At 38.4% G+C, this 70,966-nt stretch overlaps 4 protein-coding genes and 1 long non-coding RNA gene across 11 annotated transcripts; all 5 read left to right on the forward strand.

The window, feature by feature from the left end:
- Positions 1 to 27,955: 27,955 nt before the first annotated feature.
- LOC121967361 (RNA-directed DNA methylation 4-like) lies at positions 27,956 to 32,085 on the forward strand. 3 transcript variants are annotated; one of them, XM_042517522.1, is made up of 9 exons: positions 28,352 to 28,488; positions 28,579 to 28,662; positions 30,100 to 30,174; positions 30,716 to 30,757; positions 30,861 to 31,012; positions 31,092 to 31,201; positions 31,382 to 31,457; positions 31,543 to 31,616; positions 31,695 to 32,085. In XM_042517522.1, exons 2-9 carry the CDS (start codon positions 28,591 to 28,593, stop codon positions 31,811 to 31,813), a joined length of 720 nt encoding a protein of 239 aa, XP_042373456.1. In that variant the 5' UTR covers positions 28,352 to 28,488; positions 28,579 to 28,590; the 3' UTR covers positions 31,814 to 32,085. The 3 variants fall into 3 exon arrangements, with proteins under 3 accessions (XP_042373458.1, XP_042373456.1, XP_042373457.1); XM_042517523.1 differs by having other exon boundaries at positions 30,103 to 30,174; XM_042517524.1 differs by lacking the exons at positions 30,100 to 30,174; positions 30,716 to 30,757; positions 30,861 to 31,012; ... (2 more) ...; positions 31,543 to 31,616; positions 31,695 to 32,085 and adding an exon at positions 29,477 to 30,072 and having other exon boundaries at positions 27,956 to 28,488.
- A 1,651-nt stretch (positions 32,086 to 33,736) lies between these two features.
- On the forward strand, positions 33,737 to 39,389 carry LOC121967362 (RNA-directed DNA methylation 4-like). Of its 4 annotated transcripts, XM_042517525.1 has the most exons (12): positions 33,737 to 34,285; positions 34,374 to 34,457; positions 36,014 to 36,108; positions 36,632 to 36,703; positions 37,241 to 37,282; positions 37,824 to 37,975; positions 38,055 to 38,105; positions 38,185 to 38,235; positions 38,315 to 38,424; positions 38,603 to 38,678; positions 38,764 to 38,837; positions 38,915 to 39,389. In XM_042517525.1, the coding sequence occupies exons 1-12, from the start codon at positions 33,868 to 33,870 to the stop codon at positions 39,031 to 39,033; spliced, it is 1,344 nt and encodes a 447-aa protein (XP_042373459.1). In that variant the 5' UTR covers positions 33,737 to 33,867; the 3' UTR covers positions 39,034 to 39,389. The 4 variants fall into 4 exon arrangements, with proteins under 4 accessions (XP_042373459.1, XP_042373460.1, XP_042373461.1 ...); XM_042517526.1 differs by lacking the exon at positions 38,055 to 38,105; XM_042517527.1 differs by lacking the exon at positions 36,632 to 36,703.
- A 2,084-nt stretch (positions 39,390 to 41,473) lies between these two features.
- On the forward strand, positions 41,474 to 49,179 carry LOC121967363 (28 kDa heat- and acid-stable phosphoprotein-like). The gene is made up of 8 exons (XM_042517529.1): positions 41,474 to 41,715; positions 42,908 to 42,945; positions 44,470 to 44,544; positions 44,655 to 44,738; positions 45,060 to 45,094; positions 46,235 to 46,320; positions 47,019 to 47,084; positions 48,951 to 49,179. Exons 1-8 carry the CDS (start codon positions 41,649 to 41,651, stop codon positions 48,983 to 48,985), a joined length of 486 nt encoding a protein of 161 aa, XP_042373463.1. The 5' UTR covers positions 41,474 to 41,648; the 3' UTR covers positions 48,986 to 49,179.
- On the forward strand, positions 47,098 to 48,715 carry LOC121967364. Its single transcript, XR_006107731.1, has 2 exons — positions 47,098 to 48,258; positions 48,341 to 48,715. It is a non-coding gene; the product is annotated as an uncharacterized LOC121967364 (long non-coding RNA).
- A 7,189-nt stretch (positions 49,180 to 56,368) lies between the features above and the next one.
- On the forward strand, positions 56,369 to 58,662 carry LOC121968541 (WUSCHEL-related homeobox 9-like). 2 transcript variants are annotated; one of them, XM_042518867.1, is made up of 4 exons: positions 56,369 to 56,788; positions 56,970 to 57,689; positions 58,244 to 58,437; positions 58,531 to 58,662. In XM_042518867.1, the coding sequence occupies exons 1-4, from the start codon at positions 56,656 to 56,658 to the stop codon at positions 58,534 to 58,536; spliced, it is 1,053 nt and encodes a 350-aa protein (XP_042374801.1). In that variant the 5' UTR covers positions 56,369 to 56,655; the 3' UTR covers positions 58,537 to 58,662. The 2 variants fall into 2 exon arrangements, with proteins under 2 accessions (XP_042374801.1, XP_042374800.1); XM_042518866.1 differs by having other exon boundaries at positions 58,244 to 58,627.
- The last annotated feature ends 12,304 nt before the right edge of the window (positions 58,663 to 70,966 follow it).

Consider the following 70,966-nt stretch of genomic DNA (forward strand, 5'->3'; position numbering starts at 1 on the left):
GTCAGCTCGACCGATGATTTGATGTCTTCCTACCTGTCGGGTCGATGTCGTGCTCCTGGTTAGCCGAGCGGGATGTCCGCTCGGCCTTTATCTCTTCCTGCTTTGCCTTATGAGCGTCGGAAACTCGGCACCAGGCCGAGCTGTCAAGATGTCGAGTCGGCTATTCTTCCTGCCGCTTGGGAAGGTATCTCACCCGATCAGCTGCCTACCCCGGCCGTTAACCACTTTGACTTCCTACCGGGCGGGCCTCGTCTTACCACCGGATCACGTGACTCCCTCTCAAGTCTAGTCGAAGGAGGCTGCAAGTCCGACTAACTGGACAAGTAGCTTGGTGAACGGTTGGTCGAGCGGCTAAAATAGATGAATTGAATCCCGCTCGGTCTCCATAGGACTGATCTTTCTCTCCCGGTCGGTGCTTCGTGTCTTTGTACTTGGATATTTTTGGATGTCTTTCCTCACCGCTTTCGAAGTGGCGCGGGCCGGTCAGCTAATGCTGACACCGTCCGAATCTGTTCGTGATGCGTACAAATCACTTCCATTAAGGCCGAGCACACGCCCATTAAATGTTGTCCCGTGGGAGGATGCCACGTGTCGTTGGCACAGTAGCCGCACGTCCGAGGTGACAGCTGCTGATGTGACGTTTGGCGGTTCGAATTCAACGATCGGATGTGCACTTCGATTCCTGTGCCCTAGATCGGACGACCTCAGTCGGCCGCGCCCATCTTTATAAAGCTTCAGCGTCGTCGCTTCTTCCTCTGCGTTCTATTTCTGCTCTTCGATCGTTTGCTCCGACGACTTTGTTTGCTTCTAGCACTCCGACGACTCCCAGCTTTCTCCCTCGGTGCTCCATTTTCCTGTAAGCTTTGACTTCTGTTCCTTCGTCTTCTCTTCTGGCCTTTACCATTTTCCGGTGTTACGTCGTTCTGTTTAGTGAACCTCTTGTTGATCCTGCTTCGTCTTTCCGTTGACTCCCTTAGCAAATCCTTCTGCTTCTTTGTTTTCCGACTATGGCCAGTTCCTCCCAGCCAATCGACCCGACCCTTGGTCTCTGGTATACCACCATGGAGACCAGGTTTGATGCGGGCGATGCGGCACACCTCATTAATGCTTTTGACCTCCCGCCTGACCACAAGATTGTCCTAGCTGGTCCGTCCGATCGACCACACAACCCGTCGACCGGCACTATTTGTTTCTTTCGAGACCAGTTCGTGGCCGGCCTCCGGTTTCCCATTCATCCGTTCATAACCGAAGTTTGTAATTTTTTTCGAATCCCGCTTGCCCAGCTCGTCCCCAACTCCTTCCGCCTCCTGTGTGGCGTGGTGGTGTTGTTCCGCGTGCACAACATCCCATTGACCCCTCAGGTCTTCCACTACTTCTACTACCCCAAACAATCTGAGCTGGGCACCTATCTGTTCCAGTCCCATATTGGCCTGGTTTTCTTCGACAAGATGCCCTCCTCCAACAAACACTGGAAGGAGTACTTTTTTATTTAAGACCCCCCGAGCGACCCCACTTCCGAACTCAATGGCAACCGCCCTGCCACCCCCCGCCCGAGCTGAAGAGGTACAAGACTCAACCGGACTACCTCCACGCCGCTAATATGTTGGTCGGGCTGAAATTCAACATTCACAAGATGCTACCAGAAGGCGTGATGTACATGTTCGGGCTAAGTCTGAGCCGAGTGAAGCTCCCGAGCAGCCCAGGTATGGAATTTCTTAATTTTCTTCCTTTGAGTCTAATTGATTCTGTTCTTCTCTTGCAGTCGACATCATGATGCGTGCCCGAGCAGCTGGTATAATGAAGGCTAAGCAGGCCAAGATCGAAGCAGTTGCTACTAAGGAGATGGCGCGGCTTGGCCTGACCCCGGTCAGTTCTCAAGAGGGCACAGCTGGGGAAAATACACCTGCGGGTGACGGGACCGTCGAGTGGACGCCCAGCGTGGGAGGGGCAACCAAACTAGGCTCAGTTTGCGGTGCGCCGCCCATCATTCCTGCTGAGGGATCGGGGTCCTCGGGCGACGAAGTACCGCTCTCCCGCAAGAGGCACCGAATGGAGGCGCCATCCCGATCTGCTACTTCAGCCATCCAAGCTTCTACAGAGGGAGGCGTCCCGTCCCTAACCCCCGTAACAGTGGAGGCTACTTCCTCCGATAGAACTTCGTCCGTGGCTGAGCTACAGGAGCCGCTCTCCGTTCAGCCAATCACCTCCCTTCCTCCGGCAAGGCGGAAGATAACCCGATCAGCCATTCTTCCCATTCGTCTTGCCCAAGCCTCCGGTCCGTCTGCCTCTGCCCAATTGGCGCTGGGCAGGAGACGATCCATCACCACCACCCTTCGCCTGCCGACTGAGGATCTTCTTACGTCTGGAGACCAGCCCAGCTCTCCCCAACATCAAGTCTACATTCTAGGTCGGTTTGCCTGCGTCTGGGAGGAGGGGAGGGCGCGAGCAGCCATGAAGCCCCTGGGTGCGCTGGCCGATAGTCATCTGGAGATGTCCACCGGGGTTAGTATTTGCGTTAGTTCATAAGTTACCTCCGCTCGGCACTAATTTTTGCTTGCAGTACTAGGTGGAGAATATCGTCATGTGCTAGCGGCTGGCCCAAGTGGAAGATGAGCTGAAGAGACTCAAGATTTCTGGAGAAGCCTCTTCCCAGGGACCATCGCCCGCCCGTTTGAAGGCTGAGCTAGAGAAGGTCCAACGACTCCTCGCCGAGGAACAGCAGAAATCGGCCGAGCAGGCCAGCAGACTGGGCCAAATAGAGGCACAGTTGAAGACTTATGATAAGAACCTTGACCTGGCCTCCACGAGGAAACAATGGGCCATCGCCGACTTAGAAGAAAAGGATAAAGAAGCCATATAGTTGGCCAAAGATCTGAAGAAAGCAAAGGACTCCCTATCTGCCGAGCGGGAGAGCCGCTCGGCCAAGGAGGTGGAGCTTCAGAATCAAGTGAAGCATTTGGAAGAGGAGCTGGAGGCCTCCCGTGCTGCCCTGAAGACCTATCAGGAGGCCAAACCGAGTTGCTTTGTCGCCTGGAAGCAACAGTACTTGCGCTCGGACCAATTTTTGGAGAAGGCGACCAACCGTATCGTCCACTCGTTCGAGCTGGCCATCGACGCCATGCTCGTCCAGCTGAAGGCTAACGGCCACCTCCCTGAAGCTTTCTCCGACAGGGATGTCAACCAAGTCCAGCTTCTTGAGGCTATTCCCAACGAGGCCTTTAAATGTATTGAGTGAGCAAGGAGTCGATAGAGTGTTTTTTGTAAGCCTTAACTGTATTCCTGCCGTTCGGCAGCGTCTATCAATGAAATCTTTTTGCGTCTTTTTCATATGCTGTTTGCTTGCTAAGTATTTGGATGTGCAATCCCGATCAGCAGTGGCGCCCATGTTATTATTGAAATATTCGCTTAGCATCATGCCTCTAGGGTTTATAGTTGCCGCTCGACTTCAGTTTTAGCGTCTACGCTTAGATGATTTTCTAAGGCCCGGGTTTATCGTCGCCGCTCGATGCTCTATAAGGCGGGGTTTTTATAGTCACCGCTCCGACTCTAGAGTTTAACGTCGCCGCTCGACGGTCTTCAAGGCGGGGTTTTTATAGACGCCGCTCCGACTCTAGGGTTTAACGTCGCCGCTCGACGGTCTTCAAGGCGGGGTTTTTATAGTCGTCGCTCCGACTCTAAGATTTAACGTCGCCGCTCGACGGTCTTCAAGGCGGAGTTTTTATAGTCTCCGCTCCGACTATAGGGTTTAACGTCGCCGCTTGACGGTCTGTAAGGCGGGGTTTTTATAGTCGCCGCTCCAACTCTAGGGTTTAACGTTGCCGCTCGACGGTCTGTAAGGTGGGGTTTTTATAGTCACCGCTTCGACTCTAGGGTTTAACGTCGCCGTTCGACGGTCTTCAAGGCGGGATTTTTATAGTTGTCGCTCCGACTCTAGGGTTTAACGTCGTCGCTCGACGGTCTTCAAGGCGGGGTTTTTATAGTTGCCGCTCCGACTCTAGGGTTTAAAGTCACCGCTCGATGGTCTTCAAGGTGAGGTTTTTATAGTCATCGCTCCAACTCTAGGGTTTAATGTCGCCGCTCAACGGTCTTTAAGGCGGGGTTTTTATAGTCGCCGCTCCGACTCTAGGGTTTAACGTCGCCGCTCGACGGTCTTCAAGGCGGGGTTTTTATAGTCGCCGCTTCGACTCTGGGGTTTAACGTCGCCGCTCGACGGTCTTCAGAATGGGTTGGTCGCTCGACGATAACTTTGTAAACCTTTGCTTTAGCTTTTAATCCTGCAGTCGAAGGACGCAGAGAATGAAGATTACATGGTATTAGTTACATCAGCACACCTTTCACTCAGCTCGGTACAGCTGGAGGTGGTTTGCACTCCATAGACGCTCTAGCCTCCGTCTGTCCTCGTCTTCTTGGTAATAAGCACCCGACCGGAGCTTCCCACGACATTGAAGGGTCCGGCCCAAGGAGCCTCCAGCTTGGTGACATTCCCGACTAGCTTCACCTTCTTCCATACGAAGTTGCCGACCTAAAAAGATTTAGGTATTACCCGCCTGTTGTAGTTCTGGCGCATCCTCTATCAGTAGGCCATCAATCGGACGACTGCTTTGGCGTGTGCTTCATCCACCAAGTCCAGCTCCAGGAGTCTCTGCTCAGCGTTCTCCTCGCTATACTGTTGCAGACGATCAGACTCAATTCCAACTTCAACAGGGACGACTGCTTCACCTCCATAAACCAAGTGGAATGGTATCACTCCCGTCCCCTCCTTTGGGGTCATGCGAATTGCCCATAGCACGCCTGGAAGCTTGTCTGCCCAGCTGCCTTCGACGTGGTCGAGCCGAACTCGAAGAATTCGCAAAATCTCCCGATTGGCGACTATAGCTTGTCCGTTTCTTTGGGGATACACTATGGAAGTGAAGGTATGTTGAATCCCATAGCCTTCGCACCATTCTCTGAGGCGTTGCCTGGCGAACTGTCTCCCATTGTCGGAGATGAGCCGACGCAGAATTCCGAACCGGCATATGATGTGCTGCCAGATGAATTTCTGAACCATCTGCTCAGTTATTCTTGCAAGCGGCTCAGCCTCGACCCATTTGGAGAAGTAGTCTACCGCGACGAGCAGGAACATTCGTTAGTCGGTCGCCATGGGGAAGGGCCCCACTATATCCATACCCCATTGATCGAACGGGCAAGATATTGTGGACGTCGTCATCTCTTCTGTGGGTCGGTGCGAGAGGTTGCGATACCTCTGGCAGGACAGACAGGTGGACACTATCCGAGCGGCATCCGCCTAGAGGGTTGGCCAAAAATATTCAGCCAGCAGTATCTTTCTGGCCAACGACCGACCGCCCGGGTGTCCTCCGTAAGTTTCTTGATGCACCTCCTGTAGAATGCACTCGATATCTTCTGGTCCAACGCACTTGAGTAGGGGCCGGGAGAAAGCTTTCTTGTATAGTTGATCCCTAATCAGCGTGAATCTTCCTGCTCTCCTTCTTAACAGGTGAGCTTCCTCCTGATCGGACGGCGTAATTCCTGATCACAGGAACTCTATCAACGCTGTCCTCCAATCGTTTGGGAAGGCGAATCCTTCCATCCGATCAACGTGTGCCACCAGAGATACCTGCTCAATCGACTGCGATATAACAACAGGTGATATGGAGCTGGCTAGCTTAGCCAGCTCGTCTGCCACTTGATTTTCCGCTTTGGGTATCTTCTGAATAACCACCTCCCGAAAATTGGCTTTTAACCTTTCAAAGGCTTTGGCGTAGAGCTTGAGTCGAGTGTTGCTTATCTCAAATGTTTCAGTGAGTTGCTGAGCGACTAACTGGGAATCCGAGTGAATCAAGACCCTGATCGCTCTGACATGCCGAGCGGCTTGCAGTCCTGCTATGAGCGTCTCGTATTCGACCTCATTATTAGTTGCCCGATATTCTAGCCGAATGGACAGATGCATCCGTTCTTCCTGAGGGGAGATCAGTAGTACACCGACTCCGCTCCCTTGCCGAGTGGACAATCCGTCCACATATATCCTCCAAGTGGCTTCTGGCTCGAGATTTTGTACCTCAGTGATAAAGTCCGCCAAGGATTGTGCCTTATTGGTTGTTCGGGACTGATACTGTATGTCGAATTCACGAAGCTCTGTTGTCCATTTGATCAACCGCCCGGATGCTTTTGGATTGAGGAGGACTCGACCCAGATGGCTATTTGTCGTTACTATGATTGTATGCGCGAGAAAGGATGGTCGAAGCCTCCGAGCGGTGAGCACCAGCGCAAAGGCAAGTTTCTCGAGACTAGTGTAGCGGGATTCAGCATCTTTTAAGATATGGCTCAGGAAGTACACTGGTTGTTCCTCGCCGTTCGGCCGCACCAACGGCGAGCTGACAACGTGCTTGGTCGAGGATAAATAAATATGAAGCGGCTCATTGACAGCTGGCTTAGCCAATTCTAATTTTAAACTATCATACATTTCTAGTGGGCATGCTTCTGTTAAGTTCAATTTCAATTCATTATTTCTTTTTCTAATTTAGCTAAGTCTTTAGAGAGAGTTATAATAAATTGAAATGACTGTTTAGGTTTTAGTGCATGTACCTCACTTACCTTACTTGGTGAGGCTCCCGCTTCATCGTAGCTTTCCTCTTTTGATGATCCTCCCACTTTATCTATGCTCATCTCTGAGTCTGAGTCATCTTCAAGGAGATGGTTGGCCACCAGTGCTAGTCCCGAGAAAGCTTCGGCTTCTGACTCGGAGGATGAAGAATCGTCCCATGTAGCCTTCAGGCTCTTGCGTGTAGAGGACGTCGGTTTTTGAGGTTTCTCCTTGTTCTTTTTCTTCAGTTTGGGGCAGTAATCCTTGATGTGCCCTTCCTCATTGCAATTATAGCATCGGTCTGTCCTTCTATTGTATTGATGCTTCCTCGACTGCGATTTAAATTTATTAGTTTTAAGAAATTTACTGAAACGTCTTACCAATAGTGTCGCTTCGGTTCTGTCGATCGATGCTTCGGAGTCGAGATCGTCCTTTTCGGCTTGTAGGGCAATGTTGAGGTTCGACTTCTCTACTGGTTTATCTGAAAGTCGAGACTCGTGAAGTTCGAAAGTAAAAAATAAGTTTTCTAAACTACTTACCTCAAAGTCCTTAGAGATGTAATATGCATCTACTAAGGACACCCAGTCTGGAGTTCTGGGGAAGGCATTGAGTGCGTATCGAATGGAATCCTGGTTCGTTACTTCTTCTCCAAGATTGATTAGTTGAGTTATTAGCTCCTTAATCCTTGCTTGGAGTTACGCTACCTTCTCGCCATTGTTCATCCGGAGGTTCGTTAGTTGTGTCCGAAGGATGTCGCGCTTCGCTAGCTTTGCTTCCGAGCAGGGGCGGATCTAGAATTTTAAATTTAGGGGGGCCGCATGCTAAGTGACAAAAATAATTATCGTCAGAAATTTGTACACCCTTGAACAACCTCCGAATTCTCAATTTATCACTGAAATCGAGGTCAAAATTTACCTAGAAATTACCGTCCTAGGTTACCGTGGTTAACAAGACAATAATAACGAACAAGTTCAAATGTAGCTCCGACACGAAACAAGGGCCAACGACCCTTCTCAAGTTGCGATATTACTTCAAGATTTTGGTATCAAACTACCGATAGAAAATTTAAGTTGCGGACTTTCTAAATATGTAATCAATTTTGAATTCTGGCGATCGACGATGCTACAATTGACAACGAAAGCAACAATAATGATTTTGGTGTGAATTGGAAAAGATCGAGATGTCTAGCCATAGGAGAGGAAATGTTTATATCATAAATTAGAAAAGATTTCTATATAGTAATAAACTAATAATATTATTACTAATAATATTTGTATATAATTAATAATCAGTAGTTTCCTTATATCATCAATTATATTAAAATATATTAAAAAGGAAGATTAATTTCATCATCTTATACTCCTTCACCATTCTAATTATATCTATATACTATATATATATCCTAGTATATATAATATAACCGTGCATATATATATATATATATATATAAAAGAAGGATTTACATGGAAACTTGGGGGGGGGGGGGGGGGGGGGCCCCCCCAAGCCCCCTTGTAAATCCGCCACTGCTTCCGAGGTACCCTCGTGGAGCTCCAGGAATTTTTCCCAGAGGTCTTTTGCGGAGTTGTAGCTTCCGATCCGATTTACCTCTTGGGACGGAAGAACGCTGAGCAAGTGAAACTCAGCCTTTCCGTTAGCGACGAAATCAACCTGCTCCTTCTTCATCCATTGGTTTTCTTCTTTGTCTTTTGGAGTTGCAAAACCATATTTCATTGTAATAAGAATGTCAAAATCCGTTTTAAAGAATACCTCCATTTTTCGCTTCCATGTAGCGAAATCTCCGTCGAACTTTGGGGGATAAATGTTCACGCTGACCATTGTTCTGATCTTTATGCTTCAGACGACGGTTAGTCCTTCTAAGACTTTTGGGCTCTGATACCACTTGTTGGTGTAGCGGGACCAGCAAGAGGGGGTGAATTGTCTGCAAATAAAAATTATACCCTCCTCAACCAATTTAAACTCAAATAAATGCAATAGTTATAAATTTAAACAAAACTAAATTATGAACAGAAAAGAAAGACTCAGCTATTTACTTGGTTACAACCAAGAAGGTTGTTAATCCAAGGTAGTAATAAAGTGCTATGACCAATCTCCTTCTCTGAAGGCGGAGAAGCCTTTTACATACTTGGAAGCACAGAACTATTGCTAGAATGTAAGTACAGGAGTTGCAGTTAGATTTCGTTGTTTTCAATAGCTACCCGAGACCCCCTTTATATAGGGTTCTAAAGCTTATCAGCTAACCTGATCTTCGGGATCAGGTTTTGACTCGAGAGGGATCGGTCGACCGATCCCCAGGTTCGGTCGACCGAACCTGCTGAACCTGCCTAGTCTTTCCATCCAGGTGCAGTCTCGCTGGATCGAGCTTAGGTTCGGTTGATCGATCCTTGCGTTCAGTCGACCGATCAGCCAATGGTCTCCAGCTGAGTTGGCCCGATCAAAATGCTCGACTCAGTCTGTGGATTATCTTCGATTCGGTCGACCGATCAGTTCGGCTGGTTGCTGATGTGTCTTCTGATGTGTCACCAATGGTTCTGATTAAAAGGGGTTTGGTCGACCGATCATGGGGTTCGGTCGACCGAACTATTGGCCGAAATCACCCAAAGAAGCCGAACCAGAGCAAGTCAATAGTTCGGTCGACCGAACTATTGACTTGCTCTGGTTCGGCTTCTTTGGGTGATTTCGGCCAATCGGAATAGGGCTCACCCGAACCCAGTTCCCGGCCTTCTCTTCGAATAGTCTTCCGTCCCGACTTTACATCCCTCGAATGCCACGCACGTTCTTCACGCCCACCGGTGTACTCTTCCACAGCTCTCTCGTCCTTCGGACGCACCGAGCCCGTCGGCTCCCTTCCCGTGCCGTCTTTCTCGCTAGCTGTGTCTTCCGCTCGACTTCCTGCGCTCCTAAGTTCCTGCACACTTAGACACAAGGATTAGATAAACAGGACCTAACCTAAACTTAGTTGATCACATCAAAACTACCACGGGGTCCAACAATTGTAACTCAGTATACCATGCCTGGTACACCTAGTCAGAATGGTGTACCTGAGCATCGCATTCGAACCCTAAAAGACATGGTAAGAAGTATTATGACTTTCACTTCTCTACCAGAGTCTTTATGGGGTGAAACACTCAATACTACAATTTACCTACTCAATAGAGTACCTAGTAAGGCAGTAACTAAAATCTCATTCGAGATGCGAATAGATAGAAAGCCTAGCATTAGACATTTACACGTTTGGGGTTGTCCAGCTGAAGCTAGGCCTTACAGGCCTAATGAAAGGAAACTAGACTCAAGAACAATTAGCTGCAATTTTATAGGTTATTTTGAGAAGTCAAGAGGGTATAAATTTTATGATCTCTCTGATAGATTCTTCTTCAAAACGGGAAATGCCAAGTTCATTGAGAACAGTGGGAGTGATAAGGTAAGGAAAATATCTTTTGAGGAATATATTGATAATCCTCATGTGGTCACTACTAGTGCGATAAGTAGCGACGTGGTTACTATACCACACATTATGGGCATTACACATCCAGTGAGTGTAATGAACCAAGATATTTCCATGACATCTCCAATGCAATTAGAAGAGTCTGCTATTGAAATTGAAGTATTGTCTCATATTGATGAACAAATATCTCAACCACCTCAGACATAAGTGTATTTAAGGTGATCGACAAGGGAACGAAGAACCATGAATTCTCATAATTACCTCAACCACCTCAGATACAAGTGCCTTTACGGTGATCCACAAGGGAGCGGAGAACCACGAATTCTCGTGATTATGTTTATCTCCAAAACCATGACTTTGACATAGGGTTGGAAGGTGATCCTATATCTTTTCAAGAAGTCAAATAGTGTTCTAACCCTGAAAGGTAGATTAATACCATGCAAGAAGAGTTAAAGTCTATGGCATACAATGACATTTGGGAACTTGTCGAATTACTCGAAGGAAAGAAACCCGTTTGTTGTAAATGGATATTTAAAACCAAGCGAGATTCAAGGGGCAATGTCAAAAAGTATAAGGCTTGTCTTGCTGCCAAGGAATTCACTCAGAAAGAAGACATTGATTACAAGGAGACTTTCTCACCTGTATCGATGAAAGACTCCTTTAGGATAATCATGACACTTATAGCTCATTATGATTTAGAGCTACATCAAATGGACATAAAGATTGCATTCCTCAATGGAGATATAGAGAAGTCTATATATATGGTGCAAGCAGAGAACTTTGAGTCTAAAGACTCAAAGCACCTAGTATGTAGATTAAAGAAGTCCATTTATGGTTTAAAGTAGGTGTCCTATCAGTGGTACTGGAAATTTGATCAAGTTGTTACCTCATTTGTATTTAAAGAGAATCCCGTTGATCAGTGCATATATGTCAAGTTCAGTGGAAGCAAGTTTGTTATACTTATTTTGTATGTGGACAATATATTGCTTGTGAGCAATAATAATGGTATGCTGCATCAAACCAAGTCATTTCTATCTGGTAATTTTGAAATGAATGATCTTGGTGAAGCATCCTTTATTTTAGGTATATAGATCTATCGTGATCGTTCAAGAGGTATTCTTGGACTTTCACAACATGGCTATATTGAAAAAGTACTTATAAGGTATGGTATGCAGAACTGTACACCTGGTGACACACCTGTATCAAGAGGTGACAAGTTCACCTTGCAGCAGTGTCCACGGCTTGAACTTGAAATAAAGGAGATGGAACAATTTCGATATGTGTCAGTATTGGGAATTCTCATGTATGCACAAGTTTGTACTCGACTAGATATAACATTCATAGTAGGGATGTTAGGCAGATATGTAAGTAACTCAGGACCATAGCACTGGGAAGTGGTAAAGAGAGTGATGTGATATTTACAAAGAACTAAAAGGCATATGCTCACGTATCAGAGATCAGATCATCTGGAGATGATTGGATATTCAGACTCTGATTTTACTAAATGCTTGGATAGCAGGAGATCTACTTCGGGCTATATTTTCATGTTTGTTGGAGGGGTTATATCTTAGAAGAGTGTCAAGCAGACGCTAGTAGCCACTTCTACTATGGAGGCAGAGTTAATATCATGCTATGAAGCATCCAATCATGAGATTTGGCTACGAAACTTTATCATAGTATTACAAATCGTTGATGACATTAACATGCCACTAAGGATCTACTATGATAATAAAGTCGTAGAACTTTATATCAAGAACAATCGCAGTTCATTGAAGTCCAAGCACATCGACATCAAGTTTCTAGCGGTTAAAGAAAGAGTTCAGAGTAGTCAAATTATGATACAGCATATCAGCACAGATTCCATGTTGGCCGATCCACTCACCAAATGCTTGGTGCCTAAGGTGTTTTATATGTATGTTGTGGATATGGGAGTCCTTCTTATGGAAGAAGAACTCATCTAGTGGGAGTCTATATTTATTTTATTACTTTATGTTTGATAATAAAGACAAACATTTTGCTTTAATTATTATACGTATTTAAAGTTCAAAACATTAATGAGAATTATATATTTGTTTGACACTCTGACTGTGATATCATCATTTACTACTGTTGTTTAACATTTGATGTTTGTAAATATGATACAGATTCCTTTTGGAATCATAAAGTTGATCATAATTTGCTATTGCAGTTTAACATAAAGTATTTCACAAATATGATCTGACATCTTTTAAGATCATCTTAGGACCAGTTAAAAATTGACATGTACTGATCATATTTCATATAATTTTCACTCTACATATCTACATCTTGATCTATGTCATTAATGACATTGATATTGTAATTACTATTGGGGTTTGTTACGATTATATACAGTAGCTATGACCTATTTAGTCATATACCAATGAAGTTAATGAACCAGATTGTTTACAGGGGTATTCTATAATATCAACTAAAGTTTTACTTATATTTCATATACAACTCACAAATAGCCCAAGTGGGAGATTGTTGATTATTATCTCTAATTGGTGGGCTTAATTATAAGTTGTGCATATGAGTACAAACCGAACCCATTAAAGTGATCTAGCTTAGGTTTATTGGGTTTTAGTTGTTGGATGTAGACCTTGTATGTGTAGAACCTATAGTTCCACATCTATTATTATTTATATGATGATAATAGATATTCAGTATATATATGAACTTATAGTCTCACATCTATTATTATCTATGGCTGATAATATGAAGAGGCGGAGGATCAGGTGGAGAAAATTCGCGAAGAAAATGAGGAGAGGAGGAGATGATGTGTGGTGGTGAGAGGAGAAAAGAAGGGAAGAATCGATTTTATATACTTAGGGTTTGCTTAATCAAACCCTAGGTACACTCCTCAATCAACTCCCACTAAATAGTTATTCCAAATAGGTTTTTCCCAAACCTATAGATTCCTCTCCTCAAAATACGTCATACGAGCTCCGAAAAATTCTTAGAAAATTCCTAAAAATTTCTAAAAATTCTGTTAAGGTTATTCGTTCATTAAACCTTATTATTCCATTATTATTTCGTTATAGTATTTTATAGTGATTCTTTAGGAACAATATTATCCACATCTGGTTCATTGATTTCTCTTACTTTATCATCTAGAATTGTTTCTTCTGAAGCTTTTGATTGTTCCTTTTCTTGTATCTTTCTTTTGCGAGGTACAATGTCTTTTGAGTCAATTAGTCGACTGCACTTCTAGTGTATTCTAGATACATTCATAGGTAGAATAATTCATGGTCCTACAGGGACATCAATATTTACTGAAGTATTCTCTACTTGTACTTATATATATGACTTTGTCATATTTTTGTATTAACAAAAGCATCAGGCAATTTATTCGCAATTCTTTGCAAGTGAATAATTTTTTCCACTTCTTTCTCACATTGATAATCTTTATTTGAAAAATTTTCTTTTTACTTACTATAAAAATCTTTACTTAAAAAATTATTAGAAAATATTAACTAAGAATATCATTCCTTTACAAATATTTACTTAGGATTTTTTTTCTCACAATTATTTTTAAAAAATCCTTACTTTGAAAAAATTCACTTAGATTTTTTTTAAAAAAATCCATACTTTTAAAAAGTTCACTTATAATTTTTTTAAAAAAATCCTTACTTTGAAAAAGCTCACTTAGAATTTTTTTTTTTAAATCCTTACTTTGAAAAAATTCACTTAAATTTTTGTTTGAAAATATTTTGAAAAAGTTTACTTAGAAACTTTGAAATTAGATTACTCAGAAAATTCCAAAAAAGTTTACTTGAAAGTTTTTTTTCAAAGCCTTACTTGAAACATAGTTTTTGACAAAGCTTTGTTGGATCAAAAGCGCTAGAGGGAGGGGGGAGGGTGTGAATAGCGCTCGTGACTTTCACTTTTGTTTTGGAAGACTTTCGAGTAAACGCAACAGAAAAGTAAACAATACAAATGCAAACACCAAGGATTTTTTACTTGGTTCGGTGCCTGGGGCGACTCCTACTCCAAGGCCCACGCTCGTTGAGCGTTTACTTGGCAATCACTATAAGTTCGCAAGAGTACAATTTTAGAGTACAACAATTAAGTACAGTAAAAAAATATACCAACAACTTTAAGAATAGGAAATTCGAGGCTTCAAGTTGTTGGTGTCTTGCTACAGCTTTATCGGGTGGTTCTTTGAGCAGTGCACAGAAGATGTATCGCGTTTTCATTGTACTTCCAACCTGCTACTCGAGGCTGCCTTTTATAGCCCATGGAGGGTGCCTCCAACACCATGGAGGGCACCCTCAACCCCGTCAAAAACGCAGCGTCGATAAGCCTTGACTTCTTCACGGCTTATCCTCTTGAGGGCGTCTCCAACTACATGGAGGGTGCCCTCCACCTGTGTCCAGGGCGCCCTCTACCCTGCTGCGCGGAGGTCTTCAACCAGTCTCTTAAGGCACACACTCCAATTCACTTCCTACAAAATACGTTAGTACAACATATCATGCAGAACAAAGTTAGAACATAATGAGACATAGAATTTGGCAGTCATCGGTCTGTCCGATTCTAACTTCGAATTTCTGACCAGAAATCCTAGGTCGAACAGACGCCTACTGTTCCCTCATCGGGGAACGCGTCCTCACCTACTCCACTCAGGAGAGTTTACCTGTTGCCAGTTGATCCTCCAGACCAACTGGAATTTTTCTCAGCGCCCGAGGTTCCAAGACTTTCCGCTGGATGTCCACTCCATGACCTGCCCAGTCTTTCACCTGGTTCGCGACACTAGGACTTTCCACCTAGAGTCCTCGACTCTAGGACTTTTTGCCCGAAGCCCTCGGCCGGCCAAGACTTCCCGCCTAGGGTTACCACCCCCTAGGACCTAGGGTTACCTCCCCCTAGGACCTAGGGTTACCTCCCCCTAGGGTTTTCCACCTGCCTAACCACATCTAGGACTTTTGCCTATGTACACTTAGGACTTTCCTGCAAGCTTATTCAAACCCATTATATCACAAATACCCTTAACTTTGAACCCTTTGCCATGATCAAAACTTAGGTTCAATCGTCGGATGCTTCTCGCACCAACAATCTCTCCCTTTTTGATTATGACAACAAAATTCAAAGTTAAGTAAAACAAGAGTACAAAAAATATTAAGAATTAGTAAACTAGAACACTTTAAGTAATTGTAGCAAATTGAACAAAATAAAATTGAGCAAAATATTCTAATTTTATTCATTTTCACTTTAATTTTCTCTTTCTTAATTTTCAATTTCCTCTTCCTTTCTATACTTTCTAGTCAAAAATATAGAAAGTATAGAAAGGGATGGAAAGAAATGATAGTTTGCACCCCCTGAAAAGAAGCTTTATTTTTTGAAACTAGTAGTTGTAAAGAAAATTTAAGCAAATATTATCTAGTCAAAATAATAGGTTTGAAAGTTAAGTTAATAAATTAAATTCAAGTATTAAATTCCTAGGCTAAATTCAATATTTTGAAAAACTAATAAAATTAGAATTTTAAAAAATATTTTTCCTAGAATTTTAGAATTAAGTAACAGATTGAAATAGCAATTTTGAAATTAGAACAAATCCAAGTTTATAAAGGATGTTTATCAAACAAACTAGAACAACCGGTCTATAGATAGGATGTCAAATATATACAAAGCATAGAGAAAGAGCTGATCAAGACGGAGCATCGTCAGTAGGTGGTGGTAATGGTCGCTCGGGGGCTTGGAGAGTTTGAAGAATCTGGTCAAGTCTGAAAGTCATATCATCCAGGAGAGTAGTCATCTCTCCCTGGAGCGTGCTGAAGCCATCCGAGATCGACTGCTGTAAATGTGCGAAGGACTCCTCGAGATGAGTAAGGCGATCCTCGACGGACAGTGAAGTCGAGGGTCAGGTCGAAGTCGAGGGTTGTGCCGGAGGAGGATCCTCAAAGAAATCTGCCTCTGTAAACTCTAACCACTCCTCCCCCTCGGCAAGGGCATAAAAATCATCTCCTGCTGGAGCAACTAGCTGTGGCCCACCTCTCCAGGATAAGACTCCCTGAACGGTAATATCTACATGCACTAGGGCTAACTGACGTTGTCCAAACTCATCATAAGGACCAAGGGAAGTAACCCTCCCCTGGGTCGTGTCTATCTCTAGGGTCGAAAACATATATGTCAAGACATGATAATAGGGCATATGGATCTCGAGCCTAGTGACGAGACCGGCGACACGTATAATGTTATGGAACATATGTAAAGCTAAATCTATGTCCAACTGCTGACAAAGGGCATATAAAAAAAATGAGAATGGTGCATCTTCAGAATGTTCCGAGATGCAATCAGCAAAATGCAAGAAGTCAGAACTCAGTACATAATATAGTCATGGACCCTAAGAGAGAGCGACCTGAAGCCAGTCACTATAGGTGGTCTCTCCTCCCCCAAAAGATACATATAGAAAGTATCTAGGGTGATATGGGAGTAGGGCTCACCAAATGGTAAGTCTCTACTAGGGTAGCACAAAAAGGAACATATGGATAACCTAAGTCCTAGACTAGTGCATAAAAGGGTGGGAAAAAACTGAATATCTCTTCCACCAACTCTGGTGGAGTATGTCAAATCATCTACTCTATCTAGATTATTATAAAACTGTGCACATAGGTCATGATTAACTATATTACTGCAGTAAACCAGCTTATCTAGCTGGTAGTGCTCAAACATATGGATGATAGATGGATAATATTTGGTAAAAAAAGATCTGCTTAAATAATGACATTTTAAAACAGTAAATTTATGACTAAGGAACTCTTTCCTATGCCACTCAGAGGGAAACCTAGGATTCCTGGATGGTGTGCTACTAGAAGCAGCGTCTACATTCCTTCTCTTTCTATTTTTACATAAGCAAACATATAACAAAAAGTACAAAGGAAATACATATTGATGTAGTAAATGAAGTAGGGTATACTTATGAGGCATTTTGGGATCGCAAGGGAGGAAATCTGGTGTTGGAGGACGCCTCAATGTGAGATATTTCGTGTTTGGGACATGAAAAATGTGAACAGAGTCTTCTCTGTTCGCTGGAAAAACAACGTTGAGGGCACCCTCAACCGCATTGAGGGTGCCCTCAACGGGTTATGGGGGGCGCCTCCAACTGGTGGGAGGCGCCCTCCAGGGGTTCGGCGGGAGTTTTTCCCGCCGCTCATGAGGGTGCCTCCTTTTATTTTGGAGGCGCCTTCGTGAAGCGCCCTAAGTGGGTTAAACACATTTTTTTTAATTTATTCATTTATTTATTATTACTTTGATTTATTAATTAAGTTTTAATTTAAGTTAAATTGTTTGTTAAGTTTAAGATTGATTAATTGATTTTATTTAAAATTATTAATATTGATTAATTAATTAAGTTAAAATTATTTATTAATTAAGTTAAAATTATTTATTAATTATGTTAAAATTCTTTATTAATTAAGTTAAAATTATTTATTAATTAGGTTAAAATTATTTATTACTTAAGTTAAAATTATTTAATTGATTTTATTAAGTTAAAATTGATTAATTGATTTTATTTAAAATTTAATTCTAAATTATACCTAGGTCCATCTCACCCATTTCTAAATTATCAATCAGGGAACCTTATAAATTTTGTGAGATGGTTAATTTTATCTTTTAATTTAAATTATGTTTAAGAATTAATTTACATTTGGGTTAGACTCAAGTTTTCTATTGGTCAATTAAATACACATTTCAAAGATTAGCTTCGAGGCTGTGGCGAGACACTAGGCCTTTTTGGGTATAGGATCATCCACCACTTCTAAATAAAATCTCTCAAAGAAATTGGATATTTAATTTTCCTTTTGGAATCCCTAGGTCTAACTAGTCAAGTATAAATTACGCCTAGGTCCTTATCTAACCTAATCTAAGCATGTGTAATAAAAGCAGTAAGAATAATCATCAAACAATTCTAAAAATGATCTTCCTATTGGCTCCCCCTTGATCATAGCCTCGATATGGTCTATCAAGGTAATAGATTTGATCCTTGGGGACCCAATATTGTCCAAGTCCAACTTGATTAACCAAGTTCGACTTGGGGACCCATGCTTGGACTAATTTGCTATTGTTTCTATTAACCAGGGATAAATACGACTTGTATTTTCTTTTATCCTTGAATCCAAGTCCGGATAAGTTGTAAACGGCTCGCTATTTTCCAAGAATCAGATCAAGATTCTTGGAGCCTAGAGTAAACCATTTCAACGTGTCCTTTAGTTCCTTGACTTGATTTTTTAGGCTAGAATTCTCTTTCTCAAGCTTTTGGACTTAAGTTGAGGTTCCAATCTATCAAGATCAGTCAAGGAGCTAGGGTTAGTCACTTCTTTAAGGAATGTTACTTCCTTTTGGTGACTTGACCCGGACATTCGATTTAGCTAACTTACGCAACAAATAATTAACTAAATTGTATAATTTATCTATTTGACAAGCACTTGCAGTGGATTTAAGCCCTTTGGAAATGGATACGGATTCGTGGCTTCGCTCGGACTTAGCTTCCGATTTGCTCTCGGTCTCCGATTCGTCGATGTGTTCCCGGGCTGTCAATGCAAGGAAGCTTGTCTACTCAAGCTCTTCATCGAAATCTTCTGAAGAGGACTCATCCCATGTGGCTTGTAGTGCTTTCTTCTTTCTCTGCTTCTTTGCTTCTTTTAGGTTCGGACAATTGGCCTTGACGTGCCCCTTTTGATTGCACCCGTAGCAGGCTACTTCAAACTTTACCTTTTTGTATCGAACCACCTTCTTGATATCCTTCTTTGTGAGCCCCTTCTTCTTTTTGTAGATCTTACGTGCTAGGTTTACGAGTTCGGCTTCTACCTCGTCGTCGTCATTATCTGAGTCTGGTTCTTCTTCGGACTCGGGTTCGATCTGATGCTTCTTTCTTGCCTCCTTTGTCTTGCTTGTACATGCAAACAATGCAATACCTTTCTCGGCCGGATGTGCATTAGTTTGTTCGTGCAATTCAAATTCAGAAAAAAGTTCATCTAACTTAATTTGAGAAAGATCCTTGGACACTTTGTAGGCATCAACCATGGATGCCCACAAGGTGTTCCTCGGAAAGGTATTAAGTGCGTACCTTATGATGTTGTTGTTTTCCACTTTCTGTCTGATCACGTAGAGTTCGTTCAGCAGGTCTTGAATTCGCGCGTGAAGCTGGCTTGCTGTCTCTCCTTCCTACATTTTAATGTTATATAATTTATTTAAGATTAGGTCATCCTTACTTACTTTTGTGTCAGACGTGCCCTCGTGCAGCTTGATCAGTTTTTCTCATAGCTCTTTCGCGCTTGAGAATGGGTCGACTCGGTTTAACTCCTCCTTTGTAAGGCTGCATTGGACGGTGCAGGTTGCTTTCGCGTTGGCCTCGACTTTCTTGATTATGCTTGCGTCCCAGTTTTTGCATGGTACAGGTTTTCCCGAGCCGTCGAGTGGAAGTGTGATCTCAGTCTTGATGACCATCCACGTTTCGAACTGAGTTTGGATGTATGACTCCATTCGGCCCTTCCAGTAGCTAAAGTCCTCACCGGTGAAGAGCGGAGGGCGCGATGTATTGTAGCCTTCTTGATGGGACATTATAGCAAAGGAGATCTTGCACACAAGGAAAAATAAAAAACTTATTCCAAGACTTAGTCTTGGATTAGTAGTGCGGGATTAAGAAAAATAAACATGCGAACTCGAGTGGTGTTGCACCAACTTCGAGCAAAATTTTTGATTGCGAAAAAAACTGAATCAGAATGTGGCAATTATATCGATTTCGATTGACTCCAAAAAAATAAAAATTACCATGAAAATATTGCTTGAATGGTGGTTGCACCAATTCGAAGCGACCCCGCTCTGATACCAATTGTTAGATCGAAAGTGCTAGAGGGGGGGTGAATAGCACTCGTGGCTTTCACTTTTGTTTCGGAAGACTTTCGAGTAAATGGAGCGGAAAAGTAAATAATACAAACGCAAACATCAAGGACTTTTTTACTTGGTTCGGAACCTGAGGCGATTCCTACTCCAAGGTCCATGCTCGTTGAGTGTTTACTTTGGGCAATCACTATAAGTTTGCAAGAGTACAATTTTAGAGTACAATAATTAAGTATAGTAAAAAAATATACCAACAACTTTAAGAATAGGAAATTCAAGGGTTCAGGTTGTCGGTGTCTTGCTACAGCTTTATCGGGTGGTTCTTTGAGCAGTGCACAGAAGATGTATCGCGTTTTCATTGTACTTCCAAGCTGCTACTCGAGGATGCCTTTTATAGCCTGTGGAGGGCGCCTCCAACACCATGGAGGGCACCCTCAACCCCGTCAAAAACTCAGCATTGATAAGCCTTGACTTCTTCACGGCTTATCCTCTTGAGGGCGTCTCCAACTGCATGGAGGGCGCCCTCCACCTGTGTCCAGGGCGCACTTTGCTCAGCATCCAGTGCGCCCTCAAGTTCCATGAGGGCGCCCTCTGTCCTGCTGCACGGAGGTCTTCAACTAGTCTCTTGAGACACACACTCTGATTCACTTCCTGCAAAATACGTTAGTACAACATATCTTGCAGAACAAAGTTAGAACATAATAAGACATAGAATTTGGCAGTCATCGGTCTGTCCGGTTCTGACTTCGGATTTCTAACCGAAAATCCTTGGTCAAACCGACGCCTACTGTTCCCTCACTGGGGAACGCGTCCTCACCTACTCCATTCAAGAGAGTTTACCTGTTGCCAGTTGATCCTCCAGACCAACTGAACTTTTGCTCAGCGCCCGAGGTTCCAGGACTTTCCGCTGGATGTCCGCTCCACGACCCGCCCAGTCTTTCACCTGGTTCGCGACACCAGGACTTTCCACCTAAAGTCCTCGACTCTAGGACTTTTTACCCGAAGCCCTCGACCCGCCAAGACTTCCCACCTAGGGTTACCACCCCTAAGACCTAGGGTTACTTCTCCATAAGGGTTTCCACCTGCCTAACCGCAGCTAGGACTTTTGCCTAAGTACACTTAGGACTTTCCCGCAAGCTCATTCAAACTCATTAGATCACAAATACCCTCAACTTTGAACCCTTTGTCATTATCAAAACTTAGGTTCAATCATCAGATGCTTCCCGCACCAACAAGCTTTACTTCGAAAATATTTACAATTTTTTTTCTAAACTGAACTTTTGTTCAAACCTCTCCCTATATCCGATAAATACAAAGTGTTTACTTTCAGTTAATTTTTGCAGTAATGTCTGGCATTACTTATCTTATGTCTTTCTTTTTCCTTAGTTTTTTTTATGAATGTCAAACAAGGAGGGTAAAAGTTAATGTAGAAAAAGAACAAACACACTTGATCAAGTCAATCAAATTCAAAACTAACTTAGATTATTTGTTTGTATTTTGCATATTGACTTTCAATATTATTTTTTTCTAACTTTAACGCAGGTTGTCATTGCATCAAAAAAAGGAGAGATTGTTGGTGCAATTAGTGCTAATAATCTAACTCATGTTTTGATGAATGATAAGTGGATTAAAGTTAGAGTGTTGGTGATCTAATTACTTTACCAAGTATGCAGGAGTTGACGGATCTGGAGGACCTGACACCAGGCTAAAATCCAGCTAGGTCCGTGAGACCCGATAGCTGGTTTGAAGTCTAGACAAGTCTGCGAGATCCGATATCTAGTGGAAAATCAGGTTGGATCTACGGGACTTGACATCCGACCGAAGTCCAGTTGAGTCCGCGGGATCTGACAACTAGCGGGAAGACCTGGTGGGTCAAAGGCAAGTCAAGCGACTATAGTTGGTAAGTAAAAGGTAAGCAACACTACAACAAATTTTACTTTCTGCATTGCGTAATTATGCTATCCGCAGCGCGCATCACATACTGCACAACTCCATGTTGTTAAAAGTCAGAACACATTCCAGTGAGAATGTGTTCCCGATTAAGGGAATAATAGGCGTCAGTCCAGCTTAGGTCCATTTGGTAAACCTAAGCTGAGATCTTGACTAGATCCTAGTTTCGAGGAGACAGGATCTAATTACTACCACTATCTTACTGTATTGTACTAGCTTTGTTTTACAAGATAAACATATTTTTTTTGTTGCCTAGACTAACTCTTTTTGCAGGAAAGAAAATGCTGAAAAAATAGTGTGTGGGTGCCCGGACCAACTTCGCCCAAGCGGGTGCCTGGCCAGGCACCCGGGTGGTCCGGACGCTCAAAGTTGGTTGAGACGCCCGAACTAGAAAAACTATTCAGAAGCTGAGTTGGAGCGCGACGATTGACTAAACCCACTTCAACGAGCTAGGCGCCCGGAGGAGGTCCAAGTGTCCGGAGGTGGATAATCTTGACGGATCAAGCTTCGACGAGAGATTATCATGTCAGCAATGGTCTAGACGCTCAGAATGGGCCTATATAAAGGCTTTCGATCGACAGCTTCAGACAATCATCTGCTACAACTTTCATATTCGTGTGTTGTTTCTTAAAGGCTTCGATGATACTAAAAAGCTGCTCCGAAGTTCAAAGAACGAAAACTTCTTCAAATTCCTTTTTGTTTGTTGGTAACATTTTTATTTCAGTTCTTATACTCAAATCTTTATAACTAATTTTTAAATTGATAGTGATTGCTCAATGAAAGCACTCAATGAGTGTGGACCTTGGAGTAGAAGTCGTCGAATGCTCCGAACCAAGTAAAAAAATTACTTGTGTTAGCTTGTGAACTCTCGTGTTTCTTTTCCGTTACGTATTCTTGATTTTCTAAAAAGTGATGATCGCTATTCACCACTCCCTCTAGTATCTTTCCGATCCAACAGTATTGGCAGTACTCCAAATAGAAGATGGAAGTTTTATTTTCATGAGTAGCGGTCTAGCAATTAATTGCAACCGTTTAATAAATAATTCTACCAGTTCATCCTATGTATGAAAGTGGGCAACTAAATGCTCATCCCCTCAGGACGGTACGGTGGTTGAGGCATGAGGTGTTTCCATATAAGGTCCTGGGTCAAAACTTGGTGCGTCCGAGCATGCTTTCCCCATACCTTGGCCACCTGCACTAATAGCTAGTAACTATCCATAATTTATCTCCTTTGTATTGGCTTAGGGACGAGTTGATGGGGGTGTTGGGGGCGAGCGAATCATCTTTGCCATATAGGCAACTGAATGCTCAATTAAAATTCTGATTAACATACAATAGCCATTAAATGCTTGTGACTTAAATTCAACATCATTATCAAGGTGCATTGCCTTGATTGAGTAATCAGGAAATTGAACTCGTAGTTTAATAATTTACCCAAGTAGCTTATCAAAGGCTATATTTTGAGATGAAAGCAAACTAGCATGTGACCATCTAGTTGGAGCATCAACCAACACCATGAAATATAGAAATGATCTAGATGGTGGGTGTATAGGTCCACAAATATCCCTATGAATCCTCTTCAAGAAGGTTGGAGTTTCAACATCAACCTTTGTGGGAGAAGGTATTATAATTAATTTACCTTGTGAATAAGTCACACAAGAAAAATTATTATGTAAAAAAATCTTCTGGTTCTTTAAAGAATGATCACATAAATTATTTATTATTCTTCGCATTATTATTGCTCCAGGATGACTTAGTCGATCATGCCATAATATGAAACTGTACTTGTTAACAAACTTCTGATTTGTTATTATGTTTATCTCAACCGCTTTCATTGTTGTACAATACATTCCAAAAGGGAGTGCACACAATCTTTCTTTTATTTGCTTCTAGTCAAATATAATAGATATAATGCAAAAGTATTCAATGTTATTTTTATTTAAAAATAAGTAAATTTCTACTAGATTTGCTAGCATAGAGAGCATTTTAAATATATAGGATTGTATCATTTTGTAAAATGATATTTGATTTTCCATAATCTTCAATAATTTTTTATACACCCAATATTATTATAATATTATTTTCAGCTAATGTTAACTAAAAAAATCTTTTACTTTGAAGAATGATATGGGTTGTATCATTATCCGTTAGACATTCGTTTTAATATTCCATTATTAATCTTAAAGAGCAAATGTATAAGTAAAAGAGTTATAATTCCAATACAATTTAATGCAAGGTTTATAAATGAATACTTTATTAAATAAAGATCTAAAGTAATAATTTATATTGTCAACTTAAAAGAAAATTAAATTTTGAAATAGAAAAGATATTACAACCGAAGGATAATCATTCTATATTTTCTAGCACACTACCACCAATCAAAAAAATAATTATTGTCATCTAGTTGGGCAAAAAAATCAAAGACATTCAAATGAGCTATGCCAACTTAACCATAATCATCAGTAAAATTTGTCTCTATTTTTCCTTTTCCTTTGATCAATTTTTGGTATAGATCCACAAGATGTCTTGTTGTACGACAGTTACAAGACCAATACCCCACCATCCCACATTTAAAATACTTATCTTCATATTCTTTTGGGTTTTCCCCTTTTACTTCTTCATTGTTAGATCTCCACTCTTGGTGGCTTATTTTAAGTCTTTTACTATTTTATTGCTGATAATGTTTTCTTTGGCCACACCCACGACTTATCCCAATTTTATAATTTTAAGATGAGTTAGCATTCACTTCTGGGAATGATGTTCCATTTGCTTCCGGAAACAATGTAGATACAGTTGGACACAATTGATGATTTTTCATAAGTAGCTTATTATTCCGTTTGACAACTAGTATGCATGAGATAAACTCAGAATATTTTTTAAATCCATGCTCATGATGTTGCTGCTGTAGGAGCACATTTTGTTGGTACAATTTGTACTAATGAACTAACTCAGATTTTGATAAATGGCAAAGAGATTAAAGTTAGAGTGTTATTGTTATCTAATACATTTACTGAGTGTGCAGAGATTGACGTGTCTAGAGGACCTGACACCAGGATGAAACACAACTAGGTCTGAGGACCTGATAGTTGGTATGCACCTAGATAGATTAAAGGGACAACCTGATATCTAGCAGGAAGTCCAGCTGGATCCGCGGGGCCTGATAGTTGGCCTAAGTCCAATTGGGTATGCAAACTTGACAACTGGCATGAAAACCTTGTGGGTCAAGAGGCGAGCCAATAGACTGTAAATTGGTAAGTAAAGGAAAGTTACTAGAAGTGAGTGACTAAGTGAGGACGCGTCCCGATTGAGGGGGCAGTAGGTATCGGTTCAGCTTAGGTCCATTTGGAAAATTTAAGTTGAGACCTTTACTAGATCCTGGTATCAGAGAGACAAGATCTATTTACTACTCCTTATCTTTATTGTGATAACTCTGTTTGGCAAGTTATTATCTGTTTTGAGCTAACATGGTCTTGCAGGATCGATTGGCACAAATTCACATCGGATAAACAATTCTGAAGACGCCTCCGAGCTAGCTAGAGGTGCCTCAGACCGGGCCTAAGGCGCCTTGGTTCTGATGGAAGGCGCCCTCTCGTGTGGACTGAAGGTGTCTTAGAGCTGATGGAAGGCACCCTAAAAAGGGTCAGAACGTTGCTTCGTCGCGGATGAGAAGCAATCTTCTAGGGATAAAGCTTCAGGGTTGAAGGCGCCTCCATGGGCATTAGAGGCACCTCCAATAGCCTTTAAGAGGGTTGTTCGAGCAGCATTTGAAATATATCTTGATACCAAGCTTCTACGACTCCTTTGCTGCCTTGATTATGATCTGCTACTACTGCACTACTACTCCATGATATCCGACGACTGTTGGCAAACTGACATCAACACATAAGCTTGTTCAGATTACTATCTACTAAAGTGTTGATAACAATCTTAATGTGTTGTTTACCTTTCATATTGGCAAAAAGAAAGTGTAGGTTGTTACACTGTCCTATTTTCTACTTGTACTTGATCCCTCTTCTAGCGGCGTCGGAAGAGGCATTAAGTGGAGTACCCATTAATAGGTCCACGGAGCCTGGGTTTTGGAGTAAGAGTCGCCGAATGCTCCGAACAAAATAAAACCGACAGAGTTTTCCATTTGTATTGCTTTCTTTAATCCTTCCACTGTAATTTTATTTTATTTTACTATAATTTAAATTTAAATAAGTAAATTGTGATTCCCCCCTCCCTCCTGATCCAACACATTTGAAGCATGAAAAGTTGAGAGTTCTTTTAAAATAAATTTTGATAATAATTTTCTCTTCAATAAGTCTAAGTTTAGAATTAATCTTGAATAGTGTCGAGTTATAATCGATTACAGAATTAAAATCTTGGAGGCGAAGATGCATCCATTCATAACGGGTTTTTGGGAGAACTATAGTTCTCATGATCAAACCTTCCTTTCATTTTTTTTCAAAGTTCTTGTGATTTTTTTTTAATGAAATAATAAACTTTCAATCCACCATCATAGATGGTAATGAAGGAAAATAAGTACTTTTGTATGATCTTGCAAGGATTCGTTGTTTCCTTTATTTTTTTTTATGGATCTCCTAAGCTCTTAGAGATGAGGTGGATCTCAATATTCAAAATTCATGACAAATAGTTTTTTGTTTCAGTTAAATTTTTAAATTCAAACTTTATGATATTTGTCGTAGCAACCCTAAAAGAAAATAAAAAAATAATTATAATAATATCATTTATAAAACAAAAATGTGTTAAAATTTGAAGTAATCAAATATTTACTTAACACAAAAATATTATAACAATAAAAATTAAAATGGAATAAATGTTAAATAAGCATGTCATAATATGATCAAAACACATTATATTATCATAGTTATGGAGTAAACAAATATTTATTTCTACACAAAAATATTATAGGAATAAAAATTAAAAGGAAACAGAAACTAAAAAAACATATCATAATAATATAATCAAAATGAATATATATTTCAATATTCTTTAAAAATATTAATATATCTTATATCTTTAATCATAATTCTTAAAAATTATTGATATGTGTTGGATTATCAATATTCACGAGGAACATTGATAAAACTTATATCCTAAATTAATATTATTCAGGGATATTGATAAATTTTAGATATTTATATTTTAAATTATAGATTTGTCAATAAATCAACATAAATTCGTGTTGCATTACTTTAGAAGCATTAACATAGAATTAAAAATTATGTTTTTTTTAGGAACATCAATATAAATTTATAAATTTAGGATTGTACTACTTTGAGAGAATCAATATTAAATTTAAATAATGTCTTATTTCAAGAGCATTAATATATAATTAGAAGTCTACTTCTTCCATAGCATCAATGTAAATTTAAAATTTATACTACTTTAATAACATAATGATTAAATTAGAATATTATGCACTTGAGAATTATTAATATAAAATAAAGGCATTAACATAAAAATAAAAATTTATGTTATTTCGAGAATATCAACATAAAGACTAAGAGTATGAATATTTATGAGTTCATACCTTAAAAAATATACATGCTGAAAAAAGAAAGAATTGAAAAGAGAATTATCTTATTCCAACGTTCTACCCAACACTCTATTTATAAAATAGATGAAGTGGTACAAAAATAAAAAATATAATAATATATCAATTAACAATCAAATTAAATCATATCAATAATATATTATAATAAATTTTATTTTATTATTAAAATATTCTCTAATTTTCTCCCGTATTTCGTGATAATTAAAGAGTAAAAATACGTTATTAGTGATGTTTTAACGATAACTAATAAATGTTGGAAGCATTTTTTAAAATAACCCTTATACTAATTTTAATTGATAAAATCTCAGCTCAGGGGTCAAGGCCCCTCCCTCTCATTCGAAGGCTAACGAGAGATACTTGAGAATAAATGGACCCTGCTGCAACTTATTTGGGCCTTTTCATTTATCCCCTCAGTCAATAGGTGAGTTCCAGTTGGGGCCCATGTAACCATGTCAACGGTTAAATGGGACCCGGTTACGGATGGCTTAGCCTATAAATAAGCATATCAGTGTGTCTTTTTCTCTCACAAACCTATTCACCGAAACCTCGATTCTTTTCTCCCGGCGATTTTTGTTCTCCGGGCGATTCTTGTTCTCCGGAGGCGATTCTCTGGGCGATTCTTGTTCTCCGGTCGATTCTTATTCTCCGGGCGTTAACCTTCGATGTCTCCTCCGTCGATCAACGGAAAGCCTCCTCCGCTGAGTTCCATCACCGGAAAGCATACTGCTCTGAGTTCGATGTCTCCTCCGTCCATCAGAAAGCCTCCTCCTCTAAGTTCCATCACTGGAAAGTTTCCTCCGCTGAGTTCCATGCCTCCTCCGCTGAGTTTGAACACAGGAAACCCTCCTCCGCTGAGTTTGATTACAGGAAACCCTCCTTCGCTGAGTTTGATGACAAGAAACCCTCCTCCCCAGAGTTTGATCACAGGAAACCCTCCTCCCCTCAGTTTGATCACAGGAAACCCTCCTCCGCTGAGTTTGTTCACAGGAAAGCCTCTTCCACTGAGTTCGATCACTGGAAAGCCGGTGATCGTAAGGGTTAAGCGGAAGGCCTCCCAAGCAAAACTTGATTCCTTCTGTATGTTATTGTCTTCTTCTTTTTTCCCTCTTTGGATAATATTAGAATGGGAGATAAAGGTGGTTTTGTTTTTTGTTTTTATGCCCTCAGGGTTGGAGATTAATGAAAGGCCACATAAAAAACCATTCTTGGGTCTTGGAAATCTCTCCATATCTAATTGCGGCACAGGAAAAGGTATAACCTTCACTTTTTCTTTTTTGCTGTTTTTAATGGGATTATCATAATTTCAATGCATGCTTTTATTGAGTTGTTGCTACTTGAAAATGGAGGAACTCGAAAATGGTTTCTAGATATAATCTATGTTCTTTATATGCTAGGGACATGGAAGCAATGAGTCAAACTGAAATGGGGTAGCATACATCAATGGTCTGCTATTAACTTATATTAATTTATAAATGATATAGTTGTCTGCTTGTAGCTTATATTAATTTATAAATGATATTGAATATAATTATGAAATTGTAATCATGATGCTGAAATGACTCATTGAGAACTTTGAATTGGGTGCAGTGGTGTTGTGTTCGTACACTTGAACATTAGATAAATGACAGAAACTTGATTCGGACAGAAAAGTTAGGGTGATGGATTTTTGTGAATGTTTTGTTCATTAGGTTTTACCCATGAAGATATCATGTCATTGTTAAAAGAAAGTGATCTTTGTATAGCATTATTAAGTTCCTTTTGTCTTCATGTTTCAACTTTTCTTCTTGTAAATTGTAATTCCTGAATCACATGGGTTGAGTTTTTCTGTTTTGGTGAAAGGGAATCATGAACTCTTGTATAATGTCCAATGATGTAAATATAAAGCTACTGGAAAGGCCTAAGGAGTTCCTTCTTATAAGTTTGTAATTGACTAAGTTTAAAAAATGATAGCCCCTCATGTTCTGTGTTTTTCTTTGTAATTTCTGATGAGTAGCTTTGATTGGCTGCCTATTCTGTGAACATATATGACTAAAAATTTCTCACCAACGATGCTTCTAAAATGCAGTTCTCAATGAGCTTGCAAGTGAGAAGATGTTAGTTCAGCGTCTTGAGACAGTTGGGCACTCCCAGTCTGTCAAAGATGTGCTGCATTCTTTTTTGGTTAACACCTAATCTCTGTTACTCTCTGTACATGTCATTTGATATGATAGGTGGTTATCTTTACCACGTTCCTCTTTCTTCCACTTGTTTATATGAACAGTTTATGATGCTCCTACTTGCAGTGAGTCAGATAATCGGATAATTCATTTTAACTTATAATAACTTATTTCTTTTTTAGAAATATGAATGCTATTTTGCCTGCTAAAAAATGATGTTTTTGAAACAAAAGTAGCTGATAAAGGCCCAAATTTTTGAGGCTTTCCTGTGTCAGTTTTATTCCCACAATTATTCTCCCTTTATTAAAAAAAAAATTTGATTTTGTTCACCAGCCAAATATTTCCTAGGATATTTTTTGTTCCATCAACAGGATATTTACTATCATCTTCCCTTTATCTGTGTGTTATAGAGGTATATGATATAACATATTCTGCCATTTGAACATCTAATCTGCCATTGTAATTCATTGGTTTAGATTTCATCTGTTGAATCTGTTAGTAATATTCTCTTTTTGTCTCTCTTTTCGACCAGCAGCAACCTTCCAGAAATATAAAAGAATTTAAGGGGAGATCTAAGGAGCGTAGAAGTTTGTATAAACCTGATAAGGTAATGTTATCACTTGGATTTCTTATATTACATTATCCATGAAAAGATGCTACCCTAACCTAATCTTACAAAATTGTTTACCATTTCACTGTTGCATTTTTCCTTTGATTTATATATGCTATTATTGACACTGCTAAAATGGCACACAATTTTATGTAATTTTTGCCATGTATTATATTATGATTCCTACCTTAATCATAAAAATTGCTGAAAGGATGTTTTTGCCAGCACATAATTCTCACATAGAATTGGTTATTAATCTTTTGTAAAATTCACATTACAAAGAGCTGAGAAAATTATCTTATCAAATGATATTGAACATGTTTTCTAAAATCACTTGCAAAAACAAATTATTGGACTCTTTTTTATTATCATCCCTGGCCTTTCAAATTTTTTCGGAAATTGCATAGCTCTTGATTTGACTACTTTGATTCCATTATTATTTTTTTTAGTTTAATAACTTTACTTAATCCTAGAATATTCAGCATTTTTTTTGCCTCAAATAATATATTCATTCTTGTTGCACTTTGTGTCCCTGCAGAAACATGATCAATTGCGGGCCAAGGCTATAAAAGAGCATGAGGTAGATCATTACTCTTTCATGTCATTGAATTGTTATTGCAATTTCTCCGGTGGATGAAACAAGCTAATGTGGCTAAGTCCTATTAAATATTTGAATCTTATAGGATCTTGCTAGAAGTGCTCGATTTGAACAAATTTGGAAGAAGAGGGGAAGCATAGATACAGAAGAATGCTCTTTGTATGAAAAATGTCATTTGTATGATGTTGTTCGAGTTGATGCTGAGGATGAAACTCACCAAAGGGTGCCAAAGCCCAAGTAAGTGTAATATTCAGTGTTTCTATTGCTTCTTTAGTGTATCTTTCTGGTTTATATAAAAGATTCTTAAATGCTGCAGAGTTGCTCCTGAGGCTGGTGGTGCAATTTTGGATAAGTATTTACCACTTCTATGGGAATTCCTTCCACGAGCAGCTGAAGAGATTGAACATGACAGAGCAACTATAGAAGGTTCCATCTTCTCCCCCATCTTTAAATCTTTCAATGACAACTTATGTTATATTTTATGCTTGGAAACAAGAAATTCAATTTACATATTATGATTAACTTTATATGTAGTTTAAGATCTTCCATGAGATTTTTTTATGATATGCTCACGGCTAAATTGTCCCTTTTATTTCTATTGAACAGATAATTTTGTTTACGACTTATATACCATAGGCGTTGGTGTGGACACAGACACGGATAACACTGATGAGTATCCATTGTATGAATTTAGACATTTGATTACTCTGAACTAACAATTGGAATTTAGATTTGATATTATTTATGTTAATGTATGATTGTTACAGAGTGCAAGTTTATGTGGAGGACGATTATTATGATGGTCCGTCACAATCTGATTATGAAAGTGATGATTCAAATGGTATGACTGTATATTTTATTTCCTTTTAATTTGACTCTGTATTAAAGTTGGTTAATATTAATACTTGTTTATTTGTAGCTGAGAACAATTCATGGAATGATTATCGCGATGAAGAGTCTGACTTTGAAAATTCTGAATCAGATTATGATCAAAGTGAAGAGGAAGATCGAGAGGATTGGAGATGGGGATATCGTTAAATTTGTCTATTGAACCTGTGTTAAGCTGAAACAATCACTTCTGAAGTTGAAGAGGGAAGATGAGAATGAAAATTAAGATTTCTGACTCAGTATAAACAATAGAAGTTATCAATGAAGAGGAAAGGAAGACAGAGAGTATTGGAGATGGGAATGTGTGAACTAGTTTATTGTGCATGTATTAAGTCGAGGCAGTGATGATCTCATTTTGATTTATATTTTATGTTGGTCCGTATTTTGTAAATGTATTGGAGATGTATATTTTATGTACAGAGTATTGGAGATTCAAAGTTTGTCATATGTTTTTTGTTTGGTAGTTAATGTAATAGAACAACTTTATCATGTAAATATGTATATTTTTACAAATTAATTAGAAATCTATAAAATATGTTTTTCATGTTAATTTGTATAAATTCCACAATTTAAAAGTCGATAAGATAATATGCTGCTATGTATGTCAAAAGTGTAAATAAAATATATTCTTGTAGTAACATTAATATTTTTGAAGACAAAATTTACATTATTTTTTTGTGATAATATAAATACTTTTGAAGTAAAAAATTTACATTTTTCTGTTGATAATCAAAGTCATTTATTAAGCTGAAACTTGATGTGGATTACAAATGAATGCTATATATCAATCGATTAACTATTAGATCCTCTACTCCCCATCTCAGTTTTTTAGATAGGTATAATTTTTTTTTTTATATAAATGGTTCATCTAAAAATACTGGGCTAAAAGGTCTTCTGTGGATGTTTTCTGATTTATTTTAATTATTAGTGAAAAATTTTAATAAGATCAAATCGAACATCCAAAAATTAGTAGACGTAAATTAAATACTTATACCAACAAAATAAAAAAAGACAACAATGCTAGATCCAATTGCTGACCCTTGTAATCAAAGTCACGAGTATCATCCTCGTTGCTAGTAAATTATCCTTTCTATTTGTTGTCCTCTTAATTTTAAATCTCGAGCTATATATAATTAGAATGATTTTGATATTTTTTAAATATAAAATATATTAATTAAAAAATAATAATTTAAAATATGTATTCTTAATTACCTGCATTTTAAAGCTTTCAATAGTTTATGTAAAAATAAAATAAATCAAATTGAGTTGAGAAGTCAGTAAAGCACCGGAGGAAAATACGATAAAGGCCCATAGGATGGTAAACAAATCCATTAAAATTTTAGAGTGTTTAAATTTATTTGATGAGGTAATTGAGTCAAATTAAGTCTAAAATAAATTAAAATTTTAAAATAATTATTTAAACTTGATTTAATTTATTTTTTTTACGAGCATGGACTTGATAATATAATTCAAGTTTATTTTATTACATGATATTTTTATTTATTTAATTGATTATTGAAATTGATAATTCAAATTTAATTTAATTTTAAAAATAATGAATATAATTCATAGATATTGTTTTCACAATTGTTATTTATGAATACTATTCACAAACATAATTCAAACTTCAAAGTATTATTTATAAATATTAACGAGTTAAATATATAAATGTTCAAATTTATTTATTTAGTTTAATAAATTTATTTATTTATTTATTCAAACTTCAAAGTATTATTTATTATTTATTTATTTTAAAAATTAAAATATGTTAAGATGTTTTTTTAAAAATATATATATATATTATTTTGTTGTTTTAATTATTATTAAAAACTAGATTAAGGTGGATGGTCATTTATCAAAGTTAGGTATATATTTTGGCTCTTCTAAAGTCGAGTGCGTGCGTGTTTTTTAAAAAAATCACCGTTAGGATTATATTAGATATAGCTGCTTTAAAATATATTTTAATTAACTTAAAAAGAATAAATGGACCCTGCTGCATCCCATATGGGCCTTTTCATTACCCCTTGGCCTAGCCTATAAATAAGCAGATCAGGAGTCTTTTTTCTCACAAATCTATTCACTGAAACCTCGATTCTTTTCTCCCGGCGATTTTTGTTCTCCGGGCGATTCTTGTTCTCCGGAAGCGATTCTCTGGGCGATTGTTGTTCTCCGGTCGATTCTTATTCTCCGTGCGTTAACCTTCGATGTCTCCTCCGTCGATCAACGGAAAGCCTCCTCCGCTGAGTTCCATCACCGGAAAGCATACTGCTCTGAGTTCGATGTCTCCTCCGTCCATCACCAGAAAGCCTCCTCCTCTGAGTTCCATCACTGGAAAGTCTCCTCCGCTGAGTTCCATGTCTCCTCCGCTGAGTTTGAACACAGGAAACCCTCCTCCGCTGAGTTTGATTACAGGAAACCCTCCTTCGCTGAGTTTGATGACAAGAAACCCTCCTCCCCAGAGTTTGATCACAAGAAACCCTCCTCCCCTGAGTTTGATCACAGGAAACCCTCCTCCGCTGGGTTTGTTTACAGGAAAGCCTCTTCCGCTGAGTTCGATCACTGGAAAGCCGGTGATCGTAAGGGTTAAGCGGAAGGCCTCCCAAGCAAAACTTGACTCCTTCTGTAAGTTATTTATCTTCTTCTTTTTTCCCTCTTTGGATAATATTAGAATGGGATATAAAGGTGGTTTTGTTTGTTCTTATGCCCCCAGGGTTGGAGATTAATGAAAGGCCACGTAAAAAAGCATTCTTGGGTCTTGGAAATCTCTCCTTATCTGATTGCGGCACAGGAAAAGGTATAGCCTTCCCTTTCTTCTTCTTTTTTTTAACACTGTTTTTAATGGAATTATCATAATTTCAATGCATGCATTTATTGAGTTGTTGTTACTTGAAAATGGAGGAACTCGAAAATGGTTTCTAGATATAATCTATGTTCTTTATATCCTAAGGACTTGGAAAGATTGAGTTAAACTGAAATGGGGTAGCATATATCAATGATCTGCTATTTGCTTATATTAATTTATAAATGATATTGAATATAATTATAGATTTTGTAATCATGATTTCAACAAGAAAAGTTCTCAATGAGTCATTTTGATGATGCGTAGCCTTTTATTTGGCATCCCTCACATTAATCTTAAAATTTCTGCTTCATGTCGTGTCCAATCACAAGAATTTCTGTTCTGTCTCGTAGTTGTATCAAGTACGCCCTGTAACTCAAAATAGACAATTTGCTGATTCTTCATCTCTTGTATCTCGATCTCCTCAACTCTGAAAGCTCCAATCCCATCTTTTTTTTCCATTCCTCATTCAAGAAGAAGTTTGTGCATACAAGTGCAGATTGAAAGAAAGTAGTCATTTTATGGGCTTCATGAGAATAGCAAAAAATAATTTTCATAGGCAATGCCATTGATTCCTAATATGTGATGTAGTCATTAAGCTATTCAAATGAGGTAAACAACATAGAAATAACTTTAATATGTACACTAGAGTTTCATTTGGTATATGGCGACTTTACTTTATAACCTCAAAATTCTTAATAATATTCAATGCCCATGAAGAAAGCATTTGTCAAATTACATAGAGTGAATTACTCCAACCACATTTTGGTCATTGTCCAATATAAAATATGATCCCATGTTTTTTGACTAGAAAATCCATCATCATGGAATGATATTTTGCTCTTTTATTATTCCATTTTTTGCTTTACTGGAAACTTAAAGTGACATTATCAATGACTATGTTGTGTTAGATATCTATAGTTTTCATTATGTCTGTTTATTGCCACCACAAACATGTTACCTAGCCTAAGCATTGGCCAATCAAATATTTCATCTTTTCACAAAATATTAGTCCCATGTTATACTCTCGTTGGCCATTTTTCTTCTAATTGGTGTTATATATATATCAGTTTGGTTGCCTTTTTGTTTAGCAAATTACTTGATATGTAGTTTTTTTTTCCTTTGAATTGGGTGCAGTGATGCTGTGTTCGAACACTTAAACATTTGATAAATGGCAGAAACATGATTAGACTGAACAGATAGAGTGGTGGGTTTTTGTGAATGCTTTGTTCATTAGGTTACCACGAAGATCTATCACATGGGTTTAGTTTTTCTATTTTGGTGAAAGGGAATGATGAACTCTTGTATAATGTCCAATCATGTAAACATAAAGCTACTGGAAAGACCTAAGGAGTTCCTTACAAGTTTGTAATTGACTAAGTTTCAAAAATTATAGCCCCTCATGTTGTGTGTTTTGCTCTGTAATTTCTGATAAGTAGCTTTGATTGGCTGCCTATTCTGTGAACATATATGACTGAAAATTTCTCATCAATGAGGCTTCTAAAATGCAGTTCTCAATGAGCTTGCAAGTAAGAAGATGTTAGTTCATCGTCTTGAGACAGTTGGGCGCTCCCAGTCTGTCAAAGATGTGCTGCATTCTTTTCTGGTTAACACCTAATCTCTGTTACTCTCCTATGTCATTTGCTTTGCGAGGTGGTTATCTTTTAATATGTTCCTCTTTCTTCCACTTGACATTAACACAGCTTGTCATAAATCAGATAATCTGATAATTCAGTTTAACTCGTAATCACTTCCTTTTTTTAGAGATATGAATGCCCTTTTGCCTGCTCAAAAATGATGTTTTTGAAGCAGAAGTGGCTAGTGAGGGCCCCAATTTTTAAGTCTTTCTTACGTCTGTTTTATTCCCACAATAATTCTCTCTTTCTTTAAAAAAAAATCTTTGATTCTGTTTGCCAGTCAAATATTTCCTAGGATATTTGTTGTTCCATGGACAGGATTTTCATAGATCTCTGGCAAGCATATTGCCTTACACGCCTAAGATTATTTAGTTACTATCATCTTTCCTTTGAACATCAAATCTCCCATTGTAATCCATTGGTTTAGACTTCATCTGTTGAATCTGTTAGTAATCTTCTTTCTCTGTCTCTCTCTCTCTTTTCAACCAGCAGCAACCTTCCAGAAATACAAAAGAATTTAAGGGGAGATCTAAGGAGCGTAGAAGTTTGTATAAACCTGATAAGGTAATGTTATCAATTCAATTTCTTATGTTACATTATCCATGAGAAGATGTTACCCTAACCTAATCTTGCAGAATTGTTTACCTTTCACTGCTGCATTTTTCCTTTGATTTATATCTTCTATTATCGGCACTGCTAAATTGACACACAATTTTATGTAATTTTTTCCATGCATTATATTATGATTCCTACCTTAATTATAAAAATTGCCGAAAGGATGTTTTTGCCAGCACATAATTCTCACGTAGAATTGGTTATTCATCTTTTTAAAATTCACATGTCAAAGAGCTGGAAATTATTCTATCAAATGATATTGAGCATTTTTTCTAAAATCACTTGTAAAAACAAATTTGGATTCATTTTTATTATCATCCTTTGCCTTTCAATTTTTATTTGGAAAATGCATAAATCTTGATTTGCGTACTTCGATTCCATTATTATTTTTTCTAGTTTAATAATTTTACTTAATCCTAGAATATTCAGCATTTTTTTTTGCCTCGAATAATATATTCATTCTTGTTGCACTTTCTGTGCCTGCAGAAACATGATCAATTGCGGGCCAAGGCTATAAAAGAGCATGAGGTAGATTATTACTCTTTCATGTCATTGAATTGTTATTGCAATTTCTCCGGTGGATGAAACATGCACATCTAAATTTTTGTGTTAGATGTCTTCTAATGTAGCATTTATTTTACGTATCTTGGACTTTGGTTTTTTCATTTTACACATTTAGATTCAGTCTGTTGGAAGTATGCAACATAAATAATTTTATGTAGATGCACCAGTTATACACATGACAAGATCAATAATGTGTTTGTGATAACCAAGATTTTTTCACTGTTATAATGAATAAATGTAAACACAGTTTTACTCTTATATAATCTTCACATTTTCTTATCATATGTCTAATTTTTTTATTCGTTTTGATATATAGGACCCACTTGAATATTACGAGATCATTGGAATGATTTTGACTATTAGTTGTTTGTTTGCGCATTTATATTGGTTTTATCATGAGATGCTTCATTATCAATTTGTTGCTAAAATTATACAAGATTGAATCTGGATGATTTTATTCCCAAGATAATGTAACTAAGTCCTATTAAATATTTGAATCTTATAGGATCTTGCTAGAAGTGCTCGATTTGAACAAATATGGAAGAAAAGGGGAAGCATAGATGCAGAAGAATGCTCTTTGTATGAAAAATGTCATTTGTATGATGTTGTTCGAGTTGATGCCGAGGATGAAACTCACCAAAGGGTGCCAAAGCCCAAGTAAGTTTAATATTCAGTGTTTCTATTGTTTCTTTAGTGTATCTTTCTAGTTTATATAAAAGATTCTTGAATGCTGCAGAGTTGCTCCTGAGGTTGGTGGTGCAATTTACCAAAGGGTGCCAAAGCCCAAGTAAGTTTAATATTCAGTGTTTCTATTGCTTCTTTAGTGTATCTTTCTAGTTTATATAAAAGATTCTTGAATGCTGCAGAGTTGCTCCTGAGGTTGGTGGTGCAATTTACCAAAGGGTGCCAAAGCCCAAGTAAGTTTAATATTCAGTGTTTCTATTGCTTCTTTAGTGTATCTTTCTAGTTTATATAAAAGATTCTTGAATGCTGCAGAGTTGCTCCTGAGGTTGGTGGTGCAATTTTTGATAAGTATTTACCACTTTTAAGGGAATTCCTTCCACAAGCAGCTGAAGAGATTGAACATGACAGGGCAACTACAGAAGGTTCCATCTTCTCCAACATCTTTAATCTTCCAATGACAACTAATGTTATTTTTTATGCTTGGAAATAAGAAATCCAATTTACATACTATGATTAACTTTATATGTAGTTTAAGATCTTCCATGAGATTCTTTATGATTTTCTCACTGCTAAATTTTCCCTTTTATTTATTTTGAACAGATAACTTTGTTTACGACATATATACTATCGGCAGTGGTGTGGACATAGACACAGATAGTATTGATGAGCATCCATTGTATGAAATTAGACATCTGATTTATCTAAACTTACAATTGGAATTTTATTTTGATATTCATTATGTTTATGTTTGATTGCTATAGAATCCAAGTTTATGTGGAGGATGACTATTATGATGGCTCGTCACAATCTGATTATGAAAGTGATGATTCAAATGGTATGATTGTATATTTTCTTTCTTTTTAATCAGACTTATATTATTGTTGGCTAATATTAATACCTGTTTATTTTCAGCTGAAAACTATCCATGGAATGATTATTGTGATGAAGAGTCTGACTTTGAAGATTCTGACTCGATTTATGATCAAAGTGAAGAGGAAGATCGAGAGGACTGGAGATGGGGATATCGTTAAATTTGTCTATTGTATTTGTGTTAAGCTTAAACAATCACTTTAAAAGCTGAAGCTGAAAAGGAGAATGAAAATCCTGTCATTGATTTAGAAGATTTCTTATTCAAATTATGAACGACTGGAGTAAAGGAAGATGGAGAGTACCGGAGATGGGAATATCTCAATTCGTTTAGTGTGCATGTATTAAGTTGAGGCAATCACTTTCAGTGATTGTCTCATTTAGATGTATATTTTGTGTTGGTGGATTTTTTTTTTTATTTTAAATAGATGTTCAAAGTTGGTCATTTATAATTTGTTTGGTGGTTAATGTAATTGGATAATGTCCTCATGTTAATATTAGTTTCTGTGCAAATTACCTGTCAAATCCAAAAAATTAATTTTTTATGCTAAATTTACATAAATTTCACAATTTAAAAGTCGATAAGTTAATACGCCGCTATGTGTGCATGTGTAGATTACAACAGTTTTTCTAATAATATAAGCATTTCTGAAGTCAAAATTTAAATTTTCTTAGGATAATGTGCACACTTTTGAAGCCGAAACTTTCTATGGATTACAAATCAATGTAAAATACAATCGATGATCGACTAGATCCTCTTACTTCTCGTTGCTCAAGGAGTAGTCGGTATTTGGTGTCAAAATAAATATGACAAAAGGCAACAATGTTAGATCCATTGTGATGAAGAGTCTGACTTTGAAGATTCTGACTCGATTTATGATCAAAGTGAAGAGGAAGATCGAGAGGACTGGAGATGGGGATATCGTTAAATTTGTCTATTGTATTTGTGTTAAGCTTAAACAATCACTTTAAAAGCTGAAGCTGAAAAGGAGAATGAAAATCCTGTCATTGATTTAGAAGATTTCTTATTCAAATTATGAACGACTGGAGTAAAGGAAGATGGAGAGTACCGGAGATGGGAATATCTCAATTCGTTTAGTGTGCATGTATTAAGTTGAGGCAATCACTTTCAGTGATTGTCTCATTTAGATGTATATTTTGTGTTGGTGGATTTTTTTTTTTATTTTAAATAGATGTTCAAAGTTGGTCATTTATAATTTGTTTGGTGGTTAATGTAATTGGATAATGTCCTCATGTTAATATTAGTTTATGTGCAAATTACCTGTCAAATCCAAAAAATTAATTTTTTATGCTAAATTTACATAAATTTCACAATTTAAAAGTCGATAAGTTAATACGCCGCTATGTGTGCATGTGTAGATTACAACAGTTTTTCTAATAATATAAGCATTTCTGAAGTCAAAATTTAAATTTTCTTAGGATAATGTGCACACTTTTGAAGCCGAAACTTTCTATGGATTACAAATCAATGTAAAATACAATCGATGATCGACTAGATCCTCTTACTTCTCGTTGCTCAAGGAGTAGTCGGTATTTGGTGTCAAAATAAATATGACAAAAGGCAACAATGTTAGATCCAATAGATACCGCTCTCGTAATTAAAGCTTATCATCCATCCTATTATCCGTAATACCGAATTTCAATTTATAACTGGAATTAAGGTACTGTATATATGATTTTGATATTTTTATAACTATAAAATATATTAATTAAAAAAATTATATATATAAAACTTATTTTTCTACGTCCCATCCACGATGTCTCTGTTGCGACCCATGTGTCTACGGGAGCGCTCGTCGTACGTTCACGTGCATCTCCACCTCGAGCTCGCGGGGCTTCCCCACTAAGACCTCTGTGCCCATCGGTGTCCCCACCTCGCGCCGCGGGCATCTCAGTCACGGCCCGTGAACTCACAGACATCCTCACCTTGCGTCGTGGGTATCCCCACCGTGACCTGTGTAGGGCATCCTCACTCTGCCTCAAGCGTACTGACATCCGCACTGTGACCCCCATCTAATGGGCATTCCCGCTCGGCCATGGCCGCCCCACCTGAATTGTAGAGGTTGAGGTGGCCTCTGGTGCCCCGCAGAATTCGTCGTGGGATCACGACACTTACGTGATCCCGCGATGCCTGTGTTGAGTGGTGAATGGAATGATAAATTTAGTCCATTTCACTTGTCACATATCAACGCCAAAATAACTACAATTTATCGATTTATCAAAAACAAGAACTAATACAATCTATGATTTCAACGGCCAAGATCATATTTTTCTACCTCCGACATATTATGAATGTTTTTGGATGTATCTGAGGAGTGAGGAGAGTCGTCCATCTTCAAAATTAGTCAAAGAAGTTGGGACACGATTAAAAAAAAACAAAAGGCCACTAGCAAAATTTACGAGATGCAAACACCATGGTCGATCCAAAGATCTGAAACAGAGTCCAAATGCTCAGCATGAGGACTGAACCGGTTTTTTTGGGTCTGAACTGGAACGGGTCCGGCTGGGGGGCAACCTGCCCGTCTACCCGATTATAAATCCGGACCAAATTCGAACCGGACCCGGCCCGGGTCGGGTCTTGGTGAATATAGTGAGCCATTCAAATTCCCTGCCCGGTGGAAGAGAAGGCGACGTGTGCCCAGTGGGTAAAGCGGCTTCTAGGGTTTCGGTGAGCGGTAAATCAACCGCCCGATCGTTATCATCGGAACCGATCTCTCCTTGAGGTCTTCGATCTCGATCCGGATCTCGCCAGTTGATCATGGGGAGGGGCAGGTTCAAGGCCAAGCCCACCGGCCGTAGAAACTTTTCCACGCCTGAAGAGATGGGTGATGCTCTCTAGTCCCTTTTAGCTTTTCCTTTTCTTGCTTTTGCATGTTCGGATTCTGGCATATTTACTTTGACGATGCGTTAATTCCTCGATGTATTGTTTACTGTTTGCATTTGATCAATTGCTTTATCTGATAGTGGCGTGGCTTAGTGAGGCCATGTGTCTGAATTAGATATTTTCCTTTGATGTTACCCTAATTGGTTTAGGTCAACATAGTATCCGGAAAGTTAGATTGGCAATTAGCAGTTTTTGGTTGTAATAGCGGCTGAGTGATGAATGAGAACGTTTGGTTAAACTTTGAGTTTTCACTTCACTTGTGTTGTATAGCTGACCACTCAAATTGCATACGAGTGCATACAAACTCATTCTATTTTTTATTGTAGAACGTTTTGAAGTAAGTAAAGAAAAATATGCAGTCAGACGTAACAACACGGAACCTAATCATGAGTTCATGTGCTCTCAAAGTAATTTGATTTGATAATTTCTTCTTGGTATCCTGAAAAACAAGTGAGGTTATGCCTTCATAGACATTCTAGTTGTTGCTTGGATAGCCATCTCTTCTCTCTAACAAGTTCTTTCACAGTACTAATGACAACTTTGTTTCACTTTATGAATACTGGTTTAGCTTTATCAAAATTCTAAATTATTTCTGTAAGTATCCAAGACTAGAAGTGAGTTTGAAGTGATTATTTGTGAAGAAATGAATACAATATTGTTTTCTGCAAATGACTTCTTTTTTCTATTTTTTCACATTAATATTTTCCTGAAATAGTGCTAGGAATTTAAATAGATCTGTAGGATCTTCAGTCCTGGCCATTTATTACTATTGTGATGTGCAGTATGTTTTCTTGAATTCCTCATTCCTAATAAAATGTGGTTTGAGTGGATCTGCAACATCACTTAGCTGCTTATCTATTTGTAAAATGTCTTAAACTGGAATTTGAAGAGATCTGTAGTATGCAATTAAGACACTTCCCTTTTATTTGTTGCTTTGCTAAGGATATATTTAGGTTGCCAGTGGGTTCTTTTTGTGTATGCCTGAGATCAGCAATTTTTAGATGTTGTAAGAATCATATAGCTGGAAAAAATATCTTACATATAGTCAAGATTTTGATTGGATGGTTCTGTCTTTTTTTATGGGCTCCAAGCTCCTCTGCATGACATGTTTTATCTATTCAATGAAATTGCAGCTGCTGGCTCCTCTGCTCGTCCTCGCACCTTCAGACAGGTTGGCAGTTATTTATGCTTGTTAAATGAGGAGGATAATGTCTTCTATTTTCTTTGGAAAATCTTGGATATAGCAATTATTTAATTGGTCTCCTTTTGCTTTGCTCATATAATGATAGTTACTGTTACAACGAATTTTTTTCTCCCTATACAATTCTTTTAATGTTATTGCTGATTGATTTTTATGTCAATTTTGCCAGAATGTAGTTCATTTTAATAACTCTGGATAGGCACTCTTTCCTTCTTGTTTTCTCTTCAGATCATATAAAGAGTATGTATAAAGCTATTCACCATGTAGACTGACACTGTAAAAAGATATAAAAGTATGTATCAATCCATTCATTTTTTCCTTTTGCACAGGGCCTTTCTATTCTGTTCTTGTGTCTGTAAGTCCCTTGATTCTAGTTGGAGAAGGATTAGATCAGAAGAGAAACTTAAGAGAAGTGTTTAGAACGATGTGATGGATATAGTGAAAGATGTTTATCTTTCACTGGAGGTCAAGAACCTGATATTTTATTCTATTGTTGATATTTCTTCTTCTTCATTTGTTTTTCCTTTTCTTCTCTTGAACTTGCTTGATCTCCTTTTTGGGAGCCTGGAATCAGTCTTTTATCCTTTTGATTCATTTCCACATTCTTTTCCATGTAAAGCTTATCTGTTAAAGGGAAATTAGTCAACGTTAGTTTGTTACTTACCAATTCCTTCTTGAAAGATACTATGGCTGTCATGAACTCAAAGAGGTCATAAAATGTCCTTCTATGAATTCAGATTAAAATCTCTGGATGATATTTATGATTAATCTGGTCTAAAGTCAACTTCATAACTGTGGGTGTGGTGTGAGAATTATCAAGCAAAGAATTGGGATGGTTGGAAAATGGGTAGACAAAAGGCTCTATACAAAGTAATATTATTGATTGCTATTTGACTTGACTCATAAAGATAAGCACCTAATCAAAATCATCTCTTTTTTTACCAACTGGACACCTTCAAAGAACAAAAAAGCTGAAATATCAATTTGGAAAAAAAAGGAAAATACATGGTTCTGGATTCTTATCTGACCTAACTGGACAACAATTTATTTCAACTTGGAGTTAAATGTTCAACATCTTTGTTAACTATGCTTTATATACTATAAATGGAGAAAGGGCAATTTGTTTTTTTTGTTTTCTGTTTTTTGGTTGAACATTTTGCTAATTGATTGCTAGGCTGTTTGGCTATGATGAAGATAGCTTGTTAGTGAGAATGCCCGGTGCACTGAAATTCTGTTGTATAATTCTGATTGGTTCTGTTGGGTATGAACTATCAAAAAATTTTGAATGATGGGCATACTTTGAAAGAGTTTACTTTTATTGATTCGTAAAGATTTTGTAGACATTTCTCCCAAATCTTGTTTTGTCACTTTATGCATATGGTCGATGGTTTTTTTTAATTTTATTTTCTGGGACTTCAAGGGTCTTTCTCTTGTGCCATTTGTAACTTTTTTGGTTTGATGTAAGGACTAAGGATATTATCATAACTAACCTAGGTTCAAGAGGAAGTTGAAGATAATGAAGATGAGGAATCTGAGGAGGAAAATGAGGACTCTGAAGATGGGACTGAGGTTATAAACCTCTTTCTTGTTGCATATATATTATTTGCCATCCTTGGGTATCCATTATGTTCTTTTTCATATTTTGAATCCTTTTTTCACTGTCATTTTATCTCTTGCAGAAAAAGAAGGGCATTCTTGACATTAGTGAGATTCAAAATCCAAACCTGGTAAAGCCTAAGAATTTGAAAGCTAGAGCAGCTGATGTAAGTGAGAACTGAGAAACTTCTCTTTTTATTTTTCTCTTGTAAATTGTAAAATCATTTACTGTTGATGACATATGCAAACTTTTTCATGTTTGCTCATCTCTATCTTTAAAAATTCATTGTGGCCTATTAATTATATTTCTCTGTGCAAATTTTGTCTTTTTAGATGACCATTTAGTATACTAGCCTTCATACACATAGCTTGTCCACTGTAGGATTTTTATATTTCGTAGTTTATGAAGTGCTATATCGTCATGTTTTCTTGGCTCTTGTCAATCAGTTTTGTAACATTTCATTATTTCTCTTGAAAATTCAATGCAGGTGGAGAGCACCCCTGAACTCTCTCGACGTGAAAGGTATGTTAAGTATTCCTTTTTGTTTCTTTTCAAAGCTTTTTCTGAATTTTCTCCGCACTAGTTCATTTTAGCTTCTATTTTTTTTTATTTCTTATTGCTTCATCTATCTAATTTGTCATCCATGTGTTATTTATAATTAACTAATGTAATGCAAATTGTATCATATCAATTTGTAGCATCGTATCTGAACTAATTAAATAAATGAGGATACAAACTTTCAATATCTTGTAATTACTGGAAAAGTAAGAGCGGTATGTCGTTGATCAGTCACTTACTGCACTGGTTGATTAGCTTGAATGAAATGTAAAGTGGGCAGATTTATGATGGATGCTGACTGTTGATGTGGTTTGGTAAATGAAAAGAGAAAACAGTGAATTTTGTACTTCAAATACTGATTAGCCCTTGTCTAGGTGTCTTATGTACTTTTCCAAGTTGTCAAGTACACAACAAACTTCATAGAAAGACATGAGTTTTTATGATGCTTTTGTTTTAGTTGATCTGGGTTGACTAACAGAAGAGTGTAGGTATGGACATTTTAGCCTGATCTGTTCATTTGGACCACTATCCATTCTGCATCATTCACTTCTCACTTCATCTCCATTGTTGTTTATCCATTTTAACCTTGTGGCTGTCATGAACTTTTACTTCGTATCTCTACTGAAATCTTTAGGCAATAACTAGTGGAGGAAACTTCTATTTGTAATCTCCTATATATTGTTATGTTGGTTCAGCTTGCTGTGGTTTTCCAGTCTATAAGACATATGAGTTCCTGTCTTGCTGTATAGTATAATGATATGTGCATCGAACTTTTTAGGTTCACATTGATGCTTTAACAGTGACATTAAATACGAGTAATCTTTTTCATTTTAATCTAGTTAATGATAATTTCTGCATGCCCTCTGAAAATTCAATAACTTAGCACTCTTCCAATTTTTTAATACAATCATAATCTAGGTTACTATTTTATTTCTATTATTTCATAATGTTAAACCTCAAAGGTCGAAAATTTTTTATTTTTCCATAGTTCTGATGCTACTTTTATCATCAGCTATTAGGAGCTATTTATTATGCTTATTTCCTTGTTTGTTAATAACTCAATATATTACCATCATCAATATTGTCGTGATCTCTTTTTCATAGGGAAGAGATAGAGAAACAAAAAGCTCATGAGCGATACATGAGGTTGCAAGAACAAGGGAAAACTGAACAAGCTCGGAAAGATTTGGGTAAAACCAGACAACCATCTTCCTTTTTATGTCTCTATCTCATGTTTGTTGAAGTGATTCTTTTTATAAGCTTCATGTTTTAGCAGTTGACTTTTGAAAGCCACCTAGGTTCCTCACTTTTTTTACAACAACCATTTAATAAAATGGGACAAACTAGTAAAGTATGTATGATATCTTGAGTTTCTATCGAATCATACAATGTTGTTGGTGGTACTCATGATTGGCATGTTGTTTATTGAACTTACAATCTGTGTGGCTCTGATACATCAAGCATTTAAATATTTGGTCTCTGTTAGTAGTAAAATGCAACATCCACTGTCACAGCTCATTCCTGAAATTTGGTTTGACTTGAAGCTCACAAGGAAAATCTGTCTTTTGTTTGCTTTTGGCTAATACTCTTTTCATGTCACTTCTGATATCTTCAGTGTCCTTGAACTTAGACATGACTATATATTCGAGGGCAACATAGGATTTTGTCACTGGAGAAAATGCTGTGCCATCTGATGGCAATGATAGTGGTTTGGTACTATAAGGATCTGTGCAAAAAAAAAAAAAAGTGTGTTGTTTGAATCTTCTCTAAAAGCATCATTCTCTCTTTAGAACATCAAACTAAGTTGACACATTGCACTGCATACATGCAATTCCTCCCTTGGTCATAATTACAAAAGTCGTCTCAATTAATTTATGATGTTTCACAGAACGTCTTGCATTAATACGACAACAAAGAGCTGAAGCTTCAAAGAAAAGAGAGGAGGAAAAAGCTGGTATGTAATTTCATATGTGAATATCCTTTAACTAAATCTTCTGTCTATATGATTGCTGAAGTTAGATACTCTACATGCAAAATTATAGTGTATCTGGAAAATCCATAATCTTCAAATCATCAATTGGTTTGGTTCGAACCATCTATCCAATTCAACTCAGATATTACCTTTAAGCCATATTTTGTAGAGAGTAAATGCTGTGGGAATGGGCGTGGAGTGCAACTAAGTAGAATGGTTGATGTATTCCTTTGTTTGGTTGCATAATGGTATGGAATGGTATGGAAAGTGGTACTTGCCATTCTTATGCTTGGCGTGCTCTACTGCATTGATGAGCAACTAATTGAGCTAACATCGCCCCTCTTTTTTTTCTATCTTGTATAGTTCAATTCACCCAACCAACTTGACCTGCCTGGTGTTTTTGGCTCATCTAACTGTCCGATCTGTCTGATTTTTTTTTTATCCATCTAGCTCACTTGGTCCATCAGGTTCATCAAGTGAGTATGCTCCATCCGACTCCTTCAGTCAGTATATATCAGGCCTGGTTTGTTCAGTTTTTTTTTACTCTGTTCAACTTGCTTGATCTACCCTATTTTTTCAACACATTTGAACCTCCTGATATATTTGGTTGCCCAGTCAATCTTGTCTATTTGATGAGTCTGTCTGGTCTGCCCGTCTAGCCTGACTTGTCCAGTTCACCAAATCACTTGACGTATGTAATCCCTCTTGTTCATTTTGTCTGCTTGTTGCAGTCCGTCTGATTTGTCTAGTTTGTGTGGTTCAGCTAACTTATTGATTTTCATTTCAGACTTGAAATGAGGAACACATTATTTTCAGTAGAGGTTAAATGCTTCATTCCATCTCTTAGGTACTATTTACTGATGCAGAGGGAAGTTTGATGGAAGGAGAGAAGGAAAGAGGGATGGAGAGTGAAGAAAAAATGGGGGAGAGTGTTTACTTGGTGGAGAAAGGGAAGAGGAGTAGGAGATGGGCAGGGGGAAATTGTCCAAATTACCCCTTTATCTTCAGTATTTGCTTGATAAACCCTAGCTGCACAATTTCAGAGACATGATTTGTCATTGTGACTGGTCTTCCCTTCGCTGTCTGTACCATTTGAATCTTTCCAGTAATCTGCCTAACCTCAGAATGGATGGATTGATGAATGCATTGGACAAAGGTAAGGGTTAACCTCCTACACGCTGCAATTTGATGCCTTAGCAGTTTGCCGGCGAGAGATTGAAACCTTCTAGATAGTGTAGTCTTGGTGGATCTGAGGGAACTGCAGAGATTGCCACTTGAAGTCGCCATTGAGCTCATGAAGATGCAGGAAAAGAGAAGTCATCTACAATCTGTTTTTAGAAGCCACTCAAGGATGAAGATGAATGTTTTTTTTCATCTTTCCACTTCAAATCCCCTCCCTTCCATTGCTTCCACTTGATTTTAGGTGTAAGCAATTGGTGTCTCTATATGATCTCTGTGGTTGAAAGCACATGCGTGATCTTGGCTTCTGAGAATGAATTTGTTCTCTGCAAGTACTCTTTACCCTAAAGCTATTAATACGTTGTATTACTTGTGTCATCTGAGAGTGTTCAATTCAAATATTAGAATAAAATTGTAAAATTGATAATCCTCCATTCCATCTTACCCCTAATTACACATGCCTCATGTAAGAGTTCCATTGCATATTCTTACATCAATATCTACTCAAATTCCAGCCCTTTTAAAAAATTTTGACGAGTTGCATTAAGATGGAAAATTGTTTGAGATGCTTGTCTGATGTATTCACAGATTAAACAATGTACTGCTTCTGTTCACTTTTCATACTGATACCATTCCAATGTACTTGAAATCTACGTCTTAATCTTGCAGCTAAAGAACAGAAGAAGGCCGAAGCACGCAAGTGATAATAATGGACTAGTGTGGTTTCCATCTGCTTGTATTTTCTAGTAAAAACTATGATCTCAAATCATACTTTGCTGCATTAACATTCATTAGATATGCTCTTTAAACAGATTGAAATTTCGACTAAGTAATTTCCACAATTTGGTTTTGTAAACAAACAATACTAAACATTATACTAAAATATCTGCTTCAGTTAGTTTCTTTTGCCAAGATTGTTGGCTTGTCTTTCCAAAGATGGTACGTTGGTTAGCTATTCTTTTCAAAGGTACAAAATACTGCTTTCCAAACTTGGGTGGCTTGCTCAACCGATTTATGGGTGATGTTTTTTTTTTTTTTATGTTCTTTCATTTCAAAGCCCTTATATTGCATCACTTAAATTTATTGCATTAACGGTCATTTAAAATATTATTATTTCTATTCGTGTTTCGATCAACTGGTTGGTGATTCAATGAGAGTTTAATAATTGAGATATTTGGAAAAAAAAAAAGTCCCTGCTTCGGAAACATAACCAATCAAAAGAGAAAAAAATATTTAATTTAGTGGTATAGAGTCAAACTGTTTGTTGAAATGATGTATGGTAATTTGGTCAATAATAATAATTAGAAGAAGAGGTTTGATTTGAAATTGGAACACGTTATACTTAACGTGTCCGGTTTAGATATTTTCCAATATCAAAGATCTTATTTGTATAATTGCTTAAATTTGCATTATTCGATTGCGGGCCGAGCCCCATCTAGTCATGGGCTGGATCACTATATTCTACAGTTGTACGCTCCCCTATCACCAACCCTCTCCGGCGAATGCACCACCCTCACCAGGGCCGAGACGTCCGCCAAGAGTGCGCGATCGGTGACATCTCCCTCGTGCTTGAGCTTGCCGTCCTCATTCGCCATCGCGTCCAAGGTAATCGTGCCTGTGATCCCCAACATCTCATCCGCGCTCTTCGTTAGCATCGCCCACCTCTGCAAGTCTGTTCAACCTCTCCCCAACGTCCTCATTTTTTATGTTAATTTATAAAAAATACGTAGTTAATTAGTTCATTTTCATGTTTGTTATGCTTTAAAGCCACTTATGATGCTGCTTGATTGACAAATCAATAATAGTGCGATGCACAGTTTGAAATTTGGACTACGTTTTCATATTCGTGCTATAGAGAAATCAGTTTACCCTGTTTCAATCTTGATGCCATTTTTTATGTATGAAGAATGGTTTCTTTGTTGATTGTTCTTCTCTTTAACATAGTGTAAGATAAGCTTTTGGTCTACTCGGAATTTTAAGAATGCGTAACTTTTCCCTTGCCGATTCTTTGAAGATGCATTGGTTTGACAACCTGAAAGTACAGTTTCAGATATAAAATTATTGTCTGCTTTATCATCCGGAGTTTAAGGTTGCAGTCATGATGTTATCTGATACCCAAACAACAAGTTGTCTGTTTTCAGTTTTCCTATTATATTATACATTTCAACTTTAGCCCCAATAGTATACATAATGTATGAAAATTACATTATAAAGAAGCAAGTTTAAAGAGGTAGAATGCTTCAAAGAAGCCAATGATTGGAAAACCTTATGCGTCTCTTGTAGATAGCATAGAATGAGTTGGCTCTGTTTAAACTAGTTCCCAAATCATTTCTCAATGCTGCTCTTTTTTTTATGCAATGGGACAAAAATTATTAAGGAAGGAATTTTACATGATACCTTCCTTGGTCCAGTAATTGTACTTAAGCTTTTGCCTTTGATTGCTCCCTTTACTGGATCATGAGCTACCAACTGGTGGCAGAGGATTCATCACTGCTCATGTGCTTATGCCATCATATGCTCTGCAAACTCTGTCTCACCTGTAATGAAGATGATTTCTTGATGTTCATTTGTTCTTTCAATTCCCTGTCAAGATTGACAAACGTACCCTATTGCTTTGTTTTACACCTGACGATGTTAAGAGACTATTGATGGTCAACATGTGTGATACTGATTTTAATTGTAAGCTTAATTTTTGTTTCATTGTTGACATTATGTTTCTTCGTCCCTGCAATGATTGTCATGGTTAAAGCGAACTTTGTAAAAACATGAGGTGACAAACTTATCGAACAGTTGGAGAAAGAAGGCGATGTCAAGCTTTTGTTTTGCTCACTAAATTCTTAATACAAGAAATATTAATACAGTCACCAATATCTTCTTATGCAAATTTTGTCTTGTGGAATTTATATTTTACTAGTGTTCATAGTATTTTCTTGAACTATTTATATGTTTTCTTGATGCTAATAAAGTTGACAGTGAAATTGATGGTCGTAAGGAGTTTGTGCAATGTAAGGGGTCAATGCATGAGAGAATATAGTTGTTTCAGCAAATAGATAGACAGATACTGAAATGAAATTAACCTTATTCTTAACAAATATACTAAGTAAAACATGAAAGATCAGGTTATTGAAAAGCATATGCTGCAAGCAATTAGCTCTCCAGATCGTTCATCTAAGGTGAGCTTATGCATGTGCAAATTGCAATGCTTATTTTGAAAATATTTGGAATTAGTTGTGTTGACATAATTAGTAATATAGTCTTTTTTTAGAGTAATGTATAAAGTTGTTAAGAACTTAACTGATAAAAATGGTCCATAGAAAATATTGTACATTTCCCTTAAAACAAATAACTAATGTATACAAGCTTTATGTTTCGGGGACTATGAATATATAGAATATAGGGTATCTACCCAAAACTTTAAACGTTAATGTGTGAAACTATTAAATTTTATTTAATGGTAGAATCATTTGAGAATATTCTTCAGATATCTTGTTTCAGAAAATAGGGAGATTAATGCCATTTATTAGGATGGATGGAAATGGAGATTAGGGAAGGCAAAATTTAAGCATATTAATTCTTCTAGAGTTTTTTAATCAGTGAGACAGAGAGTTGGGTGAATGAATGACATTTTTTAACTGAAGATGAGCTATTTTATTTGGAAGATACAGAGTAGTCTTAAGGAAGTGAACAAAATAAAAAGCATATCTTGTCTCTTAGCTTTAAATGTTGAAGGCCTCTGTTTAAATGCCTACATAACCCTAGCCCTAGGCAAGTACAAGTTCTGAACTTACCTTAAAAATTTGGTCACAAATATGTTTACACAGAAATGATTAATTTTCATGCTCCATGGTACAACTATTTACAGATCGTTCCCTGCTAAATAGCTGCAGGCTTTTTGGTGTCTTCATCAGCTTGGCTAAACATTGTATTTGCATGCAGCGCCATGAGACATGATTTTCCTACTTCCTTCTGTGAAAAAAAAAGTGTTCTAATAGGAAGGTTCAAAATAATTATGAATTGTCAAGTAATGCTTTGAGAATTATTTTCTATAACACAATGTCAATAAATGCAGACAACTTTGTTTCTATTTAGAATTTCTGGGTGATGTCTTTATTAAATGGCTCATGTTAGTCACATTTAGTTGGTTGATGTTGCAGTTGTTTAATACCTGTTTAGGAGGTATTTTGCTTGTTAAGTTTGGGTTACTCTTTTTTCTCCCCCATCTTGATATATATTTATTTATTCAATTATATGCTTCAACAACCCTCTACCGCAAGAGCACCCAATGAACGTTTCCTAGTATTGAAAATTTTGTCCTATTGAAGAGAGGATTTGAACCCGATATGGCATAAGATGAGTGGATAATTAGTGGGACTAGAATAATACATATTGTGTCCCTCCCTCATGTTATTGATGATCTTGCAAATGACTTTGGATAATCTTTGTTGTGACTACAGTTGACTTCGTTGATGATTTGATGCAGATAATAGACATTGATGAGAGCCTTCAACGACGATTTCATACCACCTCGGTGATCAATTCCAGAGCTTAGCCTTGGTGCAATCTATTATGGGCTTGAGCTTAACCAAGCAGTCCAGGTCCAGGTATATCGATAGACTCGGTTTACCTGTTCGGAGAGACAATTAACAACTGCTTGTACTTCAATGTTATCATCCATATATGTATACACACACTTAGCTTTAATATTTGCTTCTATGAATTTTCTTTTCTGCAAAATGAATTCATGTCATTTCACGTAACACATCCTTGGCCAAACAGAGTCACACAGGCCCCCGTCTCTTTTTTTAAGCGCAGATGCATACATTAGTTGGTGTGCAGCTACAAAAGCGGCCCTCATCAGACGCTGACCCACTTCAAAATTTTCAGTGCCTTCTCTTACATTTGGCCCTTTCCATCCCCTGCTGCTTTAATAAATGTGCTCATGCATCCACTCGACACCCATCAAAACCATAACTCAATGGATTAATAATATGTACTGGCATTTATTAACTAGGGCTACCATTTCTCGCATGGCAATGTGGTCGGGGTCATGCCTGCCCCGTGCATTAAATCCATGCGCGTGAGCATATGTGGAGATGCTGAACATTAATTGATTTTTGGCAATCTAGTGCACTTGTAGGGAGACATATATACACACGTATTCCATCACCTTTACTCTCATCCTTCTCACACCTCAAAAAGCATGTTTGCTTTCCCTTTTTGATGGTAAGTAGGAATTCGCTTGCTCATAATATATAATATTCAGAGAGTTCCTGTTTCAATGAATCATTTATTGTTAAAGGTCACAGACATCCTAATAAAAATCAAACCTTGTATATGATCTCTGTAACCGAATGAGGTATATTGTTAATTGGTAGGCAGTGATCTAATATGAGTTTCAATTTTTTGCAGGTTTAGTTCCTAATTTGTTAAATGTTCTTGTCTTAGAGAAGATGATTAATTTTCCTCCAGTTTTGAAGAAGCATCGTTATGCACTTTTAACTGTTCTTGTCTTGATTACGTACAAAACTACCAATGATGCATAAAAATTGCTATTTTTTGTCATGCACACTGGATAGTTTCTTTCGAACAGCTTGAGGATTGAATTGACATGTTCAATTAGTCTTGTTAAAGTTTGTGATGACTGATGATTGTTATGGTATGGGCATAATTAATAGATAAGAGTAGTATGCCAATTTGTGTTAATTAGGTTTGGATGACCTAACTACGTTGACTGGTGCTCTTTGAGCTTTGCATATGTCTGGAAATGTTGTCAAAAGTATTGATCATACTATTACACTATGTATTTGGCCAATATTGTCTTGCAGCTGGTGTTATTTTCTTGTTGAGTCTTACCTATTTTACACATGTTGACCATCTGAAGGCAACTAGCTGATTACCAAGGCTCAACTACATGAGATTCTTTGAATCAAACTAATTTGCATGCGGTTGAATTAGTCTTGATTGACTAAATGATCATGTTATTTGCTGTGAAAACTCTGTATAACAATAACTTCATAATCTAAACCATTAGACATTATCCTTCTCTATTACCAATATAATACTTTCCACCACACAGTAGTACCTTAGCGTAGGGAGGATGACATGCCATAATAAATAATGTCACCCTTCACACGGCAGCATCAAGATACCCCACACAACAGTCAACTAAAATTAAAAATGCACCCCCTCTCTCACCGTCTCGTTCTCAGTGAGGTAGATATGGCGCTGTTGCTGGTGGCGGTGATGATGATGATCAATGGGATTGGTGACGGGTGGTTTGCTTGAGAGACGAACTTCCAAGTCCATACACAAAACAGTACACTGCATGCATGGGTACGCTGCTCTTGCTCCGCTTTCCCTTCTCTTCTTCTCTCGAGTCCTGAGTTTGTACTGCATATCACCTTTACTGTTTTCTCCTCCATTGATTAATCTCTCCTCTATCTCTTTCCATCTCTTTCTGTCTTTTTGCAGCTAGTTAAGTTTGTGTTGGTGATGGGATTGGTGTCGTCCGACCCCGTAGAATTTCCACCTCCATCTTTTACTTGTCATGCTGATCATATAACGTTCTACTCCTGATAATTTTTTTTAAAAAAATTACTTGATATAATTTTCATTTGTCAATTCATCTAGTGAAAGAAAGCTTGATGGACTGAAAACTTAATAGTTTCATTATGGTATGTAATCATGCCATAAATTTATCACCTTGTCAGTTTTTGACAGTTCGTGTTTGCGTGGGTTTAAACTGGGAAAATTTTGTTGCTCGGGCCTGCTATAAATATTTAACTTTTATTATATTTATTAATAAGCTATTTTATTTTATCTTTGATCATAAGGTCTTTCTACACTACGTTGAATGTATTGAATGTGAGATCAATATACCTACAGATTGTCTCTGAGCCAGATATGCTGGACTGGACTGGACTGGACTGGACGTACTTGCCTCCCAACATATGCCCTACTCAGTTTACTCGTGTGCACCCGGGTGATCTGAGCCTGCAAACTAGAATATATATAATAAAAATATAAAAAAGCAAAATTATAAATTTAATGATATTAATATAAATAATAGAGAAAAATCTTAATAATATAAATCCCTAATCCATCACTAAAAGGTCTAATCATGACACCCTATCTTGGGGCTATGAATTAATAAGATATAATTGTATGGGTGCGTGTTTTCTCTATTATTTAATACATTTAAGTCTTCCTCGAAGATTAATATTCAAGACTTCATAAACTATGGGTTATAAATAAACAAATCTAATTGCTTTTCTAATCCCTTTAAAAGTTGCTTTCATTTTTTTTTTTTTGTCTATTTTGATTAAAAATGATTATTTTTCACAAAAAAAATTTATGTACCTCATCTTTTTTCCTGTAATAAAAACAACTTTGATTTATTAATTGACCAACCTTTCATAATTATAAATTAATTAAATAATCAATAGATAAATATATACTAAAGAGATCCCTCGAGTCAATCCAATCCATTCCCCAAAATAATTAACCCCAAACTCCTGCAATTACTTCTCCCCTTTCTTCTCATTTTCCAATCAAACTCAAACCTCTTCCTTTTTACTGCATTTATTCCCCCACAACAACCTCCTTTATTTAATTATATCCTTATTAAATTTAATGCACAAATTCTTAATTATAACTTAACTCTTCCACCTTCTTCCCTCTTCATTCAATACCCCTCCAAAATCCCAGCAAATGAAATTACTCTTCCACAAAAAGCCAAATCATTAAAAGATGGCAGATAATGTACTTTTTTATATAGACAAATTAAATGAATAGATATCTCAAGTTTTTTTTTAAATTTATTTTTTCTTATAAAGATAGATAACTCTCATCCATTAAATCAGAACAGTTTATATATTTATCAACAATTTGATGTATATACATCTAGTCGAGTCGAGACTGTGACCGATTACTCGAGTTTCGACAGATGGTCTATATGGGCTAACACCCATACACCATCCATCACTTCTTCCTCCACATTTGTTATGACCAGTGAACATACATCTGACCTAGTGTTGCTTATCTGATGCTATTCTTTCTAGTACAAATAAAGCCCCAGCAAAATGAGCCTTGTCTCTTCTCCATCCCTTTTGTACCTTCGATGTATAATTACTTAAAATTAATTCATACATAATTGTATTTATTGCTGGATGTGCTGCTATAAATTGTGTAGAGGAGTAGGTGGAAGCATGCCCACTATAAGAGTCGTCAGGGAGGGAATGCAAAGAAAGAAACAGCACTGCTGCAAAACATCAGCTTCTTTTTCTCTTCTCTTCTTTCTTCTCTGTGTCGTGTGTGTGTGTTTCCAGTTTCCACCATCAGTAAACTGCACCTTCTCATCATCAGCACCATCATCATGGCCTCCTCCAACAGGCACTGGCCCAGCATGTTCAAGTCCAAACCCTGCAGCAACCACCACCACCACCAGTGGCAGCAGCATGACAGTGCCTCCCCTAATTGCCACCCCAAGCCCGCCCCTTACTCCTCAGGTCCTACTTACTTCATTCTTCCATATTTAAAGGGTTATTTCGGGGTTATCGTTTGGGGTTTAGGGTTATTCCGGGTTTGTAGCTAGGGTTATTCCGGGTTTATCGCTATACCCTAAACGCTCTAACGCCGAGACTTTGAATTTGAGTAAATGCGGTCGTTGTTGATGTCGTGGTTTTGTAGGGTTGGAGGAGAGGAGCCCGGAGCCGAAGCCGCGGTGGAACCCTAGGCCGGAGCAGATCCGGATCCTGGAGGCGATCTTCAACTCCGGGCTGGTGAACCCGCCGCGGGAGGAGATCCGCAAGATCCGAGCCCGGTTGCAGGAGTACGGCCAGGTCGGCGACGCCAACGTCTTCTACTGGTTCCAGAACCGCAAGTCCCGCAGCAAGAGCAAGCTCCGCGGCAGCGCCGCCGCCGGCCGCAGTAACCCCCAGCCTGCTCTTCCCTCCACTACCAACGCCCCCTCCTCCACCACCGTCGCAGCGATAACGACCTCCTCCTCCTCCTCCTCCTCCTCGCCGGAGAAATCCAGCCCGGGGTACGGAAAAGCCTTACAAGTCATGCAATTAGCTCCGCCGCCGCCGCCGCCGCCGCCACCTCCTCCTCCACTTCCGACCACGGCCGCTTCATTGATGAATACCCAAACTTATCTGCCACTCGACCTCAGCGGCATAGGAGATCACTTCCTCAACCTTCAGTACTTCACCGGCTTCCACGCCGCCACCGCCGACATCAGCTCCACCGCCCTGTGGGGTGAGCTCTTAGGGCAAACCCCAATCAAGAGTACTGCTGTTCAATTGCACCAACTCTATGGAACTGGACCTTCTTTTACCACTGCTGCTGCCGCCGCCGCCACCACCACCACCACGGCCACAACCACAACCCCTATCACTGAGATACAAGGTAAGTGAGATCGATTCTCAAACAACAATTTCTGCATTTTAAAACTGTTTTTTCCTTCATTGAAAATATTAATGTGCATGAACACCATGACACACCCTGTGTTTTCACTTCAATCTTTCTAGGGTTTTTAGCCACAAGTACCTACAAAATGGGTAGGTGTAGGCAAGTCCCACAACACAGCACAACCTTTCTTTAGTTGCAGAGATTAGGAAGGTGATTGCACGTGCCAAACCTGAAGAAGGGGAGGAAATTAATGGCAGGGGCAGGAGGTTTCGAGTGTTGGGATTTGTCAAAGTTTGATTAACACGACGAGCATGAAAGGCGTGATGACATGAGAGGTGTGATGGATCAGGAGGGGAGTTGTTTGGGTCTTGTCATGGAGATTCTCGAGGGGGTTTAGAATTTACAACCCTCGAAAAGATGGAGGTGAAGAAGAATAAGAGGAAGAAAATATTGGACGTGTGCATGGCATTAATTATATTAATTCACAAAAAATAAATTATAAAATTTTTAAGGTCATTTCAATGATTTTGTGCAAAATATTGATGTTATAGGACTAATAGGAGGAGGAAGATCGACTGTGTTCATCAATGAGGTTGCATTTGAGATAGTGCCCGGGTCGCGGCTGAATGTGAAGGAGGCCTTCGGCGGTGAGGCTTTGCTTCTCGATCACTCCGGCCGCCCGGTGGTCACCAATGAGTTGGGCATCACCGTTCATCCTCTTCAACACGGAGCTTCTTACTATTTGGTTAAATTATACTTTACGAATTGATTAATTCTTCATTGATGCAAATTATTTCAATTAATTAATTGGAGTTAATGTTCTTGTATTTCTATGCAGGCTTGACTTAGGAGACGAGAGAATGAACCTAGTTGATTTATCCAAATGCAACGTGATATATATATTTAGTCTTATGAGCACGAAGCATATATAGTTTGATTGGCTAGTTGATTTTAATTTCCTCGAACTTTTGGGATTAAATATGTAATGTAACGAGGGATTTATATATATGTTATTTTCAATATTTTCTCATAGACAAAACTAGTTGCATGGTGTTATTTATTTCTTGGTGTGGATCACTTAAACCTAGAAAATTAAGCACATAATTAATTTGGCATTTTATTTTAGCAGGAAATAATTAACTACTTAATTAAAAATGGCAAGGGTACTTTGCGCAAGCTCTTTGTACGCAGGTCATACAAGTGCTAGAAGAGTGTACTTGTTGTGTATAATTAGGAAAGATTCATCATTTGACATTGACCTTTGCTTCAACTTGCATTATCTTAATCTTCACTCAAAATATATTCTTAGATATTTTCAACAAAACATTTCCTTTAAGTTGAATTCTTCCAAAATTTGAATATATAATTTTTAAAAATAATAATCAACAGGAGATTAATTTAGTAATTTAATTTATAATAAATATATTTAAATTAATTATTCTTTAGTAATTTATGTTAGTGTGTGTTTTAACAAGTGAACTCATATCGTGCGTGGTGCCCATTTCAGTTCGGGTCCATGTTACGAACTACCATATCATATCAAATGAAAACCCTAGATCTAAAAAAAAAAATAGTTGCTTGATAATAATAATTATAAGAATTTCTCCACGGATGTGATAGAAAAGTAATAAGAGGATCAAAATTTTAAATGAAATAATATTCTACACTTAAATTAGTGGGATGAAATTTGAATATTTGAATTATAAAAAGGTTAATTAAAAATTATATATATATATAAAAGAAAGGAATGAAACATTCTCTCTGTAACAAGGAATTAAGAGAGTTAGAGAGAATGAGTAGTTGCAAATATTGTCAAATTAATTAATTAATTAGTCATAAGGAATGGAAAGGAAATGAAATGGAGGATGGAACGCATCATTCATGCATCAATCCAACCGTTGACCAAACGGATGTTTGACTGACAAAAGTTGGTCAAAAGTAGGGTTTGTCGTCAAACCAAACACAGTGACAGACCATAGTTGAAAGATTAGATTTGATAGGCAGATAGATGCTGGTGTATCTATCCTATGCTACGTGTATAGGATTAGGAGTTCACGTAATAGGCCTGCAAATATCAACTCGCCAATGGCCAGCGGCCAAGTGGCAATGGCATGCAACAAGGACCCCACTATCTCAATGACTTCTATTCCCATCTCCATTCTCGTGCTTGGCGTGGGAGTTTCGAGAGGGAAATCATTCAATCCCATGCCACTTTTGTTTTCGTTTTGATTTGTGTGCATTGATGGTGAATTTAATTAAGAGTATAAATAAATAAATAAATAAATTGCATTTCACTCTCTTTAATTTTTAAATTATAAAAACACTTAAACATGCTCGAGTTAATTTATTTATTATCTCATAAATGATAATAATATATACAATTATTTCATAGGTAGTAGTGTTAATGATCAAAGGTCAAAGAACTTATGCATTTTCCCAAGTTTTGTGGTGATTTAAACTTCTTAGATCTTAGTTAATTATATATTATCAATTCATCAAAAACTTGTATTTTAAGTCATTAATTTTATGATTTGATTATAAAAGCAATTCAAAAAACTTTAACAGAATAGGGGTCAATGAATTGGGATAATTATTGACAAATCAAAAGTTAAATGAACATTTCAAGGAAAAAGATATTTCTAAGAAATTTGATTGAGATCCTCATATTTAAAAAAAAAATGATTGTCTACTATTTAAGTAAATGATCTCAAACCCGATATATATTTTTTATTCGGCACTTCTATTAAATAGAATTAATTGTTTTCTTAACCTCATGCTGGATAAGAACAAATAAATAAATCTAAAAAGATAAAGAATAAATCTAATCAAGATCTAGTTATATCGTAAAGATGACAGTACATCAGAAAATATAATAGACAAAGAACCTGATTAAAATGTCATGTCCTTATCTTTAGTATCGTCAGCTTAATTCATATGAAGAAGATGCAGTGGAAAAGAAGATTTTTCAAGGGGCTTAGGGAGTGACGGCGCAAAAAACTCTAGGTCAATAGGGAACTAAAATTTTTGTCAAGATTCCTCTAAACTCTTGGGGGGTCTCTCCTTTATATAAGAATTCAATCTCTTATCAGCTCATAAATAATAACGGATTGGACTCAAGAGTTCTACAGATTGAACTCATATCTAATAACCCGAAACTAAATAACCTTAAGTTAGATCACTTGACGAGTTTTGGTATCGCGAGTTTCTTAAATCACATGTGAGCCTATCTTAAGGGATATTAAATCCAACAATCTCTCACATCTCCCACTTGGGCTATATGTGATTATAGACAACACACGAATATAACTTTTAGTTGATATCATACTTTATAGGTAAAAATGCCTCTGTTAACAATCTGATCCATTAACTTCATTGGTATAGAACTAAAGAGGTCATAATTATTGTGTATGATCGTAACAAACTCCAACAATAATCACAATACCAATATCATTAATGACATATATCAAGATGTGGACGTTTAGCGTGAAAATTACATAAAATATGATCAATACATGTTAATTTTCAACTAGTCCTAAGTGACTCAAAAGGGTCTAAACATATTTACAAGTACTGTTTGCTAAACAATAATACAAATCATGATCTAAATCTTATGATTCACAAATGGAATATATATCATATTTACAAATATCAAATGCTAAACAGCAACAGTAAATCATGGTATTATATTTCAGAGTGTGTAACAAACAAATAAAATCCTATGAATGTATTGAAAATTAAGTACGTATAATAATCAAAACAAAATGTTTGTCTTTATTATCAAATATAGAGCAATAAAATAATATAGACTCCCACTAGATGAGTTCTTTTTCCATAAGAATGACTCTCATATCCACAACATACGCATGAAACACCTTAGGCACCAAGCCTTTGGTGAGTGGATCGACCAATATATAATCTGTGCTGATGTGCTTTACCAAGATCTGACAACTTTAAACTCTTTCTTTAACCACTAACAACTTGATGTCGATGTGCTTGGACTTCGATGAACTGTAGTTGTTCTTAGCATAAAGTTCTGTGACTTTATTATTACAGTAGATCTCCAATAGCTTGTTAATGTCATTAACGATTTGCAATGTTGTGATGAAGTTCCGTAGCCAAATCCTGTGATTGGATGCTTCATAGCATGCTACCAACTCTATCTCCATAGTAGAAGTGACTACTAGCGTCTGGTTGATGATCTTCCAAGATATAGCCCCTCTAGCAAGCATGAAAATATAGTCCGAAGTGGACCTCCTGCTATCTAAGCATCTAACAAAATTGCAGTATGAATATCCAATCACCTTTAGGTGATTTAATCTCCGATACGTGAATATGTGTCCTTTAGTTCTTTGCAAATACCGTATTACTCTCTTTATTGCTTTTTAGTGTAACGGTCCTTGATTACTAACATATATGCCTAACATCTCCACTATAAATGCTATATCTGGTCGAGTACAAACTTGTGCATACATGAAACTTCTCACTGTTGATGCATATGGGAATTGTTTCATCCCTTTTATTTCAAGTAAAAGTCGTGAACACAGGTGTGTCACCATGTGTATAGTTCTGTATACCATACATTATAATCATCTTTTCAATATAGGCTTGTTGTGAAAGTCCAAAAATACTTTTTAAACAATCACGATAGGTCTGTATGCCTAAAATAAAAGATACTTTATCAAGATCTTTTATTTTAAAATTACTAAATAGAAATGACTTAGTGTCATACAACATACCTTTATTATTGTCCGCAATCAATATATCATTCACATACAAAATAAGTATAACAAACTTGCTCCCATTGAACTAGACATATATGAAGGATCGTTACACACGTGAGAGGGGGTGAATCATGTGATTTAGAAAACTTATCTTTTACTTTTGAAATAAAAAATACGCAGCGAAATTAAACACAAAAATAGAAAGCAAAAAACACAAGTACGCGAACTTGGTCGGTTTTACTTGGTTCGGAGCCTTCGGTGACTCCTACTCCAAGATCCAGATCTCACGGACCTATCGACGGGTAATCCACTAAAGACCTCTTTCAGAACCGTCGGAAGAGGGGATCGAGTACAATAAAAAGAATAGGAAAAATGCAACAAGCGACACTTTCCTTTAAGCAATAATTAAGTACACAAGGAAACTTCGTTACCCAACATGTGTAGTTTTAATGGATCGAGCTCGGTGTTGGATAACTTCTCAGCAGCAGACTGGTGCAGTAGTGTCGTAGTAGAGCAGCAACACGAAGTCGGAGCAGTTAAAACGTTGAATGAACGCGTAGAAGCTTGTAGAAGAGTTGTATATAAAGGGTATGAAAGGCGCTTTCAACACCACTGAAGGTGCCTTCAATAACAACTCTTATCCCCCAAAACTAGCTCTTATCGATGTCAAGGTCTTCTGCGTTATCTGATTGAAGGCATCTTGCAAGCTCTCGAAGGCGCCTTCCTTCGCATGGAAGGTGCCTTGGGTATTGTTCACCCAAGGTATTTTGTGCTCCTTTCTCCTTGCCAAATGTGTTAGTCCAGCAAAACTTAAGCAATTTAGTAATTAGATCATGTCTCTTCAAGATCAGGATCTAGTCAGGGTTTCAATTTAGGTTTCTGAAATGAACCTAAATTGGACTTACGCCTAAAGTCCTCAAATGGGACTCGTCATCATTAGAATACTCTCCTCCAGTGACTTATTTTACCATGCAGAATCGCTTAACTCCTTACAGTCTACTAGGTTTCCCCCTCAGTTGTCAAGTCCACAAACCTAACTGGACTTCAGCTAGCTGTTAGGTCCCACAGACCAAGCCGGACTTCCCGCCAGATATCAGGTCACTCATTGACTTATCTGGACTTCTACACTAGCTATCAGGTCCTCTAGATCTAGTTGGATTTCAGCCTGATGTCATACTAGTCAAGTCCTGCACATTTGGTAGAAAGGTTAGATTAACAACACATCTAACTTTAATCCATTTGTCATTTATCAAAACTTAGGTTTGATCATTGGTGCATACTGTACCAAAAATATATACACTGATCAACGAAGTTCTCTTTAAATCTAAATGAGGTAACCACTTGATCAAATTTCTAGTACCATTAATGAGACATCTGTTTCAAACCATAAATGAACTTCTTTGTACTCTGCTTGCAGCGTGTATGCATATATATATATATATATATATATTCCTCTATGTCTCCATTAAGAAATGTAGTTTTACATCAATTTGATGTAGCTCTAAATCATAATGAGCTACTAGTATCATAATTACCCTTAGTGAGTCTTTTGTCGACACAGGTAAGAAAGTCTCCTTGTAATCCAGGTTTTTTTTTAATGAATCTCTTGGCAACAAGATGAGTTGTATACTTCTCAACATTACCCCTTGAATCTTGCTTAGTTTTAAATATCCATTTACACGCCAGTTGGCGTACTTGAGACAGTTTTTCTTCATATGACCTTTTTTCTTACAAAAGAACAAGTGAATTCCTTATCTTACTTCTTGTGCTCCTTATAGCCATTGCCTCTAGAATCTATAGTTTGTTTTCCTTTTATTTTCTTATTGATCCTCTTTCACTTCTTGCTCGCACTTTGAGAACCAGATGCTAAGCGAGCATTCTTAAATGTCTCAATCTTTAGTCTCCCTTCCTCTTGCTTGTATTGAGCAATGAGTTCATTTAATGTCCACTTTTCCTTTTAAGTATTATACGACATCTTAAAAAGAGTGAACCGTGCAGGTAAAGATATCAAGACGAAATGCACTAGCATACCCTCAGATATATCGAGTTTTAGTGCTTCAGACTTGTTGTTATATTGGCATTTCCATAATGTACTCTCTTATATTTCCTTTATCACTGTACTATATGGTTACTAACTTCGTAACAAGTGTGGTAGTCTCGACCTTTTCATTTGAAGTGAATCGGTCTGCCAATTGGTCCAGAAAACTCCTAGCATCTTCTCCCTCTATTATCGAATACTTTATTGGTGTCTGATCATGTCCGACCTGTGAGTTGATGAAAGTTGGGGACGTGGCCCTCTCTGCTGGCTCCGCGTAGACGCCGGGATGAGGTGAACCTCCGGCGAACCTGCAATAAAGTCGGGCCGGGAAGGGGTTCCCGGCGACGACCCTCCAGCGCTCAAGTCAGGCGAGAAGCAATCTGAAGCAAAATAAGGAGAACTGTAGCTACAGTATCATTGATTGCATACCTCCGTCGAGGTCTGGGGGCCTTATATAGGCCCCTGGGGAGGCGCGTACACGCTCATCGACGCGTGCGTGCTTCCCCAAACATACCTCCAAATGGATGAGTCAGAAAAGCATGTCTAACGCCATACCGCAACCGTCCAAGCATATCTCTGACATGACAGTGGCAACTTCCACCGTACGATTCTCTGTCTGGTCCGACCGCCGACCATGCTGTCTGTCGGCGGCACATATCCCGAGAAGGATATCTGTGGTCGTCGCCTTTGTACTCTTCCGCACCTTCTGTCTTTTATCGGGCCGAGCGGGAGAGACTCTCGGCCATACTGGTCGGGCCGAGCGGGACCGTGCCTCGACCATACTGGTCGGCCGGGGGGACGCAGGTGAGGCCGAGCGAGTGGGCCGCTCGGTCATATGCTCGGATGAATAGCGCCTACGTCGGCCTACGGCCTAGGTGAGCGACCGCTCAACCCAATCAGCTGTCGTATGTGAATTCCTGAGCATCAGAAAATCGACCCTTAGCCGAGTTATCTCCTTGCCGACCTGGCCTTCTTCTACGGACGATCGGCAAGGTGGCCTCCCACTCGGCTCACCTCCTTTTACGATGATCGTCTCGACCTTGACCTCCACATGTCATTAACCTCTGTCCGTACGGGACCCCTCCTTTGCTACCGGATCACGTGTCTCCCCCTCAAGTCTAGTCGAAGGAGGCTGCAAGTCCGACTGACTGGACTATCGGCCTGGCGACATGATGGGCGTTCTGTATCTGATGAGAATGCCGCTCAGCATGGAACCCACTGACACTTGGAGAGTTCGACTTGCCGGTGGTTGTCTTGCCGACCCAACGTCGGTCAACGCTGATGTCCTCCGAGTTTCCTCGGAATTCGTACAAATCCTCGCTATTAAGGCCGAGCACGCGCCCTCGCCTGCGTAATGGGGGTCATTAAATGCGCCCAGTGGGGTGATGCCACGTGGCCAAGCGGCCGTCATCGCCTGCTCGAGCTGTCAGGCTCGATGTGACCCCTGGCGCTTTGAATTCAACGGGCGGATGCGCTCCTCGGATCCCGTGCCCTGGATCGGGCGGTCCCTGCAGCTTGAGCCCAACCTTTATAAGGCCACCTCCTCTCCTTCCGCCGCTTCCACTTTATCGCGCCCGTGTTCTTTGAAGGTTCTTGCTCTATTCTTCGGCGAACCAATTCTCCGCATTCCGGCCATTAGTTCTCTTCTCCGACAATCCTTTTCTCTGTAAGAACTCTTTGCCCATTCCTTTTTTGTTTTCTTCGCGCTTTTCTTCGCATTCCGGTGGTGTCTGCGCTCCGTAGGCACGGTCTTGCTCACCGCCTCCGTTGCCTTCTGCTTTCCCTTTGCTTCGCATTCCGCCTGTAATGGCTAGTTCTTCTGCCCCCTCTCCCGGTCTTTAGTATCAAACCATGGAGAGTAGGTTTGATTCGGGAGATGCCTTCAAGCTAATCAATACCTATGACATCCCCTCTGACCATAAACTCGTTTTGGCCGAGTCATCCGACCGGCCACATGACTCGCCGGCCGGGACTGTTACCTTCTTCCGCGACCAATTCGTAGGTGGCCTTAGGTTTCCGATCCACCCATTCATCTTAGAAGTTTGCAATTATTTTCGTATTCCGCTCGGCCAGCTTATGCCAAATTCCTTTAGGCTGCTGTGCGGCGTACTTGTGCTCTTCCGGGTGCACCATATTCCCCTTAAGCCCCAAATCTTCCATTATTTTTACTACCCCAAATAGTCCGAGCTGGGCACCTTCTTGTTTCAAGCTCGAATCGGTCTAGTTTTCTTTGATAAAATGCATACCTCCAATAAGCATTGGAAAGAGCATTTTTTCTTACTGCGTTTTCTTAGCTGCCACCTTTCCGGACTGAATGACAAACTTCGTTGCCGACTCCCCCCGACCTGAAAAGGTACCAGACTGAGCCCGCTTTTCTGCACGCGGCGAACTTGCTAGCCGGGCTGAAGCTGGATATCCACAAGCTGCTGCCCGAAGGGATGATGTACCTATTGTTGGTGCAATATCCCTTAGGTCAAGGTTGACTGGTTTGACCAAGCTTGAGTCTTGGTCATAGTTTCGATGTTTGACAATACATGTAGACACATGGACAATGCAGGTGCAGCTGTTCATATGGGGAGATTCTGATCAGGGACTGATCAGTGTGAATGAAGAAGAGTCAAGTAGGTATACCTGACTGGAAGGAAACCCTGGTGAGTGAAGCTAGGTGAAAGTCCTAGTGAGTGAAGCTAGGTAGATGGAAATCCTGGTGAGTGAAGCCAGGTGAAAGTCCTAGTGAGTGAAGCTAGGCAGATGGAAATCCTGGTGAGTGAAGCCAGGTGAAAGTCCTAGTGAGTGAAGCTAGGCAGATGGAAATCCTGGTGAGTGAAGCCAGGTGAAAGTCCTAGTGAGTGAAGCTAGGCAGATGGAAAATCCTAGTGAGTGAAGCTAGGTGAAAGCCCTGGTGAGTGAAGCCAGGCAAGGGAAAATCCAGATGGATCAAGGATGATCGGATATCTGGTGTTGGGAAGTTCTGGCAGGTCAAGGGAGTGACCAGATGCTAGGCATGATGGACCAACAGGTCAAGGTTGACCGGATGTTGGTTTGAGAGGCTTGGGACTTGGTTTTGGGCAAAAAACCAAGAGCTGGATCGATCAGTGGATCGATCCAGGCCTTTCCTAGCAAACAGAGAGCCTCTAAATCGATCAGTGGATCGATCCAGAGGTCCCAATCAATCAGCCGATCGATTGGGACGCTGCTACTTCGCATAATAAGCACTGGATCGATCCGTGGATCGATCCAGACGTTTTTCCAGAGCACAGAGGCGCTCTGGATCGATCCATGAATCGATCCAAAGCCTCCCCGATCGATTGGGAGTTTTTGAATCTATCGGGATCCGACCGTTGCGTCGTATTTGAGCTGCAGGCGGGCGTCTCCTTCAGCACTTCTTCACAGATTCATTTCAGATCCTCACCAGCTCCTCCACAGCTCTTCTCAAGCTCGAGATCGCCAGTTCTTGAAGGTTCTTGGAGGTTCTTCCAAGTCAAGAGGCGGATCAAAGCAAGGAGAAGAAACTAGGGTTAGGGCTTTTGCACTCATTGTAAGCTTGTGAGCTTGTATTTCATTACCTTTCCCTTTCTTCTTGTATTGAGTCTTGTAGGGCTTCTCCGCCCTTGGTAGTTACTATAAAGGAGAGTTTTATTAGTGGAGGGTGTGTGTGTAGGTGTGGATCTTTGGACTAGTCACCTCTTGTGAGGTGAATACCAAGTAAACCAACCGTGTTAGCGTTGTGTGATTTGTTTCTGTATTTTCCGCTGCGCATCACTTTGAAGAAACAAGCAACGAAGCACGGCGAGCGAACGCGAAGCTATTCACCCTCCCCCCTCTAGCTACTTTTCGGTCCTAACAAGTGGTATCAGAGCGAGGCCGCTCTTCACCGAAATCATCGCCGGAAGGGGCAAACAAAACAAGCAAAGCTAGAGGGTGAAGAAGTTGGAGCAAATTCATCAAAGTCAAAGAATTCAAGAAGCTCAACTTCAAGATGCAATTCCAAGATGGACTTGGATTTGACACAAGGGTGGCTCCACCGTACACATCCACAAGCTTCGATTCTTGGAAATCAAGAATCGAAAATTTTCTTATGATGGAGATAGAGCAATGGCTTGCTCTTATGGAAGGCTTCAAGACTCCAACAAACTCAAAGGGCAAAGTTCTCAAGAGGAGCAAGTGGAGCCAAGAGCAAGTCCAAAGGTGCGAGGCAAATGACAAAGTGACCAAGCTTTTGGTCAATTTATTGCCAAGCACCATCCTTTGCAAAATTGGAGAATTTGAAGATGCAAAGGAATTATGGAGTAAATTGGCCAAGCTTCATGAAGAGATCCCCTCCACTGTACAAGAGCAAGAAGAATCCAGAGAGGGTGACTCTTTAGAGCAAGACCAAGAGGAGGACTCCGAGGTTGAGAGATGCTCAACCTCCGAAGAAGAAGTCCAAGAAGAAGCTTCATCTTCAAGGGATTGCAATGAAGAGAACAAGGAGGGAGCATACTCCTTGTTCCATGTACAAGATGATGAAGCCTCCACCTCTAGGATTGAGGGGGAGTGTAGATCAATGAACCCGGAGCAAGAAGAGGCCTCCACATCCGGGTCAAGTGAAGAAGAAGAAGAAGATGGGGCCATCTCCAAAATTCAAGAAATATCAAATGGAGGAGCAAGTGCCATCTCTACACGAGAAGGTATAAATGTTTCAATTAAAAATAAAAATCATATAATATGTTTTGAGTGTAGGGAAAGTGGGCACTACAAGAGCAAGTGTCCCAACTTGGCCAAGAAGAAGGGTCAAGTGACACAAAAGGGCAAGGAGAAGCCCAAGGAGACCATTCCCGGAACAAAGAAGAGCAAGGAGCACATTGTGTGCTTCTTGTGCAATCAAAAGGGGCATTACCGAAGTCAATGCCCTAAAGGGAAGAAGGTGGTCAAGGCTCATGGAAGAAGCTCAAGTCAAGGGGGAGCCTCCAAGGTAAAAAGAAAGGTAACTTTCATTGAGTCTACCCCTTTAAATTATGGTAAAAAGCATGATAGTTCTAACTTATATCATTTTAATGCTATTTACCATGAAAATAGGAAGCATGATAGCGTTAAGGAAAAACATATAGCTTTTCATGCTAAAACCACTACACCTAGGGCTAGGAATGTAGGTAAAAGTCTAGGCAAGAACTCTAAGGATTTTAGCTACAAGCCTAGAAACAAAAATGCTCATGGATTTAATGGAAAATCAAAAACTAAGGACTTAGTGATGGAAAATCAAGTATTGAGGTCAAGACTTGACAAACTAGAAAAGACCCTAAAAAGGATGGAAAATATCCTTAAAGGGCAAAATGAGCAAAATCTAGGTTTAGGACAACAAGGGTCATCTAAGGGCCATAGAGGTTTGGGATACAAACCTAAAATAAAAAAGGATGTACCTACTTACCATAGGGTTCCATATAGCTATGGAACCAACCCTAAGTCTAGAAGTCAAGTCAAGGATACAAGGGAAGTCATCCCTAGAAGTATCTTTGCAACAACAAATGTGACTAAGACTTCTAAGAAGTCTAAGAAAGTTACTAACAAGGTCACAAGGGAGGCTATCCCTAGAGTTGACCTAGAAAAAGTGACCAAGGCTTCTAAGAAGCCAAACAAAGTCACTAGGAAGGTATCTAGGGAAATTATCCCTAGTGAATACCTAGAGCATCCAAGGAGCACCAATAGGTTTTGAGTTCCTAGGAGCATCTTCTCTACCCCATAGATGGGTTAGAGAGTGTCAACTCTAAGAAGAAGGGTAGTTAACCCAACTTTGAAGAAATTGACACTCAAGGAGCATTTTCAAGGTTATTATTAACCTTTGACAATGAAGTGGATTTATGTTTACTCTTGGGAAGAGTAAAATGTGTCACAATTTGATAAATTGGATGATATCTTAAGTGACAAAAAATTGGGAAAATCATAAGAACTACCAAGTTGGGATTTTGGTATGTTCTTAGGAAATTTAAGGTCAATCTAAGCCTTAATTTAAAATGCTACTCTTGTGGAAGAATGAAATATGCCAACATTTGAGGAATAAGCTTAATTTCAATTGGCATAAGTTAATCAAGAGAACTAGAAATGCAAATTTAGGCTTTGGCATTTTCTTGGAGCATTTAGAGGGCAATCTAGGTTTAACATTTTAAGTTAAAACAAGTGGAAACAGCTAAGTGGTTAAGGATACTTAGATAAGAAATCTAGGTATATTTTATTTATGCTAAACCTTGCCATGATTGTTTGCCCATCGTATGCCATGACATCATGTCTATTTTTGCATTCATGTCTTATTATGAAAAATCCAAAAATACTATGTCATGACATTCATACATCATGTAGTTATAGGACATTTTCTTTTGAAAAATTATTTCCTTTTGATGTATGTCATAACATAATCATGCATTAAGTTTAATTCCTTGTAATTAAGGACAAATGGCATTTAACAACACTTATTAACAAGTGACAACCTAGGTGGATGTCTAATATCTCTAAAATGCCTAGATAGATATGCATGATCCCTA

The sequence above is a fragment of the Zingiber officinale genome, chromosome 3B, assembly GCF_018446385.1.
Source record: "Zingiber officinale cultivar Zhangliang chromosome 3B, Zo_v1.1, whole genome shotgun sequence".
NCBI classification, from domain to species: Eukaryota; Viridiplantae; Streptophyta; class Magnoliopsida; order Zingiberales; family Zingiberaceae; genus Zingiber; species Zingiber officinale.

Bases quoted from the DNA above. Each gene is read 5' to 3' on its own strand.
- LOC121967361 (XM_042517522.1), top strand. From the start codon at position 28,591: ATGAAAGGCCACATAAAAAACCATTCTTGGGTCTTGGAAATCTCTCCA. The intron at 28,663-30,099 runs GTATAACCTTCA...CTTTTCGACCAG, and splicing joins TAATTGCGGCACAGGAAAAG to CAGCAACCTTCCAGAAATAT. The intron at 31,617-31,694 runs GTATGACTGTAT...GTTTATTTGTAG, and splicing joins TGAAAGTGATGATTCAAATG to CTGAGAACAATTCATGGAAT.
- LOC121967362 (XM_042517525.1), top strand. From the start codon at position 33,868: ATGTCTCCTCCGTCGATCAACGGAAAGCCTCCTCCGCTGAGTTCCATC. The intron at 36,704-37,240 runs GTAATGTTATCA...CTGTGCCTGCAG, and splicing joins GTTTGTATAAACCTGATAAG to AAACATGATCAATTGCGGGC. The intron at 38,425-38,602 runs GTTCCATCTTCT...TATTTTGAACAG, and splicing joins TGACAGGGCAACTACAGAAG to ATAACTTTGTTTACGACATA.
- LOC121967363 (XM_042517529.1), top strand. From the start codon at position 41,649: ATGGGGAGGGGCAGGTTCAAGGCCAAGCCCACCGGCCGTAGAAACTTT. The intron at 42,946-44,469 runs GTTGGCAGTTAT...TAACTAACCTAG, and splicing joins GTCCTCGCACCTTCAGACAG to GTTCAAGAGGAAGTTGAAGA. The intron at 44,545-44,654 runs GTTATAAACCTC...TATCTCTTGCAG, and splicing joins ACTCTGAAGATGGGACTGAG to AAAAAGAAGGGCATTCTTGA.
- LOC121968541 (XM_042518866.1), top strand. From the start codon at position 56,656: ATGGCCTCCTCCAACAGGCACTGGCCCAGCATGTTCAAGTCCAAACCC. The intron at 56,789-56,969 runs GTCCTACTTACT...GTGGTTTTGTAG, and splicing joins GCCCGCCCCTTACTCCTCAG to GGTTGGAGGAGAGGAGCCCG. The intron at 57,690-58,243 runs GTAAGTGAGATC...TTGATGTTATAG, and splicing joins CCCTATCACTGAGATACAAG to GACTAATAGGAGGAGGAAGA.